The sequence below is a fragment of the Triticum aestivum genome, chromosome 4A (assembly GCF_018294505.1).
Source record: "Triticum aestivum cultivar Chinese Spring chromosome 4A, IWGSC CS RefSeq v2.1, whole genome shotgun sequence".
Classification (NCBI taxonomy): Eukaryota; Viridiplantae; Streptophyta; class Magnoliopsida; order Poales; family Poaceae; genus Triticum; species Triticum aestivum.
Window position 1 is genome coordinate 515,303,706 of NC_057803.1, and position 72,089 is coordinate 515,375,794.

The following is a 72,089-nucleotide window of genomic DNA, read 5'->3' on the forward strand; positions in this document are numbered from 1 at the left end:
CAAATGAATGGCATCTGAGTCGTTCGGATATGAAACAACTAAGCGATCAGTCGGAAATTAGCTTTCTCGTAATTTTAATTGTTTCAGTTTGACGAAATCTATATTGTCTAAGGTTTTTTTTTCAAGATGAATGTGCGTGGCAACGCGTGCCTTCATCGTCCAGTGTATAACACGAGACCCCATGATACTCCGGATCTAGAGTGGCAGATAAAGCTCGGGCACTTTAATTTTGCAACTTTGACTCAGCGAATTAGCTGTAATAAAGATGAAATATATTAGCAGTAGAAAAATGAACAAACTGGACGCAATCCGAGGCTGTAAGAGTGTGATGCCGACTGGGTAAGCACCAGTTTAGTAGTACTACTAGTAGTATATATGTCAGTTGTGTCCACGTACACGTACGTACGTACGGCTAGCTGAGTGCAGGCCAGAAATATCTCGATCGCTTTTTACTGTCCGATGACTCCCCGTATAAAAGCGAACGACTTAACTAATTAGCTAGATACGAAGTAAACAGTTAGATTTTTTCTTTTGTTACGTTCCTTAGATTTTTTTTATATCAGAGACAAATATCGTGATCGTGATGCAAGGATGAACTTGGCCCTAGTATCGATCATGAAAAGCTACTAGCTAGGCGGTCTCTCGATTGAACTATTCTACTACTACTCTACATGGCAAGCTATCTGTGCTGTGCCCACTGAAGTATGAACATGTTTGATTATCCTTTTATTGTTAATCGTTGCTAATGCGGCAAATATCTCTGCATAATATCAGCAGCGCTACCAGTGCACCATGTGGGAGCCGATTAATGTTAATAATTACATGGATTCTCTTTTAAGCTTAATTCAGATTAGCATCATCACCAAATTACTGACGTGACAAATCACATACAACAGACCAGGAACATCACATATGGGCATATGGATCAAGGGCACATGTCAACAGAGGGAGGGACAGAAAGTTACGAGGGCACCGGAAACTCAGGTGCAAGAACTACTTCGGCCATGGTTGTGAAAACAAGGTGGTCATCCGTCATAGAGTAAGCAGTCAAAGCATGCAGATGGACGTCAGATGTAGTCGAATTTATGCGAGCAGTCATTCCGAGACGCTACCCAAAACTCTTATTTGCTCCTCAACCGGTGCAGGTTCTGAAGGGACGTGTGGTTTCGAAGTGCTATTCTTCTGGACAATTGGGCACACAATTGTCGGACAAGCAGCTCAGCGCTAGAGGGACCCCGGCTAGAGGGTGTGTTATGTTTTCTGCTCTATTCTTCATTGTGTGTGTAGCCTCTCTCTCTCTCTCTCTCTCTCTCTCTCTCTCTCTCTCTCTCTCTCTCTCTCTCTCTCTCTCTCTCTCTCTCTCTCTCTCTCTCTCTCTCTCTCTCTCTCTCGGCTCTAGATAAAGGGGATGTACAACCAGAACCAGACAGTGAACTGCCATGAAATTTTTTAGTTCTTCTAAGGCATAGAGCGTTAGCTCGAACTCGGCTCACACGACACGAAATGAATAAGCACGCGCGATGTTGCTTTCTTTTCTCATAGTACAAGGAATAGTAGAACATCTCCCCTTTTATATCGGAGTTTTTTTTTCCACCAAGCTAACAGTATGATACTAAACTTACACGTTTTTCATGCAACTCAAATGGGTATTATGATTTTAACTAAACTCAGACACAAGATTTAGTGTGCCATGTACTTGTACTCCCTCTACAAATAAATATCTGAAACGTCTTATATTTGTTTACATCTCACTTATAGATCACTAGACATCTTATATTTGTTTACAAACAAATGAGACGTTTTAGATCACCACTAAAGTGATCTAAAACGTTTTATATTTATTTACAGAGGGATACATATAGTTATTATTAATAGTTTGTAGTCCGGTTGTCAGACGATGTACAGAATACGGTTTTTTTTTTTTGCGGGGTTACATAATACCGTTCTTGTTTGTCTACGAGACCACGATGCATGTACTCGCAAGTTCCTGTCAGGGCCGACTCAACAAACGTACCAAATGACACGATCAAGAGTGAGACGGATGCAAGAATGTGCTGATATTTCTACCGGCGGAGAGCACCAACAGACAACAGTTGTCTTCTCGGCTACGCATACATGGACCACACGCACGCACTTGCGCGGGAACGGCGTACCCCGGGGAGGACACGTCGAAAGAGCGAGGGCGCTGCACGACGTGCGTCACAGTGGGAGCGGGACGGAGAAGCAGCGCGCGTGGCCCTCTTTTGCCGGGTATCCGCTGGGCTGGTGATACGACATGGCGCGCGATTGTGGTCGGGACCGGTACTATTTTACGTGCAGCAATAGGAGGCTACTACTACTACTAGTTGTGTGGTGCATGCATTCTGCGTGGGTACGTGTACGTACACCATGTTTCGGTGGGTTTCGCTTTACAAGTTTCTCCTCGTGGGTTTGGCCAGGGTTCAGTCACTCGGTTGGTGCTGTCCCCCGGCAGCAGCTCCGGCCGTCAGGGCCTCAGGGACGCCCGCTGTCTCGTCGTCAACGAAGAGCTAGGAGAGATGGCGTGCCGGAACTTATTATTCCACCCACTGCTTACTCTCTTTGCGACAGTATGTAAAGTCTTTTGATTAAGAATGCATTAAACGTATGTTGATTATACATTAAAAATATCAATGTAGTAGTTGAATTCTCAATGAAAAGCACTTTTTGAATGGTATTGATTACGCACAAAATATACTGCGTTTTTTTATGTGTGTAGATGGAGGAAGAACGCACTGGTACTTCTAGTATACTTCGCTACTACAAAAATTTTCCTTCATTTTTTGTTTTTTTCGTATAGGATGCAAGCTCTGTTCCAACTTCCTCGTCACATGCGTAACGTCGTCAATGTCACTCCAATCAGCGGCTACATGAATTGGATCATGCTCGTCCACATGCATGACTGATTGACTCTACCTAGGATATACACTCACCGGACACACAATTGTTGACTCTCATCTTAGCCATGCATGTCACTTTTCACTCAACCAATCACTGAATCCTGACCATGCATGTCACTTTTCACTCAACCGATCCCTTAATCCTAACCATGTATGTCACTTTTCACTCGACTAGTCCCTTGATTCTGACCATGCATTGTCACTTTTCCCTCAAAATTTCCCTTAATCCTAACTATGGATGTCAATTTTCACTCAACTAGTCGCTTAATCCTAACCATGCATGTCACTTTTCCCTCAACCGGTCTCGATCATTACAGATTCTAAGCTCCCAGGAATTGAGATCTCCTGGAGCATTGGGGCTATAGTCAACGCTTATGGCCCCATCTGTAGGGTGTATGCTTAGCGCGATCTGTTTGAGTCGGTTTCCTCCTGTGCGTCTGTGCGACCGATGAAGAATTATGTGGCCCCGAGTCCACGACCCCTCCCTCTCTCCCCGAGCACATCTTTCTCGCGAAGTGCGGCCATGGAGGCGACGACACCGCCGCCGATGGGGACGGAGAGATAATGCAACCGGAGGAGACGGAGCCAATGTCCTTCCTCCTCCCACTCCTTGCCTCAACCCCCTCCAACCACCTGCACCACATCCAACCGCACTCGATGGTGACCCGGAGAAGCAGCAGCGTGTACTTGTTGGCGACCGCAGCAAACCCATCGCCGGCGTCCATCTCCGCAGACAATGGACCGGTAACCCTCTCTTCCCCCTCTTCTTCAATCCTTTCTCAACCCGTTATCTTTGGGGTTCATTAGTTTTTAGGGTTCTGGCTTGTTAGATCAGTTCTCATTTGGGAGGACATGGCTTCTCTTGGAAAGCAAATTGTCCTAGAAGGACATACCATCTCACCCCCTTAATTTCTTGGAAGGATATGCATTCTCTTCGAAACCAAATCATCCCCCACCTTACACAAAGACCCATGCTCTATTTAATAACGATTAGCCCTTCTTCTATTATAGATTTGTTTTCTAATCTATGCAAAGAAATGTATTGTGCATGAAAAGAAATCAATTGCTGACGCTGAAAACTTATCTGCTCCTTGTATATGAGAACTTATATTTGCAATGTCTCTTTTGGGGAATATTGATTCTGCGGTAAGCCGGTTAGAGTATGAATAGTGCAATTTATTTTGAAGGGTGATTAATACCCTGGTAATCTGCCTGTTTAGATGCCAGAACGCACTAGCTTGAGCGAACCATCTTTTCTGCACCTGTTTTTGCCTTTCCTGATCGTACCCTGGGCTTTAGATTTATCACCTTTCTTTGGTAATTAAAAGCTGAAGGAAAGCTGCCATTGCCAAGTGAGCCTCATTAAAATATCAGATCTAATCCGGATGCAAGAATACAGTGAAGTCATGTTAGTAATGCAACTGAAAGACACAAGTGTAATCTTGCTTTCAAAAAGTGATAACGTTGGATGAAAATATTGGGTAAGCTTGTTCTTCCACTGTCAGTGTTTGATTATTTTGGCATAGTCAAAAACTGAACATTAAATTGTGTTTGCATCACATATTTCATATCAAAGATATACATGCATTGCCATGAACAAGCAGTATGGCCTTGTTAGTAGAGTAGCTTAGTATAACTGCATGAGTTGTGAGTGTTCAAGTTTCTAATGCCCACGCCCAAGATTTTTGGTATGATTGTATGTGTCCATGGCCAAACAAGCCAGAAAATGTAAATGGTTTATCTGTTACAAGTCTATACGAAAATAGGATATTAATGTATGGAACAAAACCATGTCGCATATGACTGTTTGAGGGTCAAATCACATTAGTTTTTAATGTACTTGTTTCAAGATCATGACCACACCCCAAACAGTATTGTGCCTCAGATGATTTTTCCACACAGGGATTTGCAAGTCCAAGCTTTGAAAAAGATGCTTAATCATCAATGTGTATGCTTGCTTCCGCGGGTGGTGGTGGTTAATTTTTCATTGCTCAGAGCTATACCAGCAGCATTGGACATCATGGAGAACACATGGATCTTGCCGGTACTGGTAGTGGATGGAGCAGTGGCACTTTTCTCCTATTCTCCTATACTAACCCATGCATATAAATATTTGAGGTTGCTATTTACTTTTGTACAAATCTGGGATTACGAGTTCATAAAGTTAAAAAGTAAGTTGGTTCAGTTTAGTTGTTAATGCGGCAACTTTTGATGGCTTAGGGGCAGGCAGCAGTATCTAGCATAGCACTGGTGTCGTCCTTCCGTACGTAGCTCACAAGGAATTAGTATCCCCCCCTCCCCAAAAAAATATTTGTTCTTGGTGCGGGATCGGTTGAAGGGGAGCCTTGGCGCAGTGGTAAAGCTGCTGCCTTGTGACCATGAGGTCATGGATTCAAGTCCTGGAAACAGCCTCTTACAGAAATGTAGGGAAAGGCTGCGTACTATAGACCCAAAGTGGTCGGACCCTTCCCTGGACCCTGCGCAAGCGGGAGCTACATGCACCAGGTTGCCCTTGGTGCGGGATCGGTTGATTATATTCACAGTAAGTACAAGTCAACAGATGGCCTTCCATCTGCAATTGTGCACGTGCACCATTATGTTTCAAAGAGCACATGTTTCTTTACTTTCAGCAGAAACAATTGTTGACAAAATGCTGTAATTCATTGTGTATCCACTATTGATTTAATTTGCTTATTCATGCAATATATCCATGTCTATCAAGTCCTGGATGCCTATGTTACTCATATGGACCACTAAAATTTAATGTAGAGATGAATATCTGAATTTTCTTTAGCTATGTACTCATCATTCGTGCAAATATTTTTATAACTGAAAGATTTATTATACCTTACAACGATGATTAGTTCCTTTACTCTTAGTTCTTCTAGCTATATCCGTGCCTTTTTCCGCTGGATTTCATCGCGCCTCAATAGCACTTCGCATGCACACTGAGCGTGCAACTTATAATAAGTATTTGATTGTTTCTCTTTGTTTCCTCAACATGCATCAGATTGGTCATTGTCATTTTAATACAATCTGGAGCCATAATGATAGAATATGACCCCCATTGTTTCAGTACATACTTTTTTAAATAAGTGAATGATACATTAGACAACTAATCGAATACCATCACCTGTACACCAGGAAAATGCAGTTTAAAATCAGCTTTACCAATCTCACATCCATGGGAAAAGAAATGCTTCACTATTTCTAGAAACTTGCATACATATAAACTGAACTATTCAATAACTAAGCTGAATTGTTCTATATTTTTAACACACATTCTTATGTTGTGGTCATCATAGATTCTTGGTTTAAACTTAGTGCAAGAACTGAAAACGGGTGTAAGAATTGTGTATTAGTGGAATCATTGGATTTATCTTGACTCACATGTGTTGTTTTGCACTTAAGATATGGTGGCGTGCAGGTAGCTGAAAGCACAAGTGCTCCCTGGGTGATTTTTGTAATTAATGTCAACATATCTCTTGTTGGACTAATACTTCTACCTAGTATGTCTCAGATAAGTTCAAAAATGGAGTGGCATGAACTAGAGGATGTGGAACCCCTTCAAGATGCTGAGGACAAAGGATTGGCTCAAGCTCAAAGCTCGGAACTCTACATTTTATTTTAGTGATCCAAGATCACATTGAGTCCATAGGAAATCCAATACTGTTAAGAGGGGATGAGGTGTTGCCTAATGGCTTGCTTGCTCAAAGTGCTTAGTGATATGCTCCAAAGCCCTCAACCACTTTCTCATATCCACATATATCCCAAACCAAAAGTCAAACTCGGCCCCACCGAAACTTTCTATCCGGCGCCACCGAGTTCTCTTGACATAGCCATTGTCAGAAACCCTAATCAATTCGGTCTCATCGATGGGATCTCGATCTCATCGAGATGGGCTTGCAAACTCTCTATTGCCTATTGCAATAATTTCGGTCCCACCGAGGTATGCAATCGGTCCCACCAAGTTTGCTTGGCTAACTCTATTTTGCACATTACCCAAATCGGTCCCACCGAATTTGTGTAATCGGTCAAACCGAGATGAGGCTTTACCCTAACCCTAGCACATCGGTCCCACCGAGTCGATTATATCGGTTCCACCAAAATTCCTAATGGTCACATTTTGAACTAAATCGGTCTGACCGAGTTTCATGATTCGGTCCCACCAAGTTTGGTGATGTAGGATCGAAAGTATGTCTAGAGGGGGGGTGATTAGACTACTTGACCAAATAAAAACTTAACCTTTCCCAATTTTAGTTCTTGGCGGATTTTAGCTATTTTAGGACAAGTCAAGCAATCATCACACAATTCAAGCAAGCATGCAAAGAGTTTATGGGCAGCGGAAAGTAAAGCATGCAACTTGCAAGAATATAAAGGGAAGGGTTTGGAGAATTCAAACGCTATTGGAGACACGGATGTTTTTCCCGTGGTTCGGATAGGTGCTGCTATCCTACATCCACGTTGATGGAGACTTCAACCCACGAAGGGTAACGGTTGCGCGAGTCCACACAGGGCTCCACCCAAGGGCAACGGTTGCGCGAGTCCACGGAGGGCTCCACCCACGAAGGGTCCACGAAAAAGCAACCACCCACAAAGGGTCCACGAAGAAGCAACCTTGTCTATCCCACCATGGCCATCGCCCACGAAGGACTTGCCTCACTAGCGGTAGATCTTCACGAAGTAGGCGATCTCCTTGCCCTTACAAACTCCTTGGTTCAACTCCACAATCTTGTCGGAGGCTCCCAAGTGACACCTAGCCAATCTAGGAGACACCACTCTCCAAGAAGTAACAAATGGTGTGTAGGTAATGAACTCCTTGCTCTTGTGCTTCAAATGATAGTCTCCCCAACACTCAACTCTCTCTCATAGGATTTGGATTTGGTGGAAAGAAGATTTGAGTGGAAAGCAACTTGGGAAGGCTAGAGATCAAGATTCATATGGTAGGAATGGAATGTCTTGATCTCAACACATGAGTAGGTGGTTCTCTCTCAGAACAAATGAGTTGGAATGATGTGTGTGTTCTGATGGCTCTCTCACTCAATGAGAAAGAGGTGGAGGGGTATATATAGCCTCCACACAAATCAACGTAACATTTCCATCGGTGGGACCGAATAAATAAACTCGGTCTGACCGAAATAGTAAACCTAGTGACCGTTAGGAATTTCGGTGGGACTGACATGCAACTCGGTGGGACCGATTCGGTTAGGGTTTGGGCATAACGTAATCTCGGTGAGACCGATTACACAAACTCGGTGAGACCGAATTTGGTAATTAGCTAACCAGAGAGTTGGTCAGGCAAACTCGGTGGGACCGATTTGCTCTTTCGGTGAGACCGAGTGGAACTCGGTGAGACCGAAAAGTTACAAAGGGGAAACACTGAGTTTACATTGCAATCTCGGTGGGACCGATTCGCTCTTTCGGTGGGACCGAAAAGTTACGAAAGGGAAACAGAGAGTTTGCAACCCCATCTCGGTGGGACCGAGATCCTTATCGGTAGAACCGAATTGCTAGGGTTTGGCAGTGGCTAATGACAAGTGAAACTCGGTGGCGCCGGATAGGAAAAATCGGTAGGACCGAGTTTGGCTTAGAGTTTAGGTCATATGTGGATGTGGGAAAGTAGTTGAGGGTTTTTGGAGCATATCACTAAGCACATGAAGCAAGAGGCTCATTAAGCAACACCTCATCCCTCCTTAATAGTATTGGCTTTTCCTATGGACTCAATGTGATCTTGGATCACTTAAAATATAAAATGAAGAGTCTTGAGCTTTTGAGCTTGAGCCAATCCATTGTCCTTAGCATTTTGAGGGTTCCACTTTCACATCCATGCCATGCCAATCATTGAGCTTCCCTGAAATAATTGTCTTGGAATAGTATTAGCTCAATGAGCTATATGTTGTTATGAATTACCAAAACCACCTAGGGATAGTTGCACTTTCAATCTCCCCCTTTTTGGTAATTGATGACAACATATAGATCAAAGCTTCGACAAAAGATAATAAGCATGAAATATATCGTCGCTTTGAGAAGTATGTGATAAGTAAGAGCTCCCCCTAAATTTGTGCATATTTCAAATTTGCTTTGGACTGCAAATGCACAAAGAGTTAGAATCATGGGTTACTCTTCCATGTCACATACATCTTGGTGGAGCGCTCAAAATGATGAGATTGAAATACATGCACTCATCACCAAGAATAGTGAATGATCACAAACGATAGATAGAATGATAATATTTAAGCAAGCATTAAGCAAACATTAAGTGTAGCTTATGATCAAACACATGATCATCGATGTCTCACAAGCATAAGGACGTAGTATCAAGCACTCAAAAGCAGAAAAGGTTCGAAAAACCACCAAATAAAGCAAGAGAGAAAAGCAACACTCTCTCTCTCGAAGCCTATGATCTATACATCTTCTCCCCCTTTGGCAACAAGTTACCAAAAAGTTCCTAGAAAATGCATAGTGCTAAATCGACGCTCAGGCTTGATCTTCAGGTGGTGGTGGAGTCCGGATCACTCCAAGGACGAAGGCTTCTGTAGACGTTGAAGTAGTCGCTGGAGTTGGAGCTGAGGTAGACGCTGGAGCTGAGGCCGTAGCTGGTGCTGAAGTGATGGCTCTGGTGTCAGCAACTGGTAGTGCAGACGACCTCGGACCTCGTGGCACTCTAGAAAATGCTTGAGTCGTGGTCCTGCCTCTCCTCTCATTCATGTCCTCCTGGAGCTGCTCCACTGCAGACTGTACTTCTGTTACCTTGACATCCAAGTCATAGAACTTCTGTTCCATGATCCTCTCTAGGCTCTGCTGATTTTTAGTGAGTTTTGCCAAACTTTGCTCAATTCTCAGCGTGGATGCAATCAAGTAACTGAGCTGCTCTTGCTTGGTCTTCAAGAAATAGTCAGATGCCTCCTCTTGAGTAGGCATCCTGGCAGCTTTTTCCTTCTTCGCCTTCTCCTTCTTTGCAAATGCTTGTGCAGACGATGGCTCGTTCTCAGTCATAACAACTTCATTGTCCTCGAAATCTGGACGGATGGGCAGGTGTTCCTTATCCAACAAATATACGCCCGTGCCCATCTTGGAGTTGATGAGCTCCTGAATCTGAGGGGCATATCCACAACTCCTCTTCTGATCTGCCGCAGTCCTTTTGATCATTTCCACTATAAGGCTCATAACTTTGAATTTTTGAGGCACGTCAAAAACATGAAGCAAATTGATCGCGTGACCTCTGATCATCTTGTGATATCCAGACTTGGGCAGAAGGGTGTGCCTAAGGATCCAGTTGATCGTAGGCAATCCTGAGAGCAGATAATGCACTGAGCCAAACTTGAATGTGTCAAGTGCTTCATTGGGGATCTCCTTGTACATGTTGGACATTGAGTTATGATCCATTTTCTTCTTGGCATAGATATCCAAGTCCTCATCTTGCTCTTCTGGGGCATTGATGATCTGTGCCCACTCAGCCACTGTAGATTGATACCTTGTACCCTCAGACATCCATGTAATCCTCCCATCTGGATAAAAGTGTGCCATGGAGTAGAACTGCATGATAAGTTCCTCGTTCCACTTTGTGAGCTTCTGCCCAACAAAGTCGGCTACTCCACAAGCACTAAAGCTGTCAAATACTCCTGGGTAGTACTCCTCATTCTCCTTGATATAGGTCCAGTCGACCCATCTCATGTCACATACGATTGGCTTCTTGTCAAGTAGCACTGTCTCATAGAAATCTTGCTGCTCCTTGGTATGAAATCTGTAATCCACGGCAGTCCTTCTCCTAGAAGCATATGGATCTGCTTCTCTCCATTTCCTGAGCCTCGAGTCTCTCCTGAGCTTCATATCCTCAGCCACAGGATGAGCATCGTTGTGGTCTGGGATCTTGGGCTTGAGCTTCCGAAGGACATTCTCTTCCTCATCCTCAGCAACAGTCTCAGGCACTGGGGCCTTGTTCTTCTGAGCTGCAGGAATGCTCCGTGTGTTTCTCTTTGGAGCTGTCTTAGGCTTAGATGCAGCCTTAGGAGCTTCCTTGGGCTTGGATGCAGCTCCCCTTGACCTTATGGCATCTCCCATAAGTTTGGGTGCCTTGGGCGCTGGTGCAGCTGCCTCTTCTTCCTCCTCCTCTTCTACCATGATGGAGGCTTTCCAAGCACTTTGGCTACAGTCTTCTTCACTCTTTCTTTCCTCTTTTTGCTCTCAGCAGCAATGGGCTCAATGGGAGCAGGTGCAGGCTTCTCAGTTGAAGCTCTAGCCTTTGACATTGGTTGCCTGCCTGCTGGCCTCTTGATTTTCAGGCCTGGCTTTGAGCCTTGAGCTGGCTCAGCTCTCTTGGAAGTGGCCTCTTCCTCTGCCACATAGTCCTCATCTTCTGAGTCTGAAGTTTTCTTCTTCCTTTGTCTCGTGGCAGCCTTTGGCAAATTGCTAGGAGTGCTCCTGCTGCCTTCATCAGATGAACTGGAGGGACTAGTGCCCTCACTCATGACCACTTGCTGCTCTGACAGATTCTGGCTATCACCCTGGTCTGACATGCTGTAAACTGACTGCTGACCCTGTGAATAGATTATAGAAGAGATAGAGTGGATGAGCATCACAAAAAGCAGAGATTTTTGCAAAAGATTAATTCAAAAACTTAGTTTTAGTTTCCCACTGAAAGCATCTCGGATCTACCGATTTTCAAACTCGGTGACACCGAAGCAGTTTTGGCACCAGAACTGGTGAACTCGGTAGGACCGAGTCACAGTTCGGTGGCACCGAGACTGCTAGGGTTTCACAGAATTCCAAAATCGGTCGCACCGATAAGTTATTCTCGGTCAGACCGAGTTTCACTTGTGCAATGGCAAAAGCCAGATTGGTGGGACCGAGTTTTTCAACTCGGTGGGTCCGAGATGGTTTCGGCGGAAACCTAACCCTAAAATTTTCGAATTAAACCTAATCTACGAGCGTTTTGACTGGATAGAAGTGTTTCAATCGTGGCAAGAATCATGATGATCACAATGTGCTAGGAATCAGATTGAGGAATAGCACAAAGATCAAGTCCATACCCTAGTTTGGCGTGGACTTGCTACGGCGGCAACGGCGGGGCAGAAATCCGTTGATGGCGGGGGAGACCAGCGACTTGAGGCTGCTGGCGGCGAGGAGGACGATCCGGAGACCCAGGAGGCAGAGCGAGCTATGCGCGGGCGAAGAGGTTTCGGAGAAATTTCCAAAATTCTGCCCGTGACTATATATAGCCCGACCCTGTCGGTGTGACCGAGTGGAACAACTCGGTGGCACCGAGATTCAAAACTGCGTGCAGTTATTGAAACTCGGTGTGACCGAAAAGTTCAAATCGGTTGCACCGAGATCGAAAACCTAGATCAACTTAATGAACTCGGTAGGACCGAAAATGGAGTATCGGTCAGACCGAGATTCATAAAGAGGTTTTGGAAGTTTAAGTCTATGACGAATCGGGGACTCCGAGCGCTCCTCACACAGAGTGGTTCGAATCTGACTTGATCAAATTTTGTGATGCAGCATGAATAGAGTTTGAGACGAGAAAAGCATAGATAGCTAGAGGAGGTTCTTAGGCATTCTTGTCCATCCACTTGGCAAAAGAAGATAAAGCCGAACAATCAAAGCAACAAGTGGATGTCCTCGAATGAGTAAAATATGCAATCAGCATGCTCACACAATAAGATAGCAAATGAAATATGTGGCAAAGCATGCACAACCAATTCTAGCATCTATCAAGCAATTTGCGATGACTAGGTCATCTATATATGAGTATATTGACTTAGGAGTCAAGTGAGAACACTTGATCATAGGTCATACTCATCGTTTAAGCTCAAGTGGGGTTACCACTTTTACATAAAGCATTGTTGTGTTCACATCTTTAGAGTTGCTTTAGCTCAAGTCTTAGAGTAAAGCTCCCCCTAGATGTGATATCCCCCCTAAGAGGGACGAACTAACCTTGGGTTTTGTTGATGATGACTTCATGTAGACATTGAAGATGTGGATGCTCAATGTTGATGTAGATCTCTTGGAGCTATCCATTTGAGTGAATTGCACTTTCAATACCTACATGGGTTAGTCCCACAAGGAACAAACAAGGATATCCATAGACATAGAGTGATGCACACAAAAGATGATGTCCATGAAAACTTTTAGGTTACCTTGTCCCTTGTCTTACCAACAAGAGGGTTTGTGACTCCTTGAACTAGTGCAAGATGTAGAAGTTGATTGCACTTGTTCTTGCCAAAATGATAAGAGTGAAGTATGTTGGCGGAGTCACCCTCAAGAACTCTCTAGTTCTTCTTCTTTTGGATCCACATCATCTTGATGGGAATCCTTGGAGTTGTAGTCGTACTTGATGAAGTGGAACTTGAGGTAGTCTTGGGAATCCACTTGACTAAGGTCTTAGGAGCTTCTTCAAATGCATCAATTTCCTCTTGAAGCTTGTCCTTGCCTTTTTGCTCGTAGTCTTGTGGTGGAAGATCATCTTGAGCTTGTGTCCCCTTGAAAAAACTTCTCTTGTTGAGGGACAAACTTTGTCTTGGGGTATTGATCTTCTTCCCATTCAACTCCATTGGCATTGAACTTTCGTTCAAAACCAATACCTTGATTCTTCCGGTGCATTCCTTGCTTGCGCACAATTTCCTCGAATTGCTTACTCCCGGCAAGGCTTTTGTACACTCCTTTCTCTATAATTCCCTTCAATAAGCTATTTTCTTGCTCAAGTGTAACTTGGCTAAGAGAATCATTAGTGGAATCAAGAGAACTACTAGAAGCAACAATATTGGATTTAGCATGATCATTGTTACTACTAGCGGAAGAATCTTTCTTGTTAGATTTGACTTGAGGCATGTAAGTGGATAAGAGTAAACGCTTGGCAATGTAAGAAGAACTTTTCTTGCGGAGATCATCATTGATTGCCTTTAAGAACTCATGCTCTTGCTCAAGATTGAGCTTTTCAAAGCGTAGCTTCTCATGAGCTCTTAAAAGTTCTCGATGATCTTCGAAGATAGTGTCATGAGCTAACTTAAGAGTTTTTAGTTCTTTAGTTAGAGCCTCAATCTTCTCCTTATCATTGTCATTCGTTTTATCTTGATTAGCATGATTAATTGGTCTTTCATCATAGTATTCATCACTAGAGTTGTCACCAAGCAAATCATCACCTAACAAGTCATCTTCATCACTATCGAAATCAACATACTCGGGGTGTGTTACCTTAGGACCTTTGGCCATGAAGCATCTTCCAATTCCTTCATTTGGTGAGTCAAATATGTCGTAGGAGTTGGTTGACACAAGTGCTAGACCGGCAACACCTTCATCTTGAGTATCTTCGGAGTCGGAGTGATAACTTCTCTCGGAGTGGCTGTCGGAGTCGGAGCCGGATACCCATTCACCAACATGAGCTTGATGTCTTCGTCTTGTGTAGCTCCTTGATGATTTTTCCTTCCTTTCCGAATCCTTGCTTCTCCGTGAGTATCTTCGTTCATAACGATCATCTCTACTCCTTCTCTCTCTTGGTGGTGATCCTTTGCTTCTTCTTTTTGGAGAATCTTCTCTTCTCTTGTAGGGAGCCGTACACTCGTTGGAATAGTGTCCGGGTCTTCCACAATTGTAACAGTTTCTCTCTCGACTAGAAGATCTTTTGTCATTGTAGGACCTTGACTTGGAGCTTCTATCTTTGCTTCTACTCTTGTAGAACTTGTTGAAGTTCTTCACCATTAAGCTCAATTCTTCATTGAAGTCTTGTTTCTCACTTGATGATGTAGGGGCTTCACATGAGGCTTTATAGGCACCACTTGACTTGTTGTGAAGTTCCTCTTTATCCTTAAGTGACATCTCATGAGCAACAATTCTTCCAATCACTTCCGTTGGCTTGAGATCTTTGTAATTGGGCATCATTTGGATCAATGTGCACACGGTATCATATTTTCCATCCAAGGCTCTTAGGATCTTCTTGATGATGAATCTATCGGTCATCTCTTCACTTCCTAAGCCGGCAATCTCATTTGTGATGAGAGCAAGCCTAGAGTACATTTCAGCGACACCTTCACCATCCTTCATCTTGAACTTGTCAAGTTGGCTTTGAAGCACATCCAACTTGGATTCCTTGACGGAGTCGGTACCTTCGTGCATATCAATCAAAGTGTCCCAAATTTCCTTTGCATTCTCAAGGCGGCTGATTTTGTTGAATTCTTCGGGGCATAATCCGTTGAAGAGAATATCACAAGCTTGAGCATTGTATTGCAACATCTTCAACTCATCCGCGGTAGCTTCACGGTTTGGTTCTCTCCCATCAAAGAAGTCACCTTGCAAACCAACACACACAATAGCCCAAACAGCGGGGTTATGTCCAAGAATATGCATTTTCATTTTATGCTTCCAACTAGCAAAATTAGTACCATCAAAGTAAGGACCTCTACGGTGATAATTTCCCTCGCTAGACGCCATACTCTCCTAGGTTGTGAAACCAAGGCTATGACCACCAAAAGCTATGGAGATCAAGCAAATGGAGACCAAAGCTCTGATACCACTTGTAGGATCGAAAGTATGTCTAGAGGGGGGGTGATTAGACTACTTGACCAAATAAAAACTTAACCTTTTCCCAATTTTAGTTCTTGGCAGATTTTAGCTATTTTAGGACAAGTCAAGCAATCATCACACAATTCAAGCAAGCATGCAAAGAGTTTATGGCAGCGGAAAGTAAAGCATGCAACTTGCAAGAATATAAAGGGAAGGGTTTGGAGAATTCAAACGCTATTGGAGACACGGATGTTTTTCCCGTGGTTCGGATAGGTGGTGCTATCCTACATCCACGTTGATGGAGACTTCAACCCACGAAGGGTAACGGTTGCGCGAGTCCACACAGGGCTCCACCCAAGGGCAACGGTTGCGCGAGTCCACGAGGGCTCCACCCACGAAGGGTCCACGAAGAAGCAACCACCCACAAAGGGTCCACGAAGAAGCAACCTTGTCTATCCCACCATGGCCATCGCCCACGAAGGACTTGCCTCACTAGCGGTAGATCTTCACGAAGTAGGCGATCTCCTTGCCCTTACAAACTCCTTGGTTCAACTCCACAATCTTGTCGGAGGCTCCCAAGTGACACCTAGCCAATCTAGGAGACACCACTCTCCAAGAAGTAACAAATGGTGTGTAGGTAATGAACTCCTTGCTCTTTGTGCTTCAAATGATAGTCTCCCCAACACTCAACTCTCTCTCATAGGATTTGGATTTGGTGGAAAGAAGATTTGAGTGGAAAGCAACTTGGGAAGGCTAGAGATCAAGATTCATATGGTAGGAATGGAATGTCTTGATCTCAACACATGAGTAGGTGGTTCTCTCTCAGAACAAATGAGTTGGAATGATGTGTGTGTTCTGATGGCTCTCTCACTGAATGAGAAAGAGGTGGAGGGGTATATATAGCCTCCACACAAAATCCAACCGTTACACAGTTTTCCAATCTCGGTGGGACCGAATCAATAAACTCGGTCTGACCGAAATAGTAAACATAGTGACCGTTAGGAATTTCGGTGGGACTGACATGCAACTCGGTGGGACCGATTCGGTTAGGGTTTGGGCATAACGTAATCTCGGTGAGACCGATTACACAAACTCGGTGAGACCGAATTTGGTAATTAGCTAACCAGAGAGTTGGTCAGGCAAACTCGGTGGGACCGATTTGCTCTTTCGGTGAGACCGAGTGGAACTCGGTGAGACCGAAAAGTTACAAAGGGGAAACACTGAGTTTACATTGCAATCTCGGTGGGACCGATTCGCTCTTTCGGTGGGACCGAAAAGTTACGAAAGGGAAACAGAGAGTTTGCAACCCCATCTCGGTGGGACCGAGATCCTTATCGGTAGAACCGAATTGCTAGGGTTTGGCAGTGGCTAATGACAAGTGAAACTCGGTGGCGCCGGATAGGAAGAATCGGTAGGACCGAGTTTGGCTTAGAGTTTAGGTCATATGTGGATATGGGAAAGTAGTTGAGGGTTTTGGAGCATATCACTAAGCACATGAAGCAAGAGGCTCATTAAGCAACACCTCATCCCTCCTTAATAGTATTGGCTTTTCCTATGGACTCAATGTGATCTTGGATCACTAAAATATAAAATGAAGAGTCTTGAGCTTTTGAGCTTGAGCCAATCCATTGTCCTTAGCATTTTGAGGGTTCCACTTTCACATCCATGCCATGCCAATCATTGAGCTTTCCTGAAATAATTATCTTGGAATAGTATTAGCTCAATGAGCTATATGTTGTTATGAATTACCAAAACCACCTAGGGATAGTTGCACTTTCAATCTCCCCCTTTTTGGTAATTGATGACAACATATAGATCAAAGCTTCGACAAAAGATAATAAGCATGAAATATATCGTCGCTTTGAGAAGTATGTGATAAGTAAGAGCTCCCCCTAAATTTGTGCATATTTAAAATTTGCTTTGGACTGCAAATGCACAAAGAGTTAGAGTCATGGGTTACTCTTCCATGTCACATACATCTTGGTGGAGCGCTCAAAATGATGAGATTGAAATACATGCACTCATCACCAAGAATAGTGAATGATCACAAACGATAGATAGAATGATAATATTTAAGCAAGCATTAAGCAAACATTAAGTGTAGCTTATGATCAAACACATGATCATCGATGTCTCACAAGCATAAGGACGTAGTATCAAGCACTCAAAAGCAGAAAAGGTTCGAAAAACCACCAAATAAAGCAAGAGAGAAAAGCAACACTCTCTCTCTCGAAGCCTATGATCTATACATCTTCTCCCCCTTTGGCAACAAGTTACCAAAAAGTTCCTAGAAAATGCATAGTGCTAAATCGACGCTCAGGCTTGATCTTCAGGTGGTGGTGGAGTCCGGATCACTCCAAGGACGAAGGCTTCTGTAGATGTTGAAGTAGTCGCTGGAGTTGGAGCTGAGGTAGACGCTGGAGCTGAGGCCGTAGCTGGTGCTGAAGTGATGGCTCTGGTGTCAGCAACTGGTAGTGCAGACGACCTCGGACCTCGTGGCACTCTAGAAAATGCTTGAGTCGTGGTCCTGCCTCTCCTCTCATTCATGTCCTCCTGGAGCTGCTCCACTGCAGACTGTACTTCTGTTACCTTGACATCCAAGTCATAGAACTTCTGTTCCATGATCCTCTCTAGGCTCTGCTGATTTTTAGTGAGTTTGCCAAACTTTGCTCAATTCTCAGCGTGGATGCAATCAAGTAACTGAGCTGCTCTTGCTTGGTCTTCAAGAAATAGTCAGATGCCTCCTCTTGAGTAGGCATCCTGGCAGCTTTTTCCTTCTTCGCCTTCTCCTTCTTTGCAAATGCTTGTGCAGACGATGGCTCGTTCTCAGTCATAACAACTTCATTGTCCTCGAAATCTGGATGGATGGGCAGGTGTTCCTTATCCAACAAATATACGCCCGTGCCCATCTTGGAGTTGATGAGCTCCTGAATCTGAGGGGCATATCCATAGCTCCTCTTCTGATCTCCCGCAGTCCTTTTGATCATTTCCACTATAAGGCTCATAACTTTGAATTTTTGAGGCACGTCAAAAACATGAAGCAAATTGATCGCGTGACCTCTGATCATCTTGTGATCTCCAGACTTGGGCAGAAGGGTGTGCCTAAGGATCCAGTTGATCGTAGGCAATCCTGAGAGCAGATAATGCACTGAGCCAAACTTGAATGTGTCAAGTGCTTCATTGGGATCTCCTTGTACATGTTGGACATTGAGTTATGATCCATTTTCTTCTTGGCATAGATATCCAAGTCCTCATCTTGCTCTTCTGGGGCATTGATGATCTGTGCCCACTCAGCCACTATAGATTGATACCTTGTACCCTCAGACATCCATGTAATCCTCCCATCTGGATAAAAGTGTGCCGTGGAGTAGAACTGCATGATAAGTTCCTCGTTCCACTTTGTGAGCTTCTGCCCAACAAAGTCGGCTACTCCACAAGCACTAAAGCTGTCAAATACTCCTGGGTAGTACTCCTCATTCTCCTTGATATAGGTCCAGTCGACCCATCTCATGTCACATACGATTGGCTTCTTGTCAAGTAGCACTGTCTCATAGAAATCTTGCTGCTCCTTGGTATGAAATCTGTAATCCACGGCAGTCCTTCTCCTAGAAGCATATGGATCTGCTTCTCTCCATTTCCTGAGCCTCGAGTCTCTCCTGAGCTTCATATCCTCAGCCACAGGATGAGCATCGTTGTGGTCTGGGATCTTGGGCTTGAGCTTCCGAAGGACATTCTCTTCCTCATCCTCAGCAACAGTCTCAGGCACTGGGGCCTTGTTCTTCTGAGCTGCAGGAATGCTCCGTGTGTTTCTCTTTGGAGCTGTCTTAGGCTTAGATGCAGCCTTAGGAGCTTCCTTGGGCTTGGATGCAGCTCCCCTTGACCTTATGGCATCTCCCATAAGTTTGGGTGCCTTGGGCGCTGGTGCAGCTGCCTCTTCTTCCTCCTCCTCTTCTACCATGATGGAGGCTTTTCCAAGCACTTTGGCTACAGTCTTCTTCACTCTTTCTTTCCTCTTTTTGCTCTCAGCAGCAATGGGCTCAATGGGAGCAGGTGCAGGCTTCTCAGTTGAAGCTCTAGCCTTTGACATTGGTTGCCTGCCTGCTGGCCTCTTGATTTTCAGGCCTGGCTTTGAGCCTTGAGCTGGCTCAGCTCTCTTGGAAGTGGCCTCTTCCTCTGCCACATAATCCTCATCTTCTGAGTCTGAAGTTTTCTTCTTCCTTTGTCTCGTGGCAGCCTTTGGCAAATTGCTAGGAGTGCTCCTGCTGCCTTCATCAGATGAACTGGAGGGACTAGTGCCCTCACTCATGACCACTTGCTGCTCTGACAGATTCTGGCTATCACCCTGGTCTGACATGCTGTAAACTGACTGCTGACCCTGTGAATAGATTATAGAAGAGATAGAGTGGATGAGCATCACAAAAAGCAGAGATTTTTGCAAAAGATTAATTCAAAAACTTAGTTTTAGTTTCCCACTGAAAGCATCTCAAATCTACCGATTTTCAAACTCGGTGACACCGAAGCAGTTTTGGCACCAGAATTGGTGAACTCGGTAGGACCGAGTCACAGTTCGGTGGCACCGAGACTGCTAGGGTTTCACAGAATTCCAAAATCGGTCGCACCGATAAGTTATTCTCGGTCAGACTGAGTTTCACTTGTGCAATGGCAAAAGCCAGATCGGTGGGACCGAGTTTTTCAACTCGGTGGGTCCGAGATGGTTTCGGCGGAAACCTAACCCTAAAATTTTCGAATTAAACCTAATCTACGAGCGTTTTGACTGGATAGAAGTGTTTCAATCGTGGCAAGAATCATGATGATCACAATGTGCTAGGAATCAGATTGAGGAATAGCACAAAGATCAAGTCCATACCCTAGTTTGGCGTGGACTTGCTACGGCGGCAACGGCGGGGCAGAAATCCGTTGACGGCGGCGGAGACCAGCGACTTGAGGCTGCTGGCGGCGAGGAGGACGATCCGGAGACCCAGGAGGCAGAGCGAGCTATGCGCGGGCGAAGAGGTTTCGGAGAATTTCCAAAATTCTGCCCGTGACTATATATAGCCCGACCCTGTCGGTGTGACCGAGTGGAACAACTCGGTGGCACCGAGATGCGAAACTGTGTGCAGTTATTGCAACTCGGTGTAACCAAAAAGTTCAAATCGGTTGCACCGAGATCGAAAACCTAGATCAACTTAATGAACTCGGTAGGACCGAAAATGGAGTATCGGTCAGACCGAGATTCACAAAGAGGTTTTGGAAGTTTAAGTCTATGACGAATCGGGGACTCCGAGCGCTCCTCACACAGAGTGGTTCGAATCTGACTTGATCAAATTTTGTGATGCAGGATGAATAGAGTTTGAGACGGGAAAAGCATAGATAGCTAGAGGAGGTTCTTAGGCATTCTTGTCCATCCACTTGGCAAAAGAAGATAAAGCCGAACAATCAAAGCAACAAGTGGATGTCCTCGAATGAGTAAAATATGCAATCAGCATGCTCACACAATAAGATAGCAAATGAAATATGTGGCAAAGCATGCACAACCAATTCTAGCATCTATCAAGCAATTTGCGATGACTAGGTCATCTATATATGAGTATATTGACTTAGGAGTCAAGTGAGAACACTTGATCGTAGGTCATACTCATTGTTTAAGCTCAAGTGGGGTTACCACTTTTACATAAAGCATTGTTTTGTTCACATCTTTAGAGTTGCTTTAGCTCAGTCTTAGAGTAAAGCTCCCCCTAGATGTGATATCCCCCCTAAGAGGGATGAACTAACCTTGGATTTTGTCGATGATGACTTCATGTAGACATTGAAGATGTGGATGCTCAGTGTTGATGTAGATCTTTTGGAGCTATCCATTTGAGTGAATTGCACTTTCAATACCTACATGGGTTAGTCCCACAAGGAACAAACAAGGATATCCATAGACATAGAGTGATGCACACAAAAGATGATGTCCATGAAAACTTTTAGGTTACCTTGTCCCTTGTCTTACCAACAAGAGGGTTTGTGACTCCTTGAACTAGTGCAAGATGTGGAAGTTGATTGCACTTGTTCTTGCCAAAATGATAAGAGTGAAGTATGTTGGCGGAGCCACCCTCAAGAACTCTCTAGTTCTTCTTCTTTTGGATCCACATCATCTTGATGGGAATCCTTGGAGTTGTAGTCGTACTTGATGAAGTGGAACTTGAGGTAGTCTTGGGAATCCACTTGACTAAGGTCTTAGGAGCTTCTTCAAATGCATCAATTTCCTCTTGAAGCTTGTCCTTCCCTTTTTGCTTGTAGTCTTGTGGTGGAAGATCATCTTGAGCTTGTGTCCCCTTGAAAAACTTCTCTTGTTGAGGGACAAACTTTGTCTTGGGGTATTGATCTTCTTCCCATTCAACTCCATTGGCATTGAACTTTTGTTCAAAACCAATACCTTGATTCTTCCGGTGCATTCCTTGCTTGCGCACAATTTCCTCGAATTGCTTACTCCCGGCAAGGCTTTTGTACACTCCTTTCTCTATAATTCCCTTCAATAAGCTATTTTCTTGCTCAAGTGTAACTTGGCTAAGAGAATCATTAGTGGAATCAAGAGAACTACTAGAAGCAACAATATTGGATTTAGCATGATCATTGTTACTACTAGCGGAAGAATCTTTCTTGTTAGATTTGACTTGAGGCATGTAAGTGGATAAGAGTAAACGCTTGGCAATGTAAGAAGAACTTTTCTTGCGGAGATCATCATTGATTTCCTTTAAGAACTCATGCTCTTGCTCAAGATTGAGCTTTTCAAAGCGTAGCTTCTCATGAGCTCTTAAAAGTTCTCGATGATCTTTGAAGATAGTGTCATGTGCTAACTTAAGAGTTTTTAGTTCTTTAGTTAGAGCCTCAATCTTCTCCTTATCATTGTCATTCGTTGTATCTTGATTAGCATGATTAATTGGTCTTTCATCATAGTATTCATCACTAGAGTTGTCACCAAGCAAATCATCACCTAACAAGTCATCTTCATCACTATCGAAATCAACATACTCGGGGTGTGTTACCTTAGGACCTTTGGCCATGAAGCATCTTCCAATTCCTTAATTTGGTGAGTCAAATATGTCGTAGGAGTTGGTTGACACAAGTGCTAGACCGGCAACACCTTCATCTTGAGTATCTTCGGAGTCGGAGTGATAACTTCTCTCGGAGTGGCTCTCGGAGTCGGAGCCGGATACCCATTCACCAACATGAGCTTGATGTCTTCGTCTTGTGTAGCTCCTTGATGACTTTTCCTTCCTTTCCGAATCCTTGCTTCTCCGTGAGTATCTTCATCCATAACGATCATCTCTACTCCTTCTCTCTCTTGGTGGTGATCCTTTGCTTCTTCTTTTTGGAGAATCTTCTCTTCTCTTGTAGGGAGCCGTACACTCGTTGGAATAGTGTCCGGGTCTTCCACAATTGTAGCAGTTTCTCTCTCGACTAGAAGATCTTTTGTCATTGTAGGACCTTGACTTGGAGCTTCTATCTTTGCTTCTACTCTTGTAGAACTTGTTGAAGTTCTTCACCATTAAGCTCAATTCTTCATTGAAGTCTTGTTTCTCACTTGATGATGTAGGGGCTTCACATCAGGCTTTATAGGCACCACTTGACTTGTTCTGAAGTTCCTCTTTATCCTTAAGTGACATCTCATGAGCAACAATTCTTCCAATCACTTCCGTTGGCTTGAGATCTTTGTAATTGGGCACCATTTGGATTAATGTGCACACGGTATCATATTTTCCATCCAAGGCTCTTAGGATCTTCTTGATGATGAATATATCGGTCATCTCTTCACTTCCTAAGCCGACAATCTCATTTGTGATGAGAGCAAGCCTAGAGTACATTTCAGCGACACCTTCACCATCCTTCATCTTGAACTTGTCAAGTTGGCTTTGAAGCACATCCAACTTGGATTCCTTGACGGAGTCGGTACCTTCGTGCATATCAATCAAAGTGTTCCAAATTTCCTTTGCAATCATCACACAATTCAAGCAAGCATGCAAAGAGTTTATGGGCAGTGGAAAGTAAAGCATGCAACTTGCAAGAATATAAAGGGAAGGGTTTGGAGAATTCAAACGCTATTGGAGACACGGATGTTTTTCCCGTGGTTCGGATAGGTGGTGCTATCCTACATCCACGTTGATGGAGACTTCAACCCACGAAGGGTAACGGTTGCGCGAGTCCACACAAGGCTCCACCCAAGGGCAACGGTTGCGCGAGTCCACGGAGGGCTCCACCCACGAAGGGTCCACGAAGAAGCAACCACCCACAAAGGGTCCACGAAGAAGCAACCTTGTCTATCCCACCATGGCCATCGCCCACGAAGGACTTGCCTCACTAGCGGTAGATCTTCACGAAGTAGGCGATCTCCTTGCCCTTACAAACTCCTTGGTTCAACTCCACAATCTTGTCGGAGGCTCCCAAGTGACACCTAGCCAATCTAGGAGACACCACTCTCCAAGAAGTAACAAATGGTGTGTAGGTAATGAACTCCTTGCTCTTGTGCTTCAAATGATAGTCTCCCCAACACTCAACTCTCTCTCATAGGATTTGGATTTGGTGGAAAGAAGATTTGAGTGGAAAGCAACTTGGGAAGGCTAGAGATCAAGATTCATATGGTAGGAATGGAATGTCTTGATCTCAACACATGAGTAGGTGGTTCTCTCTCAGAACAAATGAGTTGGAATGATGTGTGTGTTCTGATGGCTCTCTCACTCAATGAGAAAGAGGTGGAGGGGTATATATAGCCTCCACACAAAATCCAACCGTTACACAGTTTTCCAATCTCGGTGGGACCGAATAAATGAACTCGGTCTGACCGAAATAGTAAACCTAGTGACCGTTAGGAATTTCGGTGGGACTGACATGCAACTCGGTGGGACCGATTCGGTTAGGGTTTGGGCATAACGTAATCTCGGTGAGACCGATTACACAAACTCGGTGAGACCGAATTTGGTAATTAGCTAACCAGAGAGTTGGTCAGGCAAACTCGGTGGGACCGATTTGCTCTTTCGGTGAGACCGAGTGGAACTCGGTCAGACCGAAAAGTTACAAAGGGGAAACACTGAGTTTACATTGCAATCTCGGTGGGACCGATTCGCTCTTTCGGTGGGACCGAAAAGTTACGAAAGGGAAACAGAGAGTTTGCAACCCCATCTCGGTGGGACCGAGATCCTTATCGGTAGAACCGAATTGCTAGGGTTTGGCAGTGGCTAATGACAAGTGAAACTCGGTGGCGCCGGATAGGAAAAATCGGTAGGACTGAGTTTGGCTTAGAGTTTAGGTCATATGTGGATGTGGGAAAGTAGTTGAGGGTTTTTGGAGCATATCACTAAGCACATGAAGCAAGAGGCTCATTAAGCAACACCTCATCCCTCCTTAGTAGTATTGGCTTTTCCTATGGACTCAATGTGATCTTGGATCACTTAAAATATAAAATGAAGAGTCTTGAGCTTTTGAGCTTGAGCCAATCCATTGTCCTTAGCATTTTGAGGGTTCCACTTTCACATCCATGCCATGCCAATCATTGAGCTTCCCTGAAATAATTGTCTTGGAATAGTATTAGCTCAATGAGCTATATGTTGTTATGAATTACCAAAACCACCTAGGGATAGTTGCACTTTCAGGTGATTTGTGTGTAACGATTAGATTTTGTGTGGAGGCTATTTATACCCCTCCACCCACTCTCATTCATGGAGAGAGCCATCAGAACATGCCTACACTTCCAATATACATTTTCTGAGAGAGAACCACCTACACTGTGTTGAGGTCAAGATAGTCCATTCCAACCACATAAATCTTGATCTCTAGCCTTCACCAAGTTGCTTTCCACTCAAATCATCTTTCCACCAAATCCAAATCCTGTGTGAGAGAGTTGAGTGTTGGGAGACTATCATTTGAAGCACAAGAGTAAGGAGTTCATCATCAACACACCATTTGTTACCTCTTGGAGAGTCGTGTCTCCTAGATTGGTTAGGTGTCACTTGGGAGCCTCCGTCAAGATTGTGGAGTTGAACCAAGGAGTTTGTAAGGGCAAGGAGATCGCCCACTTCGTGAAGATCTACCCAAGTGAGGCAAGTCCTTCGTGGGTGATGGCCATGGTGGGATAGACAAGGTTGCTTCTTTATGGACCCTTCGTGGGTGGAGCCCTCCGTGGACTCGCGCAACCGTTACCCTTCGTGGGTTGAAGTCTCCATCAACGTGGATGTACGATAGCACCACCTATCGGAACCACGCCAAAAATCTTCGTGTCTCCAATTGTGTTTGCACACTCCAATCCCATCCCCTTACATACTTGCAACTTGCATGCTTTACTTTCCGCTGCTCATTTACTCTTGTCATGCTTGCTTGATATGTATTGTGAATGTTTAAATTTGTGCCAAAACTCTACTTAAACCTAAAGAAATTAAAAACTGTAACTTTTCTTGATTAAAGTCTATTCACCCCCCTCTAGACTCCACTTCTCGATCCTTTCAGTAGCTCTATGTATGTGTCTCACCTTCCGATTGACATGATGACATGCCAGCTGTTGGAATTTCAAGACCATAATGTGAACTTCTAGTAAATACTTTTTCAAACTTCATGAATGCACACAAGTCGCGAACGGAATACTTTTTCAATCATGTGAACTTTTGGTAACACTACTTGTGGACCTATTGTATTTGAGGTGACTTGAAGTTAAATAGGTGCATATTAAGTTATCGTGGAACAATACTGAAGATCATAGTGATGCACCACTTGACCAGTTTCCACTATAGTCTCTATCGGCGCCACTGGTGAGCAGTTCTCTCAGAAGTGCAAGATGCAGAAACCACTTGGCGTCCAGATGTGCTCAACCGGTACCATGAGTTTGCTTCTCCGTTGTGCTCTTTGGTGGCTCCCGGGTTGTTGGATATTCTCAAGATTTCTCATTTCCATGTTTTTTGTAGGAGGACGAGATGGTTATGCCCAACAACCACTGATACAATCACCTGACAATTTATTTTTGCGTTCCTCTTCCATAGCAGTGAAAATGATCCATAGATTTTGGAGGTTGTTTTTACCTGAAAGGAGATTCATATATAATGAGGTGTTTCGCTTTAGGGATGTTGTGTCTTGACTTTGTTGATCAAACCATGCATCCAAGTACGTGGCATGGAAATGGAACCGGAAACTATGACTTGAACTGAATTGCTTGGCATACCCCATCAGCGTCCATAACAATGATATGTTTCCTTTTCATTCCAGTTTTTATGATTGAGAATGTGCTGGAAACTTCTCCTTAGGTCACTCTTATTATACGTCCGACTCTTTGCATTGAACACATACATTTAATTTTCTAAATATTTTGTTTAGATGTTTCTTACAAAGAAATCAACTCGATTGAAGGTGGTTTTGTTATCTGCAATATAATACATGGCAAGGACAATCCCTTGGTTATATTAAAATTTATGTGATATCATGTACTCCCTTCGTCCCATAATATAAGACGTTATTACAACAATGTGTGAGTATATCGGTTGTAATAAGATTTTATATTATGAGACGGAGGGAGGGCAATACATATAATTTAAGGATAGTAAGCTCCTTAGAAAGGGAGCTCTTCGTGCATTATGGTTGGATTGAACATGGTTGTTCGTGTTTGATGTTTTATCCACTTTAATCCAACTATTAGGTGTGTGTGGCGTGCGTGTAGATCTCCCTTGGTCATGCGTGTCCAACAAATGACGGGGCGAAGCTAGATTTACCAACAGCCCACGAAAACACACAGCACAATACATATCATTCAACAAACATTAAATAAAGGAAGTACACAACAAACATGACAGTGAAAATCGGCACAGTGAAGCGCGCGTCAGCTTCTAGTTCATCACCAATCATCGGAGAAGCGACCGTGTTGCCTGTCATGCCCATGATGAACAGTGTCCCGTTCTATAACACTTCGCTGCAATCATGTACATTGGTCACCGTCGCCGTAATCGGTTGAAAACATAACACTGAATGGCTGACCTGGGCTGTGGGCTCCATGTCGACTCAACAGTCACACTCTTAGTCAAACGTCACACAGACATGAGGTAGTTTGGGGGAGCCTTGGCGACCACACAACCATGCATATAATGTGCCGCGCAAACTTGCCTCTCGCTTGCTAGGTTACCGACCTGATGTTCCTAGCTGTCGGCTGAGCCTGATATGTAAATGTACTAGCAAGATGCCCGTGCATTGCACGGAACATCAAGATGCAGTTTTTACAAAACACTTGTTGTGATTGGCCCACACGGGAGTAATCTCATGTAAAAACTAATGATATCTCAACAAAGAGGAGAGATAAGGTGAGGAGACGTGGGGCTTGGTGGTGATTGATGATCGGACTAAGCGGAGGCATGGGGATGAACGACGCCGGCATTGGCCACCATGCCAGACTGTTCTAGAGACTTCCTTTTTAATTGCTCAACAATGAAGTTATGGGAGATAAGGATGACCGAGGAAAGGCTTTATTTGCAAATATGAAGAGAGGTGCGGATATCTTTTTGCAAAATTTATTATAGTTTACTTTCTATCTGTCAGATATAAATTAGACGGTCTATATTGCAAGATGACAAGCACATCATTATGACCAACTCGAATTTTCATAAGAATAAATGTAATCATTCCCTGATTGAGACATGGTGCGTTCGTGTGTCAGCTATACAGTAAGATGCGTGCAACCTAGCAATCGATCATGATCTTATTGCTGGTCCAAGTGGTCATCTCTTTCGTTTTGCAGTTTCTTTTTTCATCTCTTTTTGCATTTTCTATTTCTTTTTTAATAAATTCAAAAGGTTTATAAATATTCCAAAATTTCAATTTTGTTCAAAATTTGAATTTTGTTCATTTTGTAAAAATTGCTCGGACTTCAAAAAATGTTCCAAATTTGGAAATATGTTTGGCAATTTCAAACATATTCGCATTTTTAAAATTTATTCCCATTTTTCAAATTTGTTAATAAATTAAAAAACAAATTGTGGAATTTCCAAATCTGTTTTGAGTTTTCACCATTCTTAAAAATTGCTCGCGGATTCAAAAAAACACGATTCTAAATTTTGTTCAAAATTTCAATCAATGTCCCATTTCTAAAATTTGTTCATGTTTTCAATAATTGTTCTCACGTTCAAAAATGTTTGTTTCTTCAAAAAATGCTCGACTTTCAAGGAATAATCAAGTTCTAAAAAATTGGATCAAAAATTTCAAGATTCAAAAATTCACTCTTTCCATAAATATTGTTCGGGTTTGATATTTTTCAAGATCTGGTGCTGCTGTTTTATAGTTCTTTAATATTTCGTGTTGTTTTTGTAGACACTAGCACTCGTTGGCTCTAGTGGCCAACATCCACGGGACCTCCTGTTCAGCGCTTATAGCACCGTGGAAGCGAACTGGCGCTCACTGCAGCGTCCTAGCGGGCCGGCTCATGAACGCTCAGCACATCGAAGACTGTAGCGCGAAAATCCACCAAAAAATGTGGTACCCCTAAAAAAACAAAAAAAAAATGTGGTGGCTAGGGGGTATCGAACTCACAAACTACATTCCAGAAAGAGATTAGCTACCACTGTATCATCTCACTGCTCGTTACAAACTGCAGCGCGCACACATTAAAAACATTTGTAACAGCGCTACTTAAATAGAACTCGCATATTCAAAAAAGCTTATGAAATTAAAAGACTTCACTAACTTGAGAAACAAATAAAGAATTTAAAAAATAATAGTCAGCTTGAAAAAAGTTCATCAATTTTGAAAAATAAAATCACCAATTGAAAACGTTCATTGGAATTGAAAAAGGTTCATCAATTTTGAAAATGGTAATCGGATTTGAAAAAAGTTCATCAATTTTCAAAAAGGTTCATCGAATTTGAAAAAAGTACATTGATTTTTAAAATAGTTGAAAAAACTAAAAAAATCGTCAATTTTAATAAAAAAATCATCAAATTGAAAATTATTCATCCAATTTGAAAAAACATTCATGCAATTTCAAAAAAGTTCACGAATTTGAATAAAAGTTCATCGATTTGGAAAAGAAACTTTAAGAAATATTATAACAAAACCACTTATTTAAGAAAATAAAAACCAAATAAGACCAGCAAACCCGGAAAGAAAATCGGCAAACTGAAAGAACACATAAAAGGAAAAGAAAACAACAATGTGCACGAGTGGTTAAGATAGCCTGGTTGTTACGGCTGTACCAACAGATAGGCTGCGGATTCGAACCTGATTGCCGCACCTTTTTTGGTTTTCAACAGAAAAAAGAGAAGGTATATGTGGGCCGGTTCAGCAATTTGTACTGTAACCAGGCCTGAAGCGCGGAATAGGAAGCGCCAGTGAATAGGCCGCGGTTCGTATCCTCGCAAGCCCACTTTCTTTTAGGTGTTTTTTTATCTACAACAGCCGCTATTGGGTCGGCCCGGCGCGGCTTTAGTGTGTGATTCACCGACTATCTACTGCAAAACACGACATATAGGAGGTCCTCAGCGCAGGGGCTATAGGCTATTTCATCAACCGGCGCACACCTCCCCTCGGCTCTGCGTTCGGCCTATTCATTTTTTTTCTGTTAACCTCCAAAGAATGTGTGTGCGACTTGATTTGAACTCCACACCACTTCGTTTAGTACAAACAGCGTAACTAACTTGTTGTGCCTACTTTACTTTCTTCAAATGCAACGTTAAAATAACGCAGTGGTTTTCATGTTTGGCTTTTCCTTTTTTTTCAGTTTAGCTTCGCCGGTTTATGTTCTTTTTCGTTTCATTTTCTTTTCTCTTTCTCTTTCTCTTTCGTTTTTCTACTTATCCTTTTTCAAAATTCTTTTTTTAAATGATGTACTTTTCTTACATTCATAAATATTTTCCTAAATTCAAAAAAAAAATCGATGAACGTTTTCCTAAATCTGTGAACTTTGTTTCAAATGCATGAATGTTTTTCAAATCCATGAACTCTTTTCAACTTTTGCCAACTTTTCTTCAAAACCTATGAACTTTTTTCATATTCCTGAACTTTAGTTTTGGAAATTGCTGAAATTTTAAAAAATACGCGAGTTTTTTTTTTCAAAAATTGCGGATTTGTTTTCCAAAGTCGATGAAGTTTTTGAATTCATGTTGTTTTCAGAATCATGAACTTTTTAAAATCAATGAACCTTTTTTATTTTGCAAACTTTTTTCGAATCTATGAACTTTTTTGAATTCATGTACTTTTTTGATTTTTTGCTATTTTTTGTCTTTAGTTTTCTTAGTTTTTCTAAAGTCACAGTTGACTGGGCAACCATCCATAGGTCAACCCTGATCGAGCGAACCTAGGCGACCCTGGATGAGCGACCACACCGCCACGTAACTGGGCCGGTCCATAATGCGGGCACGTGGGTGTCGTTTTTCCTAGCTGGCGCTTTAGGCGACAACGGGGGGGTCTCATCTCGGTCAACCAGAGCAGTTAACTGGAGGTTACGCGGGGGCAGGGGCCTTTAAGGGTCACTTTTGCTAGCCTCCAGCCGGTGCCACATGTCGCACGCTAGGCGCTCCCTCTGGATCTCTTCCTAAAAATATTCTACACGTGTTTTCGTATTCTAGATGATTTTTTTTGTCTTTTTTGGTTTCCAAGTTTTCCCTTTGTTTTATCTAGGTTTTGGAGAGAAAATTATCTATTAATTTTTTGAGCGGAAAAGAACTCTTACCTTTTTGTTTGGCTTGAGACTAAATCATCGTGGCTCTAGTATGATTCTAAGGTTTTGATTGAACTTAATAAAACGCCAGTCGCTATCTGAATGACTAAACAAATATGTGTCTGGTCCATGAAAAACTGCATTCGGTCTCCCAAAACAGCTATGCTTTCACGAGAAGTATGGATTTGCTCTCGTGAGAAGCACAACGAGAAAAAAAAGTGTGTCCACGAGAAACACAATTGTGCTTCTTAAAAAAGGAAAAGAAATTTGTGCTTACACAAGAGGAACATATTTGCTTCCACAAGTTGTGCTTCTTCGAAAAAAAATATGTTGCTTCTCGTGGAAGCATAGTTTTTCTACCGCGAGAAGCACATATTCTCCAAAAGATGGGAAAAACAATGTGTGTGCTTTAAAAAATGTGAAAAACCGCAAACATGCTTCCAGGCTTCTTTTTTTCTTCCTTTTTTGGTGTTCATTTTTTCGTGAACTAGTTTTTTTTTGTTATTTTCGTGTTTTGAGCTTTATTTGTATCCTTTTCTAGTTTTTTTTCTATTTTAGGTTTTTTCTGTTTAAAAAATCGTCGAAACATATTAGCATGAGTTCTACTTTCGATGATTTCAACGTGAGAGATTCAACATTGAATGCAGTTCAAGATTTGGACGCAAGGTTCAAAAGATAAATTGTTTTGAATAAATAAATCTAAAAAAACGGATACACTTGGTTGCGACAAATGATGTGCATGCAATGTGCCACTTATCAGCGCCAGAGAAGGTGGGGGTTAGAGCATCTACAACTGAACTTTGCAAATCTCACCCCGCAAACGTCTGCGGAAGCACTCGGTGCTCGGGTGCGTCCGCTTTGACCCCCTACTTTTTTTGTCACACATCCACACTCCCTAAAATTGTTGTTCTTATTTTAAATATTTCAACAAACAGGTCGCGGACGACACTGCAGAGCATGCTCGGAGCACACTTGGACGCCACGACAACCACAGATGAAGGTGTCGCCGCCCCGAGCATGCCATGCCCCACGGCCTCGCAGTCATCATGCCGCCCATGCGTGCCTACGCCATCGCCCCCACCCCACGCCTCCATGCTTCGCATAAGCATCGCGCTTCCTCACAGCGGTTGCCTCCCACGCCGCTACCATCCAAGAGAAAGTGAAACGGCGCCCCGCCGGTGCCGGCGTTCGTCTAGTTGCGCCCTCTGGCGAGGACGAGCAGGCAGGAGGGGAGCAAAGGGAGGGAGGCGATGGAGTCGTTTTCCCCCCAAAAATTGAGGTAATATCACTGCAAGTCATAGAACTCGTGCTTGACGTTCAGTTTGACGCTAGAACTTTAAAAATATGGATTTGTAGTCATGTAACTTCACATCTCGTGCAAATACAATCACAAAACATGTATGAGGACATATGAGCCGCTTGCATGGCATGCCACGTGCGTATGGCTCCACGGTGCGTATGGCTCCATGGTCAGCCAGTGATAGAGGAGGGCGCGATGTATTTGTGCTCAAAACTCCTTGCTCTTTTTATTTGCGGAAAACTCCCTCTCGAGGAGCATTGTGGTTAGGGAAAATAGGAATAAAAAAACGCGCCGATGACCTCTTAACGGGCAACGTAAACCACGCACGGCCTAACCACTCGGCCATGCACTATTCCTGTTGGAGTATCATACAAAATGTTTTTCAGTACGATGTTCGCGTGGACATCAGCCATAGCAAATAATAAACGCAAACTAAAAAAGAATTCACCAGCCGTTCACGACTGATAATATAATCTCAGCAATAAAAAAACGCTTAAATATTCACGTGTCATAAACTTCATTAAAATTGTTCATATATAATTTTAAAATATACATATAGTTAAAATGACATTTATGAATTATAAAAATGCTTTTCTAATCTAAGAAATAAAATATTTTAAAATTTACAATTCAGAAATGTTAATTTAATCATAAAAATATTTCAAGAATTATAGGAGCATTTTTATAATTTAATGTTTGTATAATTAAAAATATTCATATTCTAAGTTTAAACTGTTGATATGAATATATTAAATCGTGTCTAATATTTAAATTATATAATTTTATTGAATATCAATCATCAGTAAAAAATATACATAAGTGAACATTGATTAATATTTAGTAAATGCATGTATTCATCATTTAGTATAATTTAAATATAAGCCGCGGATGTATAAATTTCCATGGATTCATTAAACATATTTATTTTAACAAAAATCACTTTCCGTATTATCTATTTTTTATATGATACGTATGTTTATATTTAAATGTTTTTATTTACTAATCATTGTTTGTATGCATAACATTTTTAAAACACAAATATTTGAACATTATTTATTACTTATGTTTTAAATACATATTTGAAAATATCTTGAATGATTTTATTTAAATGTTTTTATTACTTATTATGTTTTACTAAATATATTTTATATAATACACTGGTTCATATTTGAATGTTTTTATTTACTAATCATCGTCTGTATGTATATTAGTTTTAACACAAATATTTGAACATAACTTTATTACTTACATAAAACACTAAAAAAATAGCGCGTGAAAAATGTTGAAGTGGGATTTGAAGCTAACTGGTGATATTTGAAGCTAACAGGTGAAGTGGTTGTACTGGAACGTCTCGTCTTAGTAGGTGTCGGGTTCGAGACCTGACGCCCACATTTTTTGTTAATTTTCTCATATATAAATAGTATAGTTGTTGGCTAATGCAAGGTTGTTTGGGTTCGCCGCGTGGCCGTGCCAGTGGCGGCGGCGCCGGTGCCTGTCGTGAGCCGCGTCAATGGCGGCACGATGATGAAGGCGATGACTACGACGACCGGACGGGCGGCCCTGGCGACAGGCGGGCTGGGCGCAACCATGGCGAGACCATTGCGCGCCCCCGCTCATGCTCCCCGCGTCGGCGTGACGGCTATGAGGCTGGCCGCCGTGGCAACGGCAGGCGGCGTCACGCGGCCGAGTCCTCCGCGACTGTGGGCTGCTTTAGGAAGATGGGTGTGGTGGCGCTGGCCGAGGCCAAGGTCCGGTGGGTCTTCGGCGGCAAGGAGGCTGACGAGCGTCTCACGCTGCGTGAGGTTGTGCTTCGAGAGGCGGCCGAGCTGCGTCGCCTTATCGCCCTGCCGGCTGCGTCTGCCACGGCTTCAGCCGGTCTCGGCCTGGCGTTGCCTCCGCTCGTCCTGGAGCCTGCTCCCGAGGCCGCGGGGAAGGAAGCCTGGTTCGGTGGGGCATGCAGTGCTCTAGGAGCGCTCTGCATCGTTGACGCCCCTCCATGTTTTGGCGCTCTGCCTCCTTTGTCCGGCTTGATGACTGCGAGCCGCTGCGCTTCTCCCGTGTGCTCCGTGACAGCCGTGGTCGACTCGCCGCCTTGTAGCGGCCCCATGATCACTCCGCTGGCCTCTTCCCTGCCACCTGCGGCGCTCCTGGGTCCCTACCTTGCGGCCTCCGTGTCCGTGTGGGCCTTGTGGGTGCCACGGCTGTGTCGCCGACGCTGGCCTCCTCTCAGGCCTCCCCTGCCCAGGCGGGCCACCTTGGCGCCTCTGTTGAGGCGCAGGAGGGCGCCTCCACGCCTGCTGCCGACGCGGTACCGGGGAGCGCTTCCATGCCTGCTGCCGACGAGCTCGGCCGGTTCCTGGACTCCATCGCCGCCCCCTGCAGCGCCCCTGTTGCCTGCCCCGGTGCCGAAGCCAACCAGGACTCGTGGAGCCAGAGGCGTCAACCTATCTTCGCCTCGCAGGAGCGAGAGAATCTCCCAAAAGAAGACGCGGCAGTGCCTTCAGGGTAGCTCGGCGGTCCATGAGCTGATTGCCCGTGCCTGCAACCTGCTCGACCCGGACGCGGAGATGGACGCCGGGTCCAATCTGCCTACGAGGCGCTGTTCAACACGCCACTTGCTGCTCCTGTCATCCAGGTGAAAGGATCAATATAGTTGACTAGAGGGGCGGGATAGGCAACTAACAATTTTTAGCTTTTCTTTACCAAATTAAACTTTGCATCAAAGTAGGTTGTCTAGATGTGCAACTAGATGAGCAACCTATATGATGCAACAACAACAAGTACACAAGCAAACAAGGGAAATAACACAAAAAGCTTGCACAAGTAAAGGTACGAGATAACCAAGAGTGGAGCCGGTGAAGACGAGGATGTGTTACCGAAGTTCCTTCCTTTTGAGGGGAAGTACGTCTCCGTTGGAGCGGTGTGGAGGCACAATGCTCCCCAAGAATCCACAAGGGCCACCGTATTATCCTCACGCCCTCACACAATGTGAGATGCCGTGATTCCACTATTGGTGCCCTTGGTGGCGGCGACCGGACCTTTACAAACAAGGTTGAGGCAATCTCCACAACTTAATCAGAGGCTCCCAACAACACCATGAAACTTCACCACAATGGAATATGGCTCCGCGATGACCTCAACTGTCTAGGGTGCTCAAACACCCAAGAGTAACAAGATCCGCAAGGGATTAGTGAGGGGGGATCGAATTTCTCTTGATGGAAGTGTAGATTGAGGACTTCTCAACCAATTCCTAGAAAATCAACAAGTTTGATTGGCTAGGGAGAGAGATCGGGCGAAAATAGAGCTTGGAGCAACAATGGAGCTTAGGGTTGGAAGAGGTGGTCAACTCGGAGAAGAAGACACCCCTTATATAGTGGAGAGACACATCCAACTCTTATCCACTTAACTAGCCCGCGACCTGCGGTACTACGCACCAACCAAGCGGTACTACCGCAAGGGCTCATGGTACTACCGCAGCGAGCCGCGGTACTACCGTGGCCATGGCAGGAGCTAGCCCAGGTCTGTAGCAACGAAGCTGGGGCGGTACTGCCGCTCGCGCGGTACTGCCGCACCCCCTTGCGGTACTACCACAAGGCATGATTGGACCAGCCTGGGAAGGGCGTGGACAAATAAAGAAACGTCCGTGGCAACTTCCGCTGATTTTCAAACAGCGCAAAAATCCGACACGGTACTACCGCTCAAGGCACGCGGTACTACCGCGTAGGGAGCGGATGTAAAAAATTACATCCGCCCCTACTTCCGCTTATGGTGATGTGTCAGACCAGGACTCACGGTACTACGGCTCCCAAGGAGCGGTACTACCGTGACCACCTGCGGTACTACCACAGGGGCCTGCGGTACTACCGCTCCAAAGAGCAGTACTACCGCAAGCCCCAGAACAGCAACACTAGGAATTCTTCTTTTTGCACAAACACGAAGAAACGGAGGATGCTCCAAAGTGCTAAGGGAAAGGCGGTGCAAAGAGGAGTAAACATGTACGTGACAATTCCACCCAAACCTTTCCAAAGCGGACCCCCTCTTAATAGTACGACTTTCCTACGACTCAAATCCACCGAAAAAGGAACGTAGAAAAACGCCGTCTTCAATAATCTTCGAGGGGCTCCTAACCGTCTTGTGCCTAGTATGAAATATCTGAAATACTCGAGGCACACGATTAGTCCACAAATGCATTGTCATCAATCACCAGAACACCTTAGGGATAAATATGCCCTTACAATCTCCCCATTTTTGGTGGATTGATGAAAATACGAGATTTGCACAAGGGAGAAAGTATATAACATGAGCAAACCATACATCTCTAAAATATAGACGGGCTCCCCCTAGATGTGTGCTATTTAGATGAGTGCTTTGGACTGCACGGCACACATACTAGGATCAACACTCCCCCTATATTTTATAGACATGGTGTCGGTGTCAAAACCGGCAGATCTCGGGTAGGGGGCCCCGAACTGTGCGTCTAAGGCGGATGCTAACAAGAGCCAGGGGACACGATGTTTACCCAGGTTCGGGCCCTCTTGATGGAGGTAATACCCTATGTCCTGCTTGATTGATATTGATGATATGAGTATTACAAGAGTTGATCTACCATGAGATCGTAGAGGCTAAACCCTAGAAGCTAGCACTACAAAAAGCCGTGACATTTTGGGCCGAACGAATTTTTTTTTCTGTCATACATATGACACTTCTATGACGATAATTGTGACAAAACCCGGTATCATCATAGATGTGGTGGGCTCCTACTTCTATGACAAAAAATCATAACAGAAAATGGGCTTTTCGTCCTGGGCGGGCTGGAGACGCAGCTGCATGACATTCTTTGGGGCGTCCATGATGGAAAAAACCGTGGTAGAAGCGAGGGCGAGGAAAATTTCAGGGAGTTCCCGGTTACGGTGGGAGGTCGGGGGCCGAGCAATGCGCGTTTCTCTCGTACACGTACGCGCGTGTGTGCGAGGCGTTGGCTCTAACTGAACCCGAGCGAGGCGTTGGGCTCTAACTGAACCCGAGAAATTGCATTGCAGGCTACGCGTTAGTGAACCCGAGCGATCGATCGATGGCTGTTAACTGAACCTGATCGAGCGATTCCTTCGCTACTACTGCTAACTGAAGCCGATCGATGCTGCCTCTGGATGAACAGTGAGTGTTGCGGGAGGGGGGGGGGGTTGGATGAACAGTTCCCGGTGGGGGTGGATGAATAGGACCCCGTGATGTTGCCTCTGGATGAACAGGACCCTGATCGATCGAGCCGGTTGGGGCTGGATGAACAGGACCCCGTGGAGGGCTGGATGAACAGGACCACCCCGTGGAGGGCAGGATGAACAGTAGACGGTGGAGGGCGGGATGAACAGTAGCCCATGGAGGGGTGGTTGAACAGGAGCCCGTGGAGAGGGCTGGTTGAACAGTAGCCGGTGGAGTAGCGCGCGGTGAAGGCTGGATGAACAGAAGCCCGTGGATGAATAGTCACAGGTGGAGGCAGGAGGAGGTCGACGGTGGATGAACAGTAGCTCGTGGAGGCTGGAGGGGGTCGACGGTGGAGATGAACAGTATCCCGTGGAGTCCCGTTTTGCGGTACGCCACACCCCTCCTGATGAACAGGACCCTCGTTTCGACCGTAGCGCTCCAACACAAGTCTGTTTCGTCCGTTTTGCGGTACGCCACACCCCTCCCGATCAACAGGACCCCCGTTTCGACTATAGGAGGTCCGTTTCCTCAGTTTTGCGGTATGCCAGACCCCTCTCGATGAAAAGGATCCCGTTTCGAACGTGGCTGGGCAAACACAAGTCCGTTTCCTCCGTTTTGCGGTACGCCAGGCCTCGTTTCCATCATCTGTTCCGTCCAAGCCCTCTCGATGAACACGACCACGCATTCCGTTCCGACCCAGCCGGTTGGCTCCCACGCATTCTGTTGCCTCCCCATGAACACGTAGCATTCCGTTGCCTCCCCATGAACACGACGCATTCTGTTGCCTCCCCATGAACACGACGACGACGTTGTTTCTCCGTTCCGACGCAGCCATGTACACGAGCCCTGGCCGTACGTATGCGCGAGTAGGCGTTCGAGACCCCGCCCGTATGTACACATATGTGGCCGTATTTTCTTTCTTGCACCCTGGCCGTTGTACGTACGTGTACATGCTACGTGCGCGCCTCTACTACGACACGTGCGCGCCTCTACTACGACACGTGTGCGCCTCTACATCGACCAGTATGTACGTACACGTTCGCGACCAGAATGACAACGTTACGTACGCTTCGACCAGGTGGGTCCCGACTGTCAGGCACTTCCTTGCCTGCAAAGATGTAGCCGGTGGGTCCCAGCAGTCAGGGGGCGAATCATTTTTTTGCCCGGACGCACTTCCTTGCGTGCGAAGATGTAGCTGGTGGGTCCCAGCAGTCAGGGAGAAACGTTTTTTTCGCAAAATACAGTGGCCCGTCCGGTGGGTCCCAGCTGTCAGGTGGAGGAATCATTATTTTCCGCGTAATAAGGAGGCACCTCTTTTCTGTGGCCGTGGACCCAGCTATCAGCCTCTCCACGTACAGTCCATGTCTGATGGAAGTCGTTCCTCAACCACGTTGACCATGCCGCGCCGAGAGCACCAGGGCGGTGGACGACGGCGAGGCCTAGGAAGGGGACGACACGGAGGCAGGGACGACTCGACAGTTGTTTCCCACGCGGAGGGGAGTACGACTGTACGAGGGTTTACTGGTTCATCTGCCATCGCCGGAGAATAACAGCAGGTGTGGGTGAGTAGAGGGATGGCTAGTCTAGCGATGGGAGTACGGTCAGGCGGTGAGGCCTGCGCGGCAGCACAGCCGGCCGCGAGGAGGAGGGAGCAGGCAGTCCCGCCGGTGCTTGTTTGAGCGGTTGGAGCAGGAAGAGCAGAGATTGAAGAAGCACGACGGCCGTTGGATGAACATCCAACAGTCAGTGCTTGTGCGTTAACCTTTTTTAAAAAAGCCTCAAATCTGTGGAAAACAGCATACAACCCATCTGCCATTATCTCTAATAATTTACAGCCCATTTGCTAATTCTTAAGGTTTTTTTTGGAGCTCATATTCTTTTTGTTAGCATTACAGCCCATATTGTGGCAACGGTTAAAAAATTATACGAAATTTTGCATATTTCGGTGCGGTCCGAACTGTTTTTAATCCCGAAATTTTCACTCACATTCAAACTAATTTTAAAAATAAATGTATATCAATATAAAATCCAACAAATTCTCCATGCATAAAAATTAATGTAATTTAAAATCTTGAAATGAAAAAAAGATATTTGAAAATAATTGCCAGTTTATGTGTTTTAAAAATGTACAACCCATTTCTCATTACTAATGGATCATTTTCTCAGCCAGCCGAATGAAAGCTCTCCTCGTCTTGAAAGATTTGCAGCCCAACAGGCCTGACAAAGTGACTTACTTGGCAAATCACAAAAAAATGGGCTGTGGCCGTGGACCCAGCTGTCAGCCTCTCCACGTACAGTACTCTTATGATGGAAGTCATTCCTTGACCACGCCGCGCGGAGAGCACCACGGTGATGGACGACGGCGAGGCCTAGGAAGGGGACGGCGCGGCAGTGGAAGCCCGCGTAGAGAGGACTACGAGGGTTCACTGGTTCGGCTGCGGTGTGAGGCTGCCGTCGCCGCAGGGCCTGGCCAGCGGTGAGAATAGTAGGGGCGGTGAGGCCTCTGCGGCAGCACAGCCGGCCACGGGAGGCAGAAGCATGCGGCACGACCGGCGCTGCTTTGGGCGGCTGGAGCAAGAAGACCAGAGGTTGAAGAAGCACTACGGCCGTTGGATGGACATCGTACGGTCACTGGAGTTAGAATCGTTCATATTGACTAAGTTGACAAAGCCCTTCGTCCCCGTCAACTTAGTAGGCCCACAAGTCAGCCTCCCAGCAAGGTGGGTCCCAGCTAGCCGGGGAAGTATTCATTTTTTTGTGCGTAATAAGGAGGCACTTCCGGTTGGGCCGAGCTGACAGCGGGGGGAACATTTTTTTTGCGAAATACGGTGGCCCGTCCGGTGGGTCCCAACAGTCAAGGGGAAACGGTTTTTATCGCAAAATACTGGTGGCCCGTCCGGCGGGTCCCTGCTGTCAAGTGGAGGAATCATTATTTTCTGCGTAATAAGGAGGCACTTCCTTGCGGCCGCCGTGGACCCAGCTGTCAGCCTCTCCACGTACAGTCCACGTCCGATGGAAGTCGTTCCTTGACGACGTTGACCACGCCGCGCCGAGAGTACCAGGGCGGTGGACGACGGTGAGGCCTAGGAAGGGGACGACGCGGAGCCAGTGAAGACGCGGTAGTGGATGCCCATGCGGAGAGGAGTATGAGGGTTCACTCGTTCGGTTGCGGTGTGAGGCTGCCGTCGCCGCAGGGCCTGGCCAGCGGTGGGAATAGTAGGGGGCGTGAGGCCTCCACGGCAGCACAGCCGGCCACGGGAGGCAGGAGCAGGCGGCACGACCGTCGCTGCTTTGGGCGGCTGGAGCAAGAAGACCAGAGGTTAAAGAAGCACTACGGCCGTTGGATGGACATCGTATGGTCACTGCAGTTAGAATCGTTTATATTGACTAAGTTGACAAAGCCCTTGGTACGTCAACTTAGTAGGCCCACAAGTCAGCTTCCGAAACGGTGCGCCCCAGATGTCAGGGGGAGGAATCATTTTTTGGGCGGGTGAAGCTAGAATATCCGAGATTGAAGAAAAAGCACGGCATTCGTTGGATGGACATCCAACAGCCACTGCTGCTAGAACCGTGTGTTGACTATAAGTTGACAAAGTCTTGCATACGCGTCAACTCTGTTTTTTTAGGGAACGCGTCAACTTAGTAAGGCCAGAAGTGTGTGGCAGAGAACTTATAGCCCATTTAAGATTTGTAAGAATGTGTAGCCCATTTTTGAATTCTAATGGAATTTACTACAACCCGTTTATAGTTTGTTAAAAGTACAACCCATTTCAACCAACCGTTTAAAACAGAATTCAATAAAATTTCCCACATTTTGATGGGATCCGAAATATTTTTATCCCAAAATTTCTTGTCAGATTAAATACAACTTCAATATAAATTTATATTACGTAAAAATCCAACAAACATTACGCTCGCAACAATTAATGAAATTAAAATTTTCAATATCCAAAAATAATATTTTATAAAGTAATCACGTGTTTGATGCATTTTTTATAGTTACTGCTCAATTTTTATAATTATATCCCATTTATTATTTCTTAAAACCCATTTTCTTGTTAAGCCTAATGCATCCCTCCTAGGAAAGATTTGCAGCCCAGTGGGGCAGAGAATAACAACTTGACCTTGCCTGGGTATTCCTAAAGAAAAGTATAGCTGGGCTAGCCATTTTCAGCTTGAAAAAAGTTAATATCTGGTTTGGATATCTGGTCTAGGCTAGACGGGCCACAGCCCGCCCAGTTAATACCTGCAGCGATGTTTTCGTTGTTGTTCAGAGGAGAAAAATTAATATCTGGGCTAAACATCAAAAAACTCTGCAGTGCTCACACCTCAAAAACACAAATACTGCTTGAGCTGCTTGGTCCTAGCTGTCGGCCACTTCTTGTGCAATTCTCTCGTTTATTGACTACTACATAGCTTGACAATGGTGTGGGACCGTGATGTCAGGAAACCAGGGGGAAGCAAAATAAATTACTCCAGCGAGCGCTTCCACCTCTGCCTCGTTGTCTCCCGTGGAAACCCCTTTCCTCCCTTTTTTTTGCTCGGATAAGGACCAATGCATGCAGCACGTCCATGCGGTTATTAGGCAAGAAATAAAAGCGCTTTGCATGCTATGAATTACGATGGCCTGCATGGGTAGCTAATAAGGCATCCTCTTAATTGCTGTGATTAAATGTTGTGTTTAGAAGAGAGAAATATTCTTCTTTTCCACCAATCTGCTTGCACCTAGGTCGTGATGCACCTTCTAATACGACTTATTCACCTAGACGGAGGGAGTATAGTTTATACACACACACACACACACACACATATATATATAATAAGGAGGCACTTGCCTACGTGAGGCTATGGACTTGGTGGGTCCCCATTGTCATCATCTCCAAGTAAAGTCATCTCCTCGCCCGCGCGCGCTTTTCGCCCGAAACAGTCAGCGCCGCCCGCCCCGCTTCCCGGTGCAGGCGATTGCTCCGCTTTCAAACGACACAAGTGCCGTCCGTCCGTCCATCTGCCGCCCACATTAATGATACGCGGTTGCCGAGGCGGCTACTCCGGCGCCACACGTCCGTCCCTCCGCCCGCCCACCATTGCTATATAAACTGCTGCGCCGGCCATATCCGCAGTCATCCGCATCCGTTCCCTTTCTCCTGTCCACACCACTACTGCCCACCATGGCTTCCTCGCGCTCCAGCGCTCTTCAGAACGGGTGGACGACGGACCACAAGGAGATGACAGCCATTGCTGTCGACCGGCTGGCCGGCAGGCAGCCGGAGGACGATGACGTCCCAATGGAGAACATGGTAGTCGACGATCTGGCGCCAACCCCCTCCTCCGCGCCATCCTCACCGGTGCATGGCACCATGACCATCGGCGAGGCCCGTGCCCAATATATGGACAGTGTGAGGCAGATGCGTCAGGAGCAGTTCCGGGAGGCGCAGGCCGACGCCGCCTACAACCACCATCTCCTCCAGGCGCACCTGAAGGTGGAGGAGCAGATCGCTGTGGAGCGGGTGGAGTAGGAGCCGCTACTCGACTCGTACGAGGCGGAGGACACCGCCGGCTCCGCCGAGGCCCCGCCCCGCCAACAACGAGGCAGAGGACATCGCTGGCTCAGCCGAGGCCCCACCCTGCCGGCAACGCGGGGGAGGATTTCCACCGCTCCGCTGAGGCGCCGCCCGCCGGCAACGAGACAGAGGACATCGCCGGCTCCGACGAGGCCCCGCCCCGCTGCCAACGAGGCCGTGCCACACAGAAAACGAGGAAAAGTAGAACATGGTAGGTCGCCGTCGCTCGGGCCCAAATAAGGCCACCGCTGCTACCCTCCTGTTGAAGCCAAGCTAGGCGGGTTGACCATTGACGGCCGGTTAGCTTCTTGGCGGCGACGTGGAGTCGGGGAGTTCTGCTGGAGAATAACGATGTGTCATATCTCTAGCTCTACCATGTACTAAGATAGCACTATCTATTGCATCATGTCTAACTTTAGTCGAAAGTTGAAATGGGGACTGATAAACCCTAGCAGCAAATGAAATACAATTAGGGTCAAATTAAATCTTTTCCATCTACCCAAAATGGCCTCCAGAAAAGTTCATCAAGTTTGGAATGGGTGAAAACTTCTCCCAAAAATGATGCACACATTTCTGGGACATTTCTGGATTTTGGAATTAACTCATAAGTATTTGAATTTGGACAATTAAATTCTATAAATATATTTAAATGTCCAAATAGTCTGGAAAACATTTGAGGGCTGTAGGAAATAATTTCCCAAGTGCCCACAAATATTTTGAGCTTTTTACAAAGTGGTTTGGCATTTTTGCTAAATCAAAAACAAAGGCAGAAATAGAAAAACAGAAGACTAAATAGAAAAGAGAAGGGAGAAAAAGTTACCTGGACCTACCTAATGTGCAGCCCACCTGGCCTGGCGCTGTGCCGGCCCATCCCACCTCCACCTCCCCTGTCGTCTTCCTCCCTAGGCCAGTAGGCAGAGCGCGTGCTCGCCGCGCGCGCACACGTGCCCAAGCCACCTCCTGCCTGGTTGCCTGCGTCCCCGACACCCTGGACGCCTCCATGCGTCGCCACCCAGCCCCCGACCTCTCTCCCACTCTCCCCATGCCTCTTCCCTCTCCTCTGCTCTCCCCCTCGCGGCCACCCGAATGCAGCCATCGCCGCCGCTCACCACCACCGCGGCCACCGCACTCCCCACGCCCTGCCGCAGTGCCAAATCTCTCCGCCACGACGCTTTGCTTCTTCAAGCCGAATAACACCACCCCAGACGGCCTACAGTGACGCCCCCGAGCTCGTCTTCCTCACCTGCATCTGAAGATCGCCGGCGTCGATTCGTCATCTCTGACGCATTCACGAGCCCACTGATCTGCTGGTCGACCTCCCTGTGAGCTCCCCTTCGGTTCTCCCCTAGTGCCGTAGTCCCGCTCGTCCCCTAGCTAGCATGCCGCCTTGGACGAAGCTTTTCCGCCGCTGACCGTGTTGCCGCCGTCGAGCTAGTCACTGGAGCTCATGTCCGAGCACTCCATCGTGCTCAGCACGCTCCCTGTAGCACATATCACCCCACCGCCATCCTCCCCGTGCACCACAACGCGATCCCGCGCGCAACCGAACTCCGGCCGCCGCCGTGAGGTTGTTTCCGGCGAGCTCCGGTCACCCCATGACCTCCCACCTTCTCCCCTAGGTGCCGGCGAGCACGGGCTACGCCCCGGTGGTCTTCGCGTGTCCAGCCGACGCCCGTGGCAAAGCCCCCGTGAACTTCCGCCGCAGATCTGGTCGTCGCCGGCCTAGGTCCAACGATGATGACAAGGCGTCGTTATTAGTGGCTAATCCCGCAATTAGCACTCTAACAGAACACGACAGCGGGCCCCACCACAGGGTCAAACCCCAGTCAGCGCTGGATTTGACCGTGGTTTAGTCCCTGTGTCAATGACACGCGGGTCCCACCAGCCAGGTTTGACCCTGGTCAACTCGGCTGACCTGCTGACGCAGTAGTGACACAATGCTGATGTCATTAATCATTTTCTGGATTAAAACTAATTCAGGAAATTCTAGAAAATGACTTAAACTTCAAAAAATCATAGAAATTAAACCGTAACTCCAAATGAAATAAATTATATATGAAAAATGATCAGAAAAATCCAATCTAACCATCTGTACCATTTTCATGCATGTTAGAACAACTTATAGCTACTGTTTAGGACAAATCAAATGAATGGCATTTAAATAACCATATGTGGAGTTTGAATTTGAACCTTGGGTTCAAACCAACTACACTTAATTGTGTTGCTAGTTGCATTAGGCCAAAACACAAGCATATTACCATGACATGATCATGCATCATATTGTTGCATTACATTGATTGTGTCCTTCTCTATTTGCCGGTAATTGTCCCCCTTCGGTAGATGTTGTTCCGGCGATGAGATCGATGACACCGATGAAGAACTATACTATCTTCAGAAGTGCCAGGCAAGCAAAACCCCATTGTTCATTCCGATACAATCCCACTCTCTCACTCCTTCTCTCTTTTACTGCATTAGGACAACAACGATTCAACTGTTACATGCTGCGGTAGTTGAACCCCTTTCCTCTGCATGACCTGTCATTGCCACAGTAAATAGATGAAACCCACTAGCATGAGTAGGAGTTGTTTGAACCCTGATGTGCCTACTCATTCATGTTTGTTTGTCATGCCTGCTACAGCTTAGAGTTGAGTCAGGTATGATTCATCGAGGATGAATCGGAGGTGTGTAAACATGTCCTACTGTTGAGAGCTAAGTGTGTGACCACGATTTGGTAAAGGTAGTGGTGAGAGGCCATGTAGGAGTACATGGTGGGTTGTCTCATTGAAGCCGTCCTCAGGAACTGAGTTATGTGTTTGTGATCCATGAAACAGTTACTACCACGCATTGGGCCCGAAACCAATGGACCCTCTCGGCTTCTTGATCACCCTTGTCCTCTGTCCAGGAGTTGCAAGTAGTTTCTGGTGTTTGTAGTATGCTGGAGGCCGTGGGCAGTGCTGACCGGAACCCTATACACATCGTTCGGGGCCGTATGTGGAAACCTCGGCCGGACTCCCTGTGGATGGAACCTGAATAGGCGATAAACCTGGACTAGAGACTTGAGTGTTTAGGTAGGCCGTGGACGACACCCTCGCTGGGCTTCCGCTTGAAGGTTGCCGAGTACATGTCGTGTAAATGACGATAAGTGGTGAGAGCGTGTGTGAAGAAGTACATCCCTGCAGGGTTAACATCATCTATTCGAATAGCCGTGTCCGCGGTAATGGACTTCTGGGTTGCCTATAACAGTTCATAGATAACTTGAAGTGGATACTCTAAAATGCGCAAGATAAGTGTGAGTGCTATGGATGGCCTTCTCATAGGGGAGACGGGAGCGGATCCATAGCGGTGTATTGGTATGGTGAATATGTGGACTCGTGTGCACCACCTCAAAGAGTTACTTGCAGTCGTAGTTTAGGATAGCCACCGAGTCAAAGTTGGCTTGCTGCAGTTAAACTCCACCGCCCCCTTTATTGATACCGATGCATATGTATCTAGTTCTGATGTAAGTCTTGCTGGGTACATTTGTACTCACGCTTGCCTATTTTATGTTTTGCAGAGAGACGTCAGTCTCGCTAGTAGTTTCGTGTGGACTCCGACGTTTAGCTTGATACCTCAGCTACGATCTTGTGCCCTCGGCAGGATCTGGTAGATAGTCAGGCTTCTTAGCCTTTTTCATTTGTAGATGTCTGTACTCAGACATGTTAGGCTTCCGCATGTGCTTGTTGCTTGTATGCTCTGTATGTTGGGTCATGAGACCCATGTTTGTAATATCTCGCTCCTCGGAGCCTAATGAATAAATACTTGAGTCGTAGAGTTATGTTGTGATGCCATGTTGTATTTACACATATCGAGCATATTGTGTGTATGATTGAAATGCTTGGTATGTGTGGGATCCGACAACCTAGTTGTTTATCCTTGGTAGCCTCTCTTATGGGGAAATGTAGTATTGTGCTTCCATGAGCCATAGTAGTCCGCTACAGCCCGGTTCACCGGAGTCCTGCTAGCCCAGCACTACTGCTCCAGAACACTTGACAGGCCGGCATGTGATTCACTTCGTTCTTGTGTCTGTCCCTTCGGGAAAATGTCACACGGTGACATCCGGAGTCTTGTTAGCCCAGTGCTACAGCCCGGATTCGCATGCTGCTGACCGACATGCTCGATGTTGATTCATGTATGCCTGTCCCCGTAAGTTAGTGCCACTTTGGGTTCACGACTAGTCATGTCGGCCCGGGTTCTCTATCATATGGATGCTAGCGACACTATCATATACGTGAGCCAAAAGGCACAAACGGTCCCGGGCCATGGTAAGGCGACACCCATGGGAATACCGTGCGTGAGGCCGCAAAGTGATATGAGGTGTTACAGGCTAGATCGGTGTGACTTAGAATCGGGGTCCTGACAGCGTTGGTATCAGAGCCTGACTGCCTGTAGGATTACCAAGCCAAACTGGTCGAAGTTTAGTCTAGAAATGCTTTAGTTATATAAGGGAATTGATTGTGGGATGGAACGTAAGGCTCTTTTTACTCCTTATATCTCATGCCCTCTGATCTGAGTCACCTTCTTCTCTTCTATGGGGATTAAGAACTAGGCTTCTCATCTTTCTATCAGGATCACGTGTTACTAATTCGTAGACTTGTAGGATTGATGGATTCAAGTCTCAGTTCAGTTTCTATTACTTCTGTATGTTCATAGCTGGCCTCAGAACCTTGATATTGTGATGTTGAGTGGTCATGCCACTATTTTGCAGGATGTCTCAAATATTTTTGAGCATTTACAGCCGTTATGATGTCCGAGTCATCCCAGGTTTTCTAGATAGTCTGATGCACTTGCAATCATTCCTCCATGTTCCTGATGTCCATTTGGGCCAGATTAATCACACTAATCGGTGAGTTGAGGTACTCTGTTGCCTCGACATATATGTTGGAGCTATTATTATGACCCTAGGTGTTTTAGGGAGTCACCTAGTAATCTAGCCATGTTTTGTGTTCCCAGTGTGATGATTCTGGCCACCATTCTTGAAAGCATCCTGTGATGCCATTTAGTAGTAGGTATTCTATTCCTGGGTTCTTGAACCCGAGATTCGCCCTACTTACCTCATGTTGATAGTGTTGCTAGTTCCTTTAGGATATTAGTAACCTTTGCATTAGTCCTCGAGGTCCGTGGTATTTCCTTCTTCCAAATACTATGAACCACTTATGGCAGAAGTTTGTTGGATCAAAAGATCACAATAGGAGGGCTCTCGATGAGTTCCCCATTCTATATTGTGACTCTGCCAATCCTACCTCTCTGCATGGGTTATCCGGAAGAAACCTGTTGAACTTGATTCGACATACTAATCTATGCATCCACAACTCAGAAAGTTATATGTTCCTTTGAGTTGTCCCTCTTTAGTTGTGCATTCGTGTTATCAATGCTTATTATTCTCGTGGTCCGTCGAGCCATTCTATTTCATAATGACTAGGAGAAATAAACTCCAGTACCTCATCCATATCTAGGATTGGGTCAAAGCAGTTGTATTCTGCAGATCAAAATGCCAATCCAGCTTTTGATTATGTTCTACCCTGAAGTATTGCCCTCTTTATGTCAGGAATATCATAGGAATTGCACAACCTCCTATGAACTCTTGATACAGTGATACTTCTCGCCATCATCGTTCATTCCTCGGCCTCCGTGTTATTGTAACCGGAATACCGACAAGTGAACCATGATGTGCGAAATCAATACTCCTAGCAACCATGTTGCTTGGTAGTTAATGGACAGTAATATCATTCTTAGCGTGTTGGTTATCGAATCACTATTCTAGGATTGATCATGCTATCTTGTCCTTATTTCTGGTGCACTCTTCGATTTTTGAGTCAGGATTGAATCCCTTACTCTTCTGATCATGTCGTCTTGCGTTGAAAAGCAAGATTGTTCTCGAACTTAGAGACATATCGGTGGTTCGTGATTTTCTGAAAATCTTCTCGGAAGTGTTACCAGGTTGTCACCTGACCGATATGTTGAGTTCGTGATCAAGTTGGTTTTCCAATAAACTACTCTTTCTCCAAAAATCTGTGTTGGATATCCCTAAGCTAGTTGGTTGAGCTAGACAACATCTTGGAGAGTTGGAAGGTAAAAGCTTTGCTTAACTTAGTTCATCTCTAAGGGATATCTTGTGTGTGTGTGTTGAAGAAAGATATATCTTCACCAATTGGTCCTCGTGATCAGTTGTTGAATCTATTGTCTTGTTAAAACTTTGACTTGAGTATGGGCTATCGTCAAGTCAAATCAGAACCAACAATGTTCGTAATGCTGTCCTACTCGTGGTTGATCCCTCGAGCATACACCGTTACATCTTTTGGTCTGACCAATGCTATCACTATGTTCACATGATGGTGGAAGTCCAGTGACATGGAAATTCCGATGAGTAGCTACTGAGTCCATCAGCAGCATTTTGTCTCCCCCATGATTCATGTTGAACACCAACCTAGTGTTGAAAACTTTGTAAGCAATGCCTTCGTGTTCCGTTCATGAAGCTTATGCCTGGATGGAAGAAGTGACTTCCTCGAATTCATGTGCATTTGGTGCAAGTTGCCGCCGTGAGTTCGAGAAAGATTGTTTTTGTTTCCTCTAGTACCATCCCAAGTCAGCTATGCATGTGTGAATGTATTCTATGGTTTGGTAGATTAATTACCTCCACACCATATGTATTCCCTAGCACACCAAGCCACTGATTGATTTGTTCGAGGAAAAGAAGTTGTTGTGCGAATACTAGTTCATGCACAAGACTCCGACATCCTCGATGATGGTTCCCCACCTGAACTCGGTAGTGTTTCATTGTAAGACTACTACGTGGTCATGCTTGTCTGGGACAGCGTGTTCACATGTTTGTGGCAGAACCAGCTCATGTTTTGGAGCTTACTACCGTAGTCCATTTCCCGAGAATCTCGCAACGCCATCTCATCGAATTGCATTGCCAACTTTCTTTTGCAGACATGTTGAGTTTGAAGTATCCTGTTACTAACCAGATCTGAATCTTAGGCAGATATGATGGTTGGAACATTCCAACATTTGCATTTTGTTCCTAGCTTGCACCGTCTTTGTGCCATTTCACTATGGGCTGCCTCCATAGTAATTCCTATTCAGGATCATCTTCAAAAGTGGTCCTACCATGGATTCCACCCATTCCGGATGAAAAGCAAAATCATCCCTTGCGTTGTCTTTGACAAGGTAATCCACATCATCCATTCTAGTCCGAGTATGTCATTCTTTTGAACTCCTTCAAATGGTCGAATGTGATTGCCTTAGGTTGGTGCAAAGAGTCTCAATGATCTATGAATCAAAAGTAATTCTTTTTGCCATTTAAGGGAATACTTCTGCGAGTCACCTTCCTTAAGATGTCTCGTTATGGTATCATGGCAACTCAACTCCTCGCTACATTGACAACCATTCACCACCTTCTTAGGTGTGGAATTGTTGCCTACCTAGTGAACCTTTGTCATGTGTTTCACTCCATCCCTCTGGACGTATGCTTCGTGTCTTAGCTCGAGAGTTGTTTCAGCGTCTCGCTCCATGAGTTGATCTTGAGTTGTTCGATCTTCGATAAGATAGATCCTTCTAGAGTTTTCTCTTTCCTCTCATTGTCATGTTAGTTGGAGTTCTCGGGGCAAGACATCGAGACAATGATGGTGATCGAATCAATGGTATTATGAAGTGCCACCTGGATCATGAAGATTGTGTTAGTTTGCGTTTCCCTTCCATCTTACCCTATGCTTGAATCTCGGGACGAGATTCTTGCTTAGTGGGGGTGAGTTGTCACATCCCTAGCTCTACCATGTACTAAGCTAGCACTATCTATTGCATCATGTCTAACTTTAGCCGAAAGTTGAAATGGGGACTGATAAACCCTAGCAGCAAATGAAATACAACTAGGGTCAAATTAAATCTTTTACATCTACCCAAAATGGCCTCAAAAAAAGTTCATCAAGTTTGGAATGGGTGAAAACTTCTCCCAAAAATGATGCACACATTTCTGGGACATTTCTGGATTTTGGAGTTAACTCATAAGTATTTGAATTTGGACAATTAAATTCTATAAATATATTTAAATGTCCAAATAATCTTGAAAACATTTGAGGGCTGTGGGAAATAATTTCCCAAGTGCCCACAAATATTTTGAGCTTTTTACAAAGTGGTTTGGCATTTTTGCTAAATCAAAAACAAAGGCAGAAATAGAAAAACAAAACTAAATAGAAAAGAGAAGGGAGAGAAAGTTACCTGGACCTACCTAATGTGCAGCCCACCTGGCATGGCGCTGTGCCGGCCCAGCCCACCTCCACCTCCCGTGTCGTCTTCCTCCCTAGGCCAGTAGGCAGAGCGCGTGCTCACCGCGCGCGCACACGCGCCCAAGCCACCTCCTACCTGGTTGCCTGTGTCCCCGACACCGTTGACGCCTCCATGCATCGCAACGCAGACCCCGACCTCTCTCCCACTCTCCCCGTGCCTCTTCCCTCTCCTCTGCTCTCCCCCTCGCGGCCACCCAAACGCAGCCATCGCCAGCGCTCACCACCACCGCGGCCACCGCACTCCCCACGCCCTGCCGCAGTGCCAAATCGCTCCGCCACGACGCCTCGCTTCTTCAAGCCGAATAACACCACCCCAGACGGCCTACAGTGACGCCCCCGAGCTCGTCTTCCTCACCGGCATCTGAAGATCACCGGCGTCGATTCGTCGTCTCTGACGCATCCCCGAGCCCACTGATCTGCTGGTCGACCTTCCTGTGAGCTCCCCTTCGGTTCTCCCCTAGTCCCGTAGTCCCGCTCGTCCCCTAGCTAGCATGCCGCCTTGGCCGAAGCTTTTCCGCCGCCGACCGTGTTGCTGCCGTCGAGCTAGTCACTGGAGCTCATGTCCGAGCACTCCATCGTGCTCAGCACGCTCCCCGTAGCACATATCACCCCACCGTCGCCCTCCCCGTGCACCACACCGCGATCCCGCACGCAACCGAACTCCGTCCGCCGCCGTGAGGTTGTTTCCGGTGAGCTCCGGTCACCCCACGACCTCCCACCTGCTCCCCTGGATGCGGGTGAGCACGGGCTATGCCCCGGTGGTCTTCGCGCGTCCAGCCGACGCCTGTGGCGCAGCCCCGGTGAACTTCCGCCGCCGATCTTGTCGTTGCCGGCCTAGGTCCGACCATGATGACCTGGCATCGTTATTAGCGGATAATCCCCCAATTAACACTCTAACAGAACCTGACAGTGGGCCCCACCACAGGGTCAAACCCCAGTCAGCGCTGGATTTGACCGTGGTTTAGTCCCTGTGTCAATGACACGCGAGTCCCACCAGCCAGGTTTGACCCTGGTCAACTCGGCTGGCCTGCTGATGCAATAGTGACACAATGCTGATGTCATTAATCATTTTCTGGATTAAAACTAATTCAGGAAATTCTAGAAAATGACTTAAACTTCAAAAAATCATAGAAATTAAACCGTAACTCCAAATGAAATAAATTATATATGAAAAATGATCAGAAAAATCCAATCTAACCACCTGTACCATTTTCATGCATGTTAGAACAACTTATAGCTACTGTTTAGGACAAATCAAATGAATGGCATTTAAATAACCATATGTGGAGTTTGAATTTGAACCTTGGGTTCAAACCAACTACACTTAATTGTGTTGCTAGTTGCATTAGGCCAAAACACAAGCATATTACCATGAAATGATCATGCATCATATTGTTGCATTGCATTGATTGTGTCCTTCTCTGTTTGCCAGTAATTGTCCCCCTTCGGTAGATGTTGTTCCGGCGATGAGATCGATGACACCGATGAAGAACTATACTATCTTCAGAAGTGCCAGGCAAGCAAAACCCCCTTGTTCATTCCGATACAATCCCACTCTCTCGCTCCTGCTCTCTTTTACTGCATTAGGACAACAACGATTCAACTGTTACATGCTGCGGTAGTTGAACCCCTTTCCTTTGCATGACCTGTCATTGCCACAGTAAATAGATGAAACCCACTAGCATGAGTAGGAGTTGTTTGAGCCCTGATGTGCCTACTCATTCATGTTTGTTTGTCATGCCTGCTACTACTTAGAGTTGAGTCAGGTCTGATTCATCGGGGATGAATCGGAGGTGTGTAAACATGTCCTACTATTGAGAGCTAAGTGTGTGAACACGATTTGGTAAAGGTAGCGGTGAGAGGCCATGTAGGAGTACATGGTGGGTTGTCTCATTGAAGTCGTCCTCAGGAACTGAGTTCTATGTTTGTGATCCATGAAACAGTTACTACCACGCATTGGGCCCGAAACCAATGGACCCTCTCGGCTTCTTGATCACCCTTGTCCTCTGTCCAGGAGTTGCAAGTAGTTTCTGGTGTTTGTAGTATGCTGGAGGCCGTGGGCAGCGCTGATCGGAGGGGTGGGCTTTGATGCGGTAGGCACGTGGCCGGGCATGCCGGGCGCCCGTTTGGTGTCTCGGAACCCTGTACACATCGTTCGGGGCCGTATGTGGAAACCTCGGCCGGACTCCCTGCGGATGGAACCTGAATAGGCGGTAAACCTGGACTAGAGACTTAATTGTTTAGGTAGGCCGTGCCCGACACCCTCGCTGGGCTTCCGCTTGAAGGTTGCCGAGTACATGTCGTGTAAACGGTGATAAGTGGTGAGAGCGTGTGTGAAGAAGTACACCCCTGCAGGGTTAACTTCATCTATTCGAATAGCCGTGTCCGCGGTAATGGACTTCTGGGTTGCCTATAACAGTTCATAGATAACTTGAAGTGGATACTCTAAAATGCGCAAGATAAGTGTGAGTGCTATGGATGGCCTTCTCGTAGGGGAGACAGGAGCTGATCCATAGCGGTGTATTGGTATGGTGAATATGTGGACTCGTGTGAGCCACCTCAAAGAGTTACTTGCCGTCGTAGTTCAGGATAGCCACCGAGTCAAAGTTGTCTTGCTGCAGTTAAACTCCACCACCCTCTTTATTGATATCGATGCATATGTAGCTAGTTCTGATGTAAGTCTTGTTGGGTACATTTGTACTCACGTTTGCCTATTTTATGTTTTGCGGAGAGACGTCAGTCTCGCTAGTAGTTCGTGTGGACTCTGACGTTTAGCTTGATACCTCAGCTACGATCTTGTGCCCTCGGCAGGATCTGGTAGATAGTCAGGCTTCTTAGCCTTTTTCATTTGTAGTTGTCTGTACTCAGACATGTTAGGCTTCCGCATGTGCTTGTTGCTTGTATGCTCTGTATGTTGGGTCATGAGACCCATGTTTGTAATATCTCGCTCCTCGGAGCCTAATGAATAAATACTTGAGTCGTAGAGTTATGTTCTGATGCCATGTTGTATTTATACATATCGAGCATATTGTGTGTATGATTGAAATGCTTGGTATGTGTGGGATCCGACAACCTAGTTGTTTATCCTTGGTAGCCTCTCTTATGGGGAAATGTAGTCTTGTGCTTCCATGAGCCATAGTAGTCCGCTACAGCCCGGTTCACCGGAGTCCTGCTAGCCCAGCACTACTGCTCCAGAACACTTGACTGGCCGGCATGTGATTCACTTTGTTCCTGTGTCTGGCCCTTCGGGGAAATGTCACGCGGTGACATCCGGAGTCCTGTTAGCCCAGTGCTACAGCCTGGATTCGCACGCCGCTGACCAACATGCTCGATGTTGATTCATGTATGCCTGTCCCCGTAAGTTAGTGCCACTTTGGGTTCACGACTAGTCATGTCGGCCCGGGTTCTCGGTCATATGGATGCTAGCGACACTATCATATACATGAGCCAAAAGGCGCAAACGGTCCCGGGCCATGGTAAGGCGACACCCATTGGAATACCGTGCGTGAGGACGCAAAGTGATATGAGGTGTTACAGGCTAGATCGGTGTGACTTAGAATCGGGGTCCTGACATGCTGCTTCTACTTAACTGCTGGTGTAGTTGGCTGACTTACACGTGGGCCCAATAGGCCACATGTCAGTTACGCAACTACACCTACAGTTAAGTCACTGAAGCTTCTGTTCGGCTCAGCGGGACACAGGTGGGTAGCTTCGGTTAATTAATTATACCTCCAGCGCACCCCTTTTTAGTTGAAGAATGTATGAAATGTAATGAAATCTGGCATGTTTATATGAAATCCGACCGTTTATGAATGAATTTATTTCCATTAGTTCAAATTCTTGTATCACTGGCATTGGATGAACATGCAAAACAATACGTACTAGCATTATTCCCAGGGTGATCACCTTGTTTGCAGCAGTTTCGCATGTACTCCCTCCGGTCCTTTCTAGTCCGCATACAAGTTTTGTCTGCAGTCAAAGTATCTCTACTTTGACCAATCTTATACAAAAAAGTATGCACTTTCACAATGTGCGAAGTAAAAAGGAACATAAGGAGTACTGAGAGTTTGACCAGCTTTTTAGCGTTTCTATACATTGCAATCAAACACACAGGCCTGGCAATTCATAGAGAACATTCAAAACAATCGATGATTATGCATCTCAACATCTCACATGTCAGAGGCAATATTTACTTCACAACTAAGGAATAAAGAAAAAATTGATCGACGCTGCTGACAACAAAGGGCGTCCCATTCGAAAATATCAAACGCATGTCTTGCTAAAATCAATGAGAAAAATTTGACAAGGTTGTCCCATTCCAAAATATCAAATGCCTATGATTGTGGAATGGGCAGGGTTTGCCATTAGTTCGGACATTGACATGGCACCTCGTGCTAAATAAGCTAGCTGTTCTTTTTGTGTAGTTCCACCAAAATCAACCAAATTCGCGCGTAGCTTGTATGATTTCGCCCTTATATGTTGCAATGCCTTGAACTTATCGGCACCTCCTTTCTTGTGGTGGAAATGAATGATTCGATGTATTCATGAACATTTTGTGCAGTTCCCAGTGAAATCAAGCTGAGCACCCCTGTTTGCACAAATACAAAAAAGTGATTAGTATAGAGCAAATTGTACTATGAATTGACAGTTTCAACAGGCACATACATGATCCATGTAGAGCACACTTTTAGAAAAATGGAACTCACCAGAAAGAATCCTAGAACAACATTGTACTCGCGCATCACAGCAAAAAAATGGAGATTTGTCAGTCCTTCTGAGCTGAAGTTAGTTTGGTCTTGTGGGGAGTAATGTAACCATCCTTTAACTGCTCCTTCTGATGATAAGATAGATAGGGCTTCTTCATCCTGGCATAATCGGAACTAGTCACTTCACGTACTCCATATTCTTCTTCAGAGGAAGATGATCCTGTTGTGCAAAGACAAGAGGACTACTAAATGCTAGCATCCCTGTTTGCTCGAAAAAAGGAAAGGAAATATTTAAAACAACACAGATGAAGCACTTCTCAAGGACAATACCACTTTTTCATGACAGTATCTAAACAGTAGCACAACACCAATAGAGATGACAAAGCTCAATCATATGGATGAAATCAGTGGGCGAGTACCAACCTTTGTCAGGAGGCTTATTGTGTAGAGCATACAGATGAAGCACTTCTCCGGAACCATTTGTTGCTATCTACGGTGGTGGCCATGCTTACTATATACTCCTCGATTAGTTTAATGTTTCCAACATCTTCTTGTGCAGTTCCACTAAAATATATGGTATCTTCAAAGAAGATCCCTGTTTGCACAAGTAGAGATAATTACATATTACATTAAGAGTGGCATCAAATCAGTGGCAAAACAATTGCTCGTTCCAGCCATAGCAATAAATTAAGATGCAAAACTATATCATTACTTGTGTCATCACAGTTCCAGTGCTTCATTACAGCACCGGGAGTTGATTTTTGTTTTTCTTCCGCTTGTTCTTCCCCTTCATCACTTGGTTCAATAACAGACAAGCTTCGCCTTCAATGTAAGATTTGGCATGTCAATTAGGGAGCACAAGTATAGTACTAAACTTAATTTTCTGATGAAAGTGGCAAAATACAGGCCAACAGTTGTGAAATATCTGTATCTTACCTCAATGGGATATTACGGTGCACATACAGATTGGAAGTCTTGTCTCCATTTGTGCAGTTCACTAAAATCAAGAAACATTATCGTACAAGTAGCACAACATATGAATGCACACTGTAGAATCATGTGAAAGAAGGCTAGTACTGACCTCTCATGATGCAGAATTCAAACAACTCACAAGAAGAAGATCTGAACCAAATTCGCCTTAATGGATAGGAAGTAAGATCTCCTCTTGTGCAATTCCACTAAGATCAAGCAATCAAGCAACGTTGTCGGTGTGACATTTTGGTTGAACTGCACAAAACACTCTTAAAACAAAAGTGTTTTGTGCAGTGCAACAAAAGGTCACAATGGCAACGAGGTGAAGCAGATAACCCTGTTTACACAGAGGTGCAAAGGAAACGATTAGTGGTCAATAACGGTGGATGACACAGAAGCCAACAAAAGGAAGCATCTACCTTATCTAAATGGGAAAGAAAGCAAGACAGTAGCATTTCTCAAACGGTGGCATTGATTAATATTAACATAGAGATTATATTAATAATAAAATTCGTTAAACATGTAATTTGCTTTTAACTGTGGCATTGCATTAATTTTCTAGCGGCATTATTAGAGGGTGTTTGTTTACAGGGACATTTTAGTGTAGGGACTAAAAAAACTCCGTGTCAGTCCCATATAAACCAAAGAGGAGGGACTTTTAGGGACTAAAAGTGGGCATTTGGGACTAAAGAAAGAATACCCCGAGGGAGTCTTTTTGGGACTTTTTCCAACAGTTGCCCCTGCCATGCATCACACCTTGTCTCTATTAGTTCATTACTAGGGGTAACATGGTATTTTAGCATGTCATTTAATAACCTCTAGTCCATGTTTAGTCCCTGGAACCCAGCAGGTAGGGACTAGGGAGTTTTTAACCAAACAGGACCTTAGATTAACAATAGCTAATGAGTTGCACGGGACAGTGGACGCACCAGCACCATGTGCATCTACTGATGTACTGTGGTCATGCACAGTCTGTTGCAACAAAGAACAAACAACCAAGGAGCATATTTGTGTTGGTCCTAGTTTTGTTATCTTTAGACGCCTTTCCCTATGTGAGCGCAGCAAATCTAGTCCTGCTCAAACTCTACAGCCTTGTCCCTTCCTTTCCTTTTTGAACTAGTACTTTTGCCCCTTCCTTTCCTCTTTGAACCACGTCCTAGATTTATGCGATACAACTTTCCCCACTACTTTCCCCCATTCCTTTCCTCTTTGAACCACGTCCTAGATTAATGCTATACAACTTTCCCCCTTCATTTCCTCTTTGAACCACGTCCTAGATTCATGCTATATACAACTTTTCCCACTACTTTCCCCCACTCCTTTCCTCTTTGAACCACGTCCTAGATTCATGGTATACATGCAGCTAGAGCAATGCATGTGGAGTAAGTAAATTATACCTTAAGGTTCTTGGGGCGTGGTTCGGTGGGCGACGGGACGGCGGCAAAGAAGAAGGGGTCGGAGGCCCTCCCGCGCCGCTGCTGGGTGGAAAGTGAATAGCTGCACCGGTAGTCCCTCGCCGATGGCGACAACATTAAGCCTCCTTCCCTTCCCGGTGGACGGATCCTACCAGCTCTTTGAGCAGCAGTGAGGGGAGAGAGAGGCCAATGAAGTCTTGTTTAGATCTGGAGAGGGCGAGAGAGTATGAAGAGAGCAACTACAAGCACTGAGGCTCCAGCGTGTATATATATACTGGAGAGAGAGTGTGAAGCGTGCAAACTCTAGAAAACATTTTGACCAGTCAAAGAATCCTCCTGGCACAAATTATGCTCAAGTGTAGTTATCGAACCCGAGACCTCAAGTTTGATGAGCGAACAGGCTAACCAGCTACACAACCCTCCCGTTATGTTCAACGAGAGGGAAATAACCTTTTATACATTCCTGCATTCGTGTGACAAGCATGCCATGTTTTTTTGTGTGTGGGAGTCATTGGCATTTCAATCATAATCGTGTCATGTGGCTTTGGTGGTAAGATTATCCATAGTGGTGCAGAAATAATGCAGCCTTAGTCACCTTACCTCTCTCCACGTAGTACGTTGGGTCCCACTAGTCAGAGGGTGAAACAAACAAATTAATAAGAAAAATTAAAAGCGCCAGCGGTGTATCTTACCTCACACATCTCGCTACTACTCGGGAACACTGTCCAATTGATCCCTCTGGTCGCTCACGTACTATTTTAAGTGAATCCTTATTATAACATGCACACAAATTTTGGGCACTTGTATTCGACTTAAGTCAGTGTGCCACCGTATCTCATATACTTACTACTCCCTCCGTCAAGGTGTAATAAGTCACGTTAGAACGTGCAACGGGACCAAGGTGCGTACGTGTGTGTGTGTATGTGTGTGTGTTTAACACCATGTGTGTGTTAGAGAGAGCGACAGATCGACCTACTCCTACAGAGAGATGTTGTGTAGTGTACGATTTTAGCCGCGAGAGTCGGTGCATCCTCTCATTTCCGGGCGTGTCCGGTAGGGACATGCGGACAGCTGCCACGCCCGCTCCTGACCAGCCTGGCCCACCCAAAGCTCCTCCATCGCCCGCGCGCGCTTCCCGCCCGAAATGGTCAGCGCCGCTCCAAAGAATCGGTGCCGCATTCATGCCCGGGCAGAGCGGATGCGACCTCTCACTAGCGCAAGAGTGATGGTTGCTTCGTCCGTCCAACTTACTGCTGGGTCTATGTGATTTAACGGCTCATTGGTCTTTATTACTGAGGTGGTAGGACTGCTGGATGTCCCACGCTTTCGGCGAAAGGAGGTATACTACTACTAGATTACAATTTTCTCCATTCTTACAACGGAGGCGTGCAAGAGCAGTGAAAACACGCAGGCTCAGTGATTACATGGCCCACCTCACACTATCACCGTGCGACACCTAACTCTTTACATAGTACTCCCTCCGTTCCAAAATATTACTAGATGAGTCCCCGCGCGTTGGCGCGGAATAGTGGTATATCTCTCTGCGCAAAATTATCGATTTCATAGAACAAAAAAACTCTATAACCGCATGACAAATGTGGTAGCCAAACTAAATAAACTCCCATCATCATTTAGATCATCCCACATAAGGAAAAAAGATCAGCCAACTCCTACTGCATAATGGGATTATATTTTTCTTTTTGACATGTTAATGGGACTTAAAAGCTCACTTACATGCATGCAACCGGTGCATGCTTGCATGCAGACATGTTGGTGTGATTTAAAACCCACTCACATGCATGTGGCATGGTATTTCTGCATGCTTGCATGTGGCTTAGTGCGGAGCCTCTCAACGTCAAGATCATACGGCTATTATGGACTGATTTACTTCATCTAACGGCTACATCAATTTTGATGACATGGCTCAAGGAGAGGATAGAGAATTCCTAGTAGTGGGGGCTAGCTATTACTAGTAGATATAAGTCTTTGTAGAGATTCCACTACATACAGAACAAAATGAATGAATCTACACTTAAAATGCATCTATATACATCCGCATGTGGTTCATGGTGAAATCTCTACAAAGACTTATATTTAGGAACGGAGGAAGTACTAGTATAGTACGTACTGTAATTTATTAGTGAGATAAATTTGTACAATGCTATGAAGCTTGCAGCTTCTGTTACATGTATCTTGCGTCCAAGGTTGCCCGTTGCAACATTTCATCAAATACAAAGGAGACTAACATGCATGCTATTGCATCTCAATGATTGACAGATCATAGCAAATATGTACTCCCTTCGTTCCAAAATAAGTTTCTCAACTTTGTGCAAACTTTAGTACAAAGTTGTACTACTACTAAAGTTGACACTTATTTTGGAACAGAGGCAGCTAAAGAAAAAAAGATCCATGCAGTCCCTAGCCCTTGAACCGTGAACCCTGACCAGGCTTCAATTTGCTGGCAACGTTCGAGCTTCCTAATAAATGAAGTTTTCAACCTTTTGACCATCGGATCATTTTGTGCAGCTTCACCAAAATCGAGATGAGCATCCCTGTGGCAAAGAAATTGAACCAGCGTGATTAGAATAAGATTACTGGGACTAGTTGATGAGACATAAACTCATCACAAATACAGTACGTAGAAGCCAGTAGAGGTATGTGCAGGGCAAAGAAGTAGAGAAATATCCACAGGGAGTGATGTGGGCAGCTGGAGCAGTGGCGCAAGCCGGCTGTAAAGGGAGTTGTACCTGAGGGACGTAGCTCAACCTTGAGGAGGGCGGCGGGAGGCGGCAACTGCCCACATCGCGGCAGTGAGCAAGGGACGAAGGCAACCTCACCGGCTTTGTGAGAGAGAACAACGGGGACCCCTGATCGGGACGTGCCGACAGTGGGTTTTCACCATCGTCGACGGCCACCGCATCTACACTAAGCATCCACCCCTTCCCCAAGCGGACGTGATCCGCCAGGATGTTAGAGATGTGGGCACAGTCGTTTTGTGCGAGAGAGTGTGAAGAGAGCAACCGCAGCAAGCAACCGTGTAGGCTGGCCCGTCCTGACTATGTATATAGTGGAGCGGTTTCCTTTTCTCTCCATATGAACCTATCATATTGCGTACGTGCCACTGAAGAAAAAAAACTTTATTTATAAATGACGCGGCACCTACTTCTCGTTCTCCTATAACCTTGTGCTTGGCATCTTCAAAATTTTAACCTTGCGATTGGCTCTTTGCCTCTTTGGGAAGTCGAGCAATAATGGTAGTGCAGTATATATCGTTCTGGCTATATGACACCGAATGAATTGCTGCACGTCCACCACGTGGGCGAGGGTCGAGGGGCGAGGGAGAGTGCTACATACAGAGCAAAATGAGTGAATCTACACTCTAAAATACGTTTATATACATCAGTGTTTGGAGTGTGTACTAGTAGTTCATATTGAAATCTACTAAAGGACATATATATTCCAAACAATATAATATAATCTCTATAACCAAGGTAGTAGGGACGAGGAGTAAACAGAGGGAGTAGTAAATTTTTCTCCTCGTCCTGCGAGCCACCGCGCGCATGGGCGAGGGAGCGGGCGTAAGGCGTAGTAAGCAAGCTTCACCTCATCCTGCGAGCCACCGCGCCCGTGGGCGGGGGAGACAGCGTACTAAGCAAGCTTCTCCTCGTTCTGCGAGTTGACGGGACACATCAAAAGTACTCCAGTGTATAGAGCCTTGCCTCTAAGGTAGGCCCCACATGGTTTGCCTCTTTTTTAACATAACACGTCAAGTCGCAATTTGTTTGTTCACCCGCGGTAGACGACCTCCCTCCACCAAGTGGACAACAAGTACATGTGACAAATTACCACGTGGGCTGCCTTTTTCATACATAAATGAGCTCCACCATGTACCCGCGCGGGTGTGGTTGGGAAAGAGACGGGAGTACGTGCGCCGTGCATGCACCTCTTCTCTTCGTGCACGTCCCCCACCTACGTGGGTGTGTGTGTGAGAGATACAAACTGCGTTCATGAGTGTTTTTTGTTTTGGTGTGGGGGTGGGGTGGGGGTTGATTTCGTGAATTATTTGTGGGAATATGTGTCGATGACATCTCAAACAAAATTTTGCATGCAATGTGTGTGAAATGGAGGCCTATCCATATCATACATAGAGGGTCGGGCAATCCACAAGAAGAGAGGGAGGGGTCATAGCTATCAATAGAGTCGAAGAGAGGATCAAGTGGTTGGGTGCGAGATCGATGAAGAGAGCCATCGAAATTGTGTGTGTGTACAAGTAAAAGATATAGGGTGACTGGCCTACCGGAATGTTAGAGGGCACACGTCAAGTTTGTGTGTGGCAGGGAGACATGACCAGAGCGCTCGATGTATCGGTGTGTGTGTGGGGGAGGGGGGTGGTGGGAGGGGTAGGCAGAGGCCTAACTATATAGGTAGAACGACTCATATATGTGTTGAGAAGGAGAGACCCAGCTATGTCTTGAGGGAGATCGGTCGACATCCATACATAACTGAAGGACGGGAAATATGATGGGAGAGAGAGAGAGGAGAGGAAGAGGGAGGGAGAGGGAGGGAGAGGGGTAGAGTGCTGGATGGGTGATGGAGTTGCTTCTCGAAGATGGTGGGAGAGGCCTACTAGACAAACTGAGGGTGGAACTACAATGTTATCAATAAGAGTGGGGATGTGTTTCTGTGTGTGCCTGTGCGTGATAGATCTGTCGGGACGCATCCATGGATGATGAAGGGGAACCATGTGTTTGGTAAGCAAACCTAACTAGATCGGTAGATCAATTGTTGTTTGTCGGAGGAAGGGAGAGACACAACTAATGAGGTAGATCGATTGACGTGTGGGTAAAAACGAGTTATAAGGACCTAGCTAGCTATATGTATAGCGAGAGATCGGTCGGTGTACGTCCATTTGTTAGAGGAAAATAAGGCCCAGCGAGATGGATAAACAGAGAGAATGGAGCTAGGAGGTGGTGCGAGAGGCCCAACTACTAGCTAGATAGGGGAGTAGTGTGCGGTTGTGAGAGCGATGAAAAGAGGGGCGAGAGTTTACACGTGTGTCTGACCGTATGAGAGACACGAGGCAAGGACACATAAAGGAGGAGATTGAAGGTGTGTTTGTATGTTGTAGGCAGGCATCGCTGGAGTGGTTTATCGACCGGTGTGTGTCGGAAAGGAGTTGTGGAGACTCTGGGAGAACGACCTAAATAAAAAAATGAATGTGCCCGGTGGATAGAATTCCGAGGGAGGGGGAGGGCGAGGAGGGCGTGTGCATGCACGAGAGAAGGTTAGTGGTAGCTACAAAGGTTAGAGGATTGTGTGGGTGTAAGAGACTAACAAATATCATAATTTGATATGAAAGCGGATTCATATATTTGAATAGGAGATCATAGTGTTTTAAACATTGCATGCATGAATATAGCGGTGATACACGTGCTGTGCACATGTTATACCATAATGTGATAATGCATGGCGTTTGCAACTCACAGCTAAATGCCAAACAATCTAAGCCATAATATACATCAAACAATCTCACATTTTATTTGAATTTGTGATAATGTGTGGCGTTTGCAGCTTACAACTAAATATCGAACAATCTAAACAATACTATATATCGAACATTCTCACATTTTATTTGAATTTGTGGTAATGTGTGGTGTTTGCAACTCACATCTAAATACTTGTAGGTGTAGGGGGCAAGGCACCATACATAATGTGATAAACACATTATACATATGAGACATGGTTTAGATTATGAAGATCTAGCTAGAGCTAGAAATGTAATGTGATTTGAAATCAAAATAAAGTGGATTCAAAAAATCTAGTTCGAGTTCATATAGTACACATAGTTCATATGTAACTCGAGACTAATCATGTGGTGTGCTGTGAAGATAATACACAAACAATGGTTTAACTTGACAATAATGATGATTGTAGATCTTATTAAAATAGAGAAACGAATTCAAATGCTTTGACTTCACAACAATCATTACTGTAGATCTTATTCAAATAGAGAAACGAATTCAAATTTAGTTCATATTGAAGCGGTAGTATATACGTTTGGAATGCACTAAAACGTTCATTTGAGTAGTAGGTTGCATGCATTATACACGTAGCGAAATATTTTAATTGAACATAACATGAATTCAAAGTTTTGAATGACATTTGTAGGGCACATTGATTTGGTACAGTACACGTTAGGCTTGTCCGGAAATTTCAACCCGCGCCTTGTTAGCCCGAAATATTTAAGATATATCTTTATCTTGTTGTGCTCCGACAACTCCCTCCATCTCAACCCGCGCCTTGCTATTCCAAAATTACAACGCGCGCGAAAACTCCCACCTCCTGTGAAATCCCGACACGCGAAATGCCCGTGGTACCCCTGAACCGAAAGAACCGCCTCAAATCGGTGGGGGTACTTTCGTAACTTACCCCACATTTCGGACAAGCGCATCTCTAAGCCATGGTTCCCCACTGCCATCCCATCCGCCCACCCATTTGTACACTGAGGCCGCGAAAACCCGCGATGAAACCCCACACCCTGCTCCGTCCGCCACCCAGCCGGAGCCTCTTCCCCGACAACGTCGTCCACAGCAACACCTCGACGTCCCTCATCCACCGTACCGGATGAGGATCCGTCGTCGATCTCATCGTCCCGCTGGTTCAGCCACCCTGTCCTCCACCTCCAAGGAGTTGCCCCGACGTTCCCCTCGTCTTTCGCGCCACCTCCATTCCCACACCGCCGTCTTCACCTGCACCACCAGAAGAGCATCATCATCACCGTTTCCTCGGATGAAGCTGGGGCCTAATCAGCGCCACCAAAGAGGTTGTACACTAATTACCGCATTTTCTTCTTGATTCGATCTCACTCTGCTGCCGGCGCTCGGTCCCGAGCCAACATGGCGCGACTCCATCCACGGCGGCGTCGCCGGCCACTTCCTCCACGACGTCGCTCCCTCGGCGGCGACGTCCAAATCAGTAGGACCTGCTGCTGCTTTAGCTCTCGCTCGCACCGCTGCTCTGCTCTTGCTCTCGGTCCCCTGCCTGGTCTGCTCTTGCTATTGCTCTTGCTCGTGCTGCTGCTCTCACTCTTGCTCTTGCTTGCGATGCTGCTCCGATTTAGCTACACTTCACTCCGATGCCGCCGGGGTGAAGGAAGAACCAGCCGCAGCGGGGAGGGGGGCTCGCCGGAGAGGTACCCCACTATCTATCTTAGGGTTCAGGATGGGGGCGGTGGTCTCCGGCGGTGGCAGGGCGTTGGTGGGGCGGTGGCATGGGGATCGCCGGAGAAAAAGCTCGGCACGGGGGGGGGGGGGGCTAGAGGGATGGCCGGGGCGGCGGCGGACCGGTAGTGGGGAGTGTTTTCGGGGCGGGCGGGGTGGCGCACCGCCGGCCGCGGGCCGCGAGGGGCTGCTGTTTGGCCGACTCAGGGGGGTGGAGGTTGAAGATGAACTGCAGGCCCTTGATTTCGTATCCAACGGCTGCAAAATCGACTGACCAGAGATGAAAAAGTCAGTCGACCGACGTGTAGCCTCACCTTGCTAGTGCGTTCAGTTTCGACAGCAAAATTCAGTTTCAACACTTAAGTTCATTTTCGACAGTTAAGTTCAGTTTCGACAGTTAAATTCAGTTTTGATAGTTAAGTTCAGAGATAAGCGGCTGATGTATTTTACATCTAGCACTTTGTGTTTATGTATTTTACGTCATGTATTGGAGATGCTATTAGAATTCTACCCAGGTTAACGTTGTTCGTTGTCTCTCTTGTCCTGCTTCAGCCTCGACGTCGTACAACTCACCGGAGCTGCTCCAACGACGAAACCCTCCATCACAGCGGAGCAGTACCTCGGGCTCCTTCTCCAGACATCTAAGATCTTCTTCCCCTCCTCCGATAGCCAAGTCAGCCGGAGCATCCTCACTGGCCAACCCAATCACGCTGAGATCGACATGGCTTCGCCAAAGAGGTTGTACACTTGTTGCATCTCTTTTTTACTCTACATGTTATATATATTGTCCACTGAGCACACGGATTTGTTCCTTTAGTGTCTCCTTGAAAGAAAAAACGTATGAATTTTAATTTTCACTTGTCCTCCGTTTCAAATTCCTATTCATGAAGCACAAGACTAAGAGATAGTAGCATAATAGCATTATAACCGTACATTTGCTTGTGGTTTGACTTAATCTCACCATGCTTCTTTGCATCTTGTGATCTTCCAATTGTTGTGAATCAAACACCCAGATTGGAAGAAATCCTGTGTTTTTTAAATTCTCTATTTTGCACGTGCATTCCTATCCTATTCCTGTCTATTTCCTATCCCTGCATTGTTGGAATCCTCCAATTCAAATGAGCCCTGACAGAATTACTTCTCTTACAGATAGTTGTCAAAGAAAACCTTGCGTGGTTTGTCCCGCTCCTGCTGCGCCGTCGTCCACCCCAGCTCAGCTACTCCAACGACAGAAGGGTCCAGCATAGCAGGGATCCAGCCTCCAGACTATCTTTCGCCGCCCCAGAACTTGTTCCCCGCCGCTGGCAGCCATGAAAACTGCACTACCATCATCAACCAAGCAGATGATCTCGAGGACTACACGGGTCCGCGAGAGAGGTCGCACTCTTTCGTGTCTGCTTACGTTATGCATCGCTTAATATTACATGCTACTTTATCGTCCTGTTCACCGATTAGACTCTGAGTCAGCTCCAAACTAATGGTCAAACTTGAGTTTTTAAATGGTTGTGGGGTACATATCGTGGCTGCTATCAATAGTATCTATCTACTATCTTGTTAATCTCTGGTGTCTACTATGAGTTTCATGTTGGGTGGGAAACAAACAGTAAAGAAGCCATTATCTGTATTTTTTAACTGAAGCCATTATCTGCCTGCTATTATTGGTTTTGGGTCTATCCACAGGTTGCTACCATCACTCTGGATTTTTGCATGCACTCCTTACATAATCTCACTATGTTTTATTCCTATGCATGACAGTTATTGTAAACAATGGAACTGAACATGTAGAGCAAAAGAGACGAGCCTTGCGTGGCAATACAATTTCATGCAGACGTCGCTCCATGGTAGGTGCAAAGGCAGCCCCCCTCCACGCATTTCGGATTGTAATCGAGAGGAAGATATCTGTTCAGAGGGGGATTCAGAAGGAGAGGACAACTCCTATTTACCCCCTGAGGTCTTCGCTCTAACTTGGCATGCTGATGTTGGTTATATCATGCATATCGTGTCTTGCATTGCTTAATTTATACATCAAATATGTCATCTGCTTAGTTTAGACATCCTTTGTGCGAATGCCATCTGTTTAGTTTATTCATCGTTTATGTGAATTATGCAACGCCATCTTGTAGCCAGGCATCATATATGTGAATTTTGCAATGCCATCCTGCTTAGCCAGTCATCTTATATGTAAATTATATCAGGCCATCCTTTTTTCGTTACATATTACATTTGTCAACAATGTTATTACATTCAACTGCTCTTCGTGTGCATCAGCCATTTGACACGGTGATGGCAAATTCTGGAGTGAAAACAAGGTCTTCAGAGCAGAGTATGCTATCTGACGAAGCACATATCTCGCTTGTTACGGACAGCTCCTCAGAGGAGGATTCAGAGATAGATGACCAGTCCTATCCCCCCCCCCCGAGGTGTATGCTCTAACTTGGCAGGATTATGTTGCTCATATCGTGCGTATGGTGTCTCGCATTGCTATGTCATTTGATTAGTTTAGACATGCTTTGTGTGAATGCCACATGTTCAGTGTCTAATTACCATATATGTGAATTATGCATTGCCATCTTGTTGCAAGACATTATATATGTGAATTATACAATGCTATCTTGTTGCAAAGGCATTATATATGTGAATTATGCAATGCCATGCTGTTTAGCCAATCATCGTGTATGTGAATTATATCATGCTATCATTTTTTTGTATTACGTGTTCCATTTGTCGACAACGTTTGTATATTCAACTACTCTTCCTATGCATCAACCATTTGAAGCGGTGATGGAAGTATTTGGAGTGAAAACAAGGTATTCAGATCAGACAATGCTACCTGCTGAAGCAGACATCTTGCTGGTTACAGAGAGCTCCTCAGAGGAGGATTCAGAGACTGATGACCAGTCCTATTTTCCCCCTGAGGTCTATGCTCAAACCTGGCAGGGTTATAATACCCATGTCATGCATGTTGTCTTGCATTGCTTAGTTTTTACATCATATATGGATTGCCATCTGCTTACTTGCTTACTATATAAATCATATATTTGAATTATATCATGCCATCATGTTCACATAGTACATACACATCATCTATCTGAATTATGGCATGGCAACCCATTTAATAAAGACATCATATAGTTATATCATCTCATCCTGTTTAGTGTTTACAGTCATCATATTTTGAATTATGGCATTCTATCCGTGAATGTATGTGAATTATGGCATGCCAACCTATTTAATAAACACATTATATAGTTATGTCATGTCATCCTGTTTACATAGTCTCATATTTTGAACTATGTCTTTCCATCTTTTTTAGTTAGCCATCATAATGTGAAATTGTGTCATGCTATCCTGTTTAGTTAGCCATCATATATGTGAAATTGTGTCATGCTATCCTGTTTGGTTAGACAACATAAATATGAATTATTTCATGCCCTCTTTTATTCCCCACTATCCATTGCACCTGTCTATCATACAATGTCTATACTTTCAATTACTTTTCTTGTTTATCAGCCATTTGAATTGGAGAGTGTGATGGCAGTATCTAAGGGAGTAACAACACGGTCTTCAGAAAAGATAGTGCTACCAGTTGATGCAGATAGAACCACGGTTGTACTTGCCCAAGGACCAGATCCACCACACATAACCCAGACTCTCACAGATTGTACCCCTACCCAGTTGGACAGAGAACCAGCTACACCCCTTCTAACCCCAACCCCGGCAGATAGTAACCCAGTTCCAGTTGACACAGCACCGTCTCCACCACAGAGCACCCAAACACGAGCAGTTAGTAAGGGAACTGCAGTGCCCAAAGCACGAGGACCACCACTTCGAATCCCAAATCAACGCTTAAAGGAGAAGAAGATTTGTTCTCAGGTCAGGTTCTGTAGCTATGGTTCATACTCCTTTGCTCTTGCATGACTGTATTTACTCATACCAACTATTTTCAAATTTGAAGGATGGAATTGAAACTCCAATGGAGCAACAGGTATGTTTTAAACCTGTTTCTTTAACTGGTTTGCTGTTGTAACCTGCTCTATGTTGATTTCAGTTTCAATTGAATAAACAGTTATGTTCTCATGTCATGCACATTACAAGTGTCGTTATTGCTCTATAGTTACCCACACTTATATTCTGTCTATTCTTCTTTGTCTTGAACAAATATTATTTGAACTGTGTCTCTATCTTGATTTGCCAACAAAAACTACAATGATATAGACCATAAAGTGACCATGGTACATAGATATATGTTTGTTTCATGCTGTTATCCTGTCCACTTTACTACTGAACTCATTTACCAAAATGAGTTTCATATACAACATGGTAAACATGTGATGTGTCTGCTTGTTTCTCTTTTAGAATGCGGACAAAATATTGGAGAACGGTACCGCGTTATCCAATGGTAAAGGAAGTAATGCAGATGAGGTTCAAGATAGGGAGACATCCCTGTTGGTCTCCAAGAAAGCTGATAAAAACTATCTTGACGACAATGAGGGAACCCAAAAGTCCTGTCTTGATGTAGTGTTCGAGTTACTGGCCACTACTGCTGGCACAAGCTCTTTGAACTCGCTGCCTGAATCAGTTCGTCTTCTTGAGTCCCAACTTCAAGTTAAAAGACATCGATCAGATGTGCTGCGATAGGAAGCTGAAGGACTGAGGAAGTCCCTGCAGAATTCAGATGCATATTTTCTGGTGCAAGAGCAAGCGCTGGAGGATTTAAGCGCCAAACAAGAGAAAGTTAATAAGCTTGCTAAGCATCTTGCCAGCATTATGGGTATCCAGGATATTGTTTCTTGAGATCTTCTGAAGTGGTTTCAGTTCTGGATTTGTTTTGCTGCGGTGTTTATTTGCACTGGTCGCCAACTTTGACAACCAGTGTATATGATATGCTGCTTTGTTCCCTATATTTGCACTGGTGGCGAACTTTGATGCCCAGTGGATGTAATATGTGTAATAGCCGTGATAGCCTAGCGTTAGTTGCTTGCTTATTTATTTCCTTGTTGTCTTGTTTATTTGTTTGCTTGTAGTCATTGCAGTTCTTTTTCCGCTGTTAGCTAGTGGCTGCAATAACCTATTTTTTTAAAACTAGGCCACAGTAACCATGGGCTAATATTTACTGTGGTGACACTGGGCCTCCTACTGGCCGTAGAAATAGTGGGCCTTCTAGGGGCCGTAGAAACAGTGGGCCTTCTACGGGCCATAGAAATAATGAGCCTTCTGCGGGCCGTATTATCAATGGGCCTTATACGGGCCGTATAATTGATTGGCCAATCATGGGCCAAACAGACCGCATTATGGCCGTAAACGGGCTAGAGTTGGAATCGTCCGTTCATGGGCCGACCATAATGGGCCATCGTTAATAAGCCGTATTTGATGACACTATGAAATCGGCCCAACGTATTAACGGACCACAAACGACCGACTGTAACCACGGGCTGAATTTGGCCCACAAGCAGAAAATGATAGTAACGGGCCGTAAGTAAATGAATGCTGGAAATGAGCCCAAGAATAAATGGGCTCTGAGAAGGCCGAAAGATAACATGGGCTAGAAACGGCCCAACGGAATAACGGGCCGTTAATGGGTATAAAGTGATACATTGTTCATTACGGGCCAGTTTCACCACGAGCCGTTAATGGGTGTAAAGTGATACACTGTTCATTACGGGTCAGTTTCACCACGGGCCGTTAGTAGGCCAAGAGTTACATAGGGCCTCATATGGGCCGAAAGACGTCATAGGCCATACATGGGCCAGAAGTGAAAACGGGCTGGAATCATATTGGATGGCCCAGATGACGCTACTAGGCCTAATTCGGATAAGGCGTAACAGGCCTTGGGTTAGCGGGCTGTAAATGGGCTATATTCGAACATGCCGTTGACAGGCTTTCCATGGGCCGGCCCGCCAGCTTTTGACCAAGTCAAACGGGCCGACCTTTTCACAGGAATGGGCCTCTGTTGGGCCGTGCCACGTGTCGACGTATCATAGACGCCTTCCATCCAATGAGTGGTTGACATCTATCCCAACGATGAGCCGACACGTGTTTCCTCCAGCCAATGATGATTTTACACGTGGAAAATCCCCATTGGTCGGGGCTGTTAACGGGTTATTGGATCCAAAACCCGACCCGATAGCTTAACGACGTTCAGTTACGGTGGATGCCACATGTCGGTCACCCTTGATGGAAGCACTTCTGTGACGCGCGATTTATCGTCATGGAAGTGGACACTTCCCTGATGATAATTTTGGTAATGTCATGGAACACTTCTACGACAACACAGGTATGACTATCTTGATTCTGTCATAAATTTGTCATGGATGTACATGC